Genomic DNA, 72,089 nt, shown 5'->3' with positions numbered 1-72,089 from the left:
GAAATCCTTCGACTTCGAATATCGAAGTCGAAGGATTTAGCGCAAATTCTGCGATCGCACGATCGAAGGATTATTCCTTCGATCGAACGATAAAATCCTTCGAATCGAACGATTCGAAGGATTTAAATCCACCGATCGAAGGAATATCCTTCGATCAAAAAAACTTCCCCATAGGCTAACATTGACTTCGGTAGCTTTTATCTGCCGAACTAGGGGGTCAAAGTTTTTTTTAAAGAGACAGTACTTCGACTATCGAATGGTCGAATAGTCGAACGATTTTTACTTCGAATCCTTCGATTCGAAGGTCGTAGTCGAAGTAGCCCATTCGATGGTCGAAGTAGCCAAAAAAACCTTCGAAATTCGAAGTTTTTTTACTTCGAATCCTTCACTCGAATTTAGTGAATCGGCCCCATAATCATAGGCTCATTCTGGGTAACAGGTCCCATACCTGTATGAGTTTTGAAAGGCTATTGTCTAATAAATGAGTATGATATAAAACTTCATGTCTAACAATACTTGCTATAGTTATCTATATAGTATTATTGTGCCTGCAATCTCCACTCCTCTAAATGACTCCTTACATATTTCAGCATCAAAAACCAATGTTTTGTGGTTGTACTTAGCCTTGGGCTGTATCCTTAGTTTCAAGCATTAACACTGATTCATTTATAGAACTATAAGGCTTTGTCTCACTGAACAGGGAGCCGGTTATATCCCCTTAAAAACTCGTGTTGACTAAATTGGGAGATTCCTGAGTATATTTGTGCTTGTGTTTTTTCACTGCGTAGTACAGATATGGGATCCCTTATAAGGAAACCCGTTATCCAGAAAGTTCCTGAATTAGCAAAAGGCTGTCTGCCATAGACTCCATTATAAGCAAATAATCCAAATCTTTAAAAATGATTCCCTTTTTCTCTGTAAAAATAAAACAGTAACTTGTACTTGATCCCAACTAAGATATAATTAATCCTTATTGGAAGCAAAACCAGCCTATTGGGTTTATTTAATGTTTACATGAATTTCTAGTAAACTTAAGGTATGAAGATCCAAATAACAGAAAGATCATTATCCGGAAAACCCCAGGTCCCGAGCATTCTGGATAACAGATCTCATACCTGTAGCAGTATTAGGGCAGAGTCACACGTGGAGATTCGTGGAGATTTAGTCGCCCGGTGACAAATCGCCTCTTCTTCTGGGCGACTAATCTCCCCGAACTGCCTTCCCGCCGGCGAGAATCTAAATCGCCAGCGGAAATTTGCCGTGAATTTGTGTCTGGCGAATTTATTCGCCCGTTACTATGTAGGAACTGTAGTGCTCTACATAATTGGGTGTCAGATGATCCTATATCTCTGGGTTAATATAGTTCTATACATGACAGTCTCCGCTCCGAATTCATAGGGCGGAGACACGCGCGCAGTTTCCGGGAGATTAGTCGCCCATCAACAAATCTCCTCTTCTTCTGGGCGACTAATCTCACCGAACTGCCTCCCGCCGGCTAGAATGTAAATCAGAGGTGGGATGGCAACTGGTGCATTTTGTTTTCCAAAATTGCCTGAAGTTGCCTCACGAGGAAACTTCGAGCAACTTCGGAAAACGAAGCTCGCCGAGTGCCATCCCGCCGGCGATTTACATTCTAGCCGACGGGAGGTAGTTTGGGGAGATATGTCGCCCTGAAGAAGAGGAGATTTATCGCCGGGCGACTAAATCTCCCAGTATCTTAGCGTGTCTCTGCCCTTATAGATCAGTGTGCTACATCACATAGTAAAGTGGAAGGAGCTGGTTCATTAGCCCCTATAGAGTGAAGGTAGGGTACAGTACAGAGTATTCTTTCTAGTTCATGACCTCTCTGTCACGGGACTATTTTCTCTAAAGAAAAGCCTTCTATTTTCTCTCGGAGGAGACATCAGGAAAACTACTGAGGACTAAACAAAAATGACACATTTACAGCTAGTATATAACATCGGGCTTAACGGAGGTATTGTGTGAAGGATTTACAGAGTACAAACACTGCACTGGTGCCTAATAATGATATATGTACCACTTCCTTTAGTTTTATACAAAATACTGGGCAAAAAGAAACTTGCTCTTTATTTAATGCACAAAGTTCTCCCTAAAGCCGGCCCCCTTCTTTACTCGGTCCTAGAGCTGCTCAAGCAGAAACTGGTGATGTTTTATAAATGATACAAACTATATTACTAGTCAGACAATCCATTAAAGTGGAAAAAAAGCATGAAAGTGAAATGTCTTAACTGGGTGCAATTGCACGGGGTGGGATTCTGGACAGCCCTAGTGTTTAATATCTGTGGAACACTTGGAGGCAGATTTACTAAGGGTCTGAGTGAATTCGAGGGAATTTTCGAAGTAAAAAAATTCTAAATAATTTTTTGGATACTTTGATCATCGAATAGGATACGTGGAGCACATTTACTATTGGTCGAATATTGAGGGTTATCGATCGATGGTTTATTAATTACTTCGACCCTCAAAGTAAAATCCTTTGACTTCGAATATTCGAATATCGAAGTCAAAGGATTTACTGCAAATGCTTCGATCGAAAAATCCTTCGATCGAACGCTTAAATCCTTCGAAACGAACAATTCGAAGGATTTTAATCCATCGATCGAAGGATTTTCCTTCGATCAAAAAAAGCTTAGAAAGCTTATGGGGAAGGTCCCCATAGGCTAACATTGGTGCTCGATAGGTTTTTGGTGGCGAAGTAGCTAGTCAAAGTTTTTTTAAAAGAGACAGTACTTCGACTATCGAATGGTCGAATAGTCGAATGATTTTTAGTTTTAATCGTTCGGTTCGAAGTCATAGTCGAAGGTCAAAGTAGCCAATTCAATGGTTGAAGTAGCCAAAAAGAAACTTCGAAATTCAAAGTATTTTTCATTCTAATCCTTCACTCAAGCTTATTAAAGGTGCCCCTACAACCTCGAAATTACTTAGACTTCGATTCGAAATAAAAATCGTTCGAATATTCGACCATTCGATAATCTAAGTACTGTCTCTTTAAAAAAACTTTGACTTCAATACTTCGCCTATGGGGACCTTCTACAACCATCTTCTAAGTCTTTACACATCGAATTAAAATCGCTTGATCGATCGCTGAAATCCTTCGAATCGTTCGATTTTCATTCGACTGCAGGATTGCCAAATTTGCTGAAAAAACTTCGAATTGCAATAAGAGTGAGTTCTATCAAATTGCTTGAATTGACAGAGATTTATCTTAACTTATTTCTTTAATTCTCCTGTCCTCTCCAATCTTATCTTCTCATACCGTCCAAACTGTCCCGTAATGTAATTGGCTTTTGGCAGAGAGCCCAAAATTTGTGGCAGGTGCACTTAGATACATTTGTCACAATTTAAGATAAGCAAAGAAACAATTGTAACACTTTAAGATAAGCAGGTCTCTTGGGGAAACCGTGACCGCGAATTTTGTAAAATGGACATGGTAATGTCCATGGTAATGTCTGCTGCGTGGGGCAAAACTTTTTGACCCGCTTTCTGTTTTCAAAATGTTGGGAGGTATTCCTTCTGCTTTCCTGGTCCTCACCTCATCATCTCCTCTCCAGTCCAATCACATGTTTTGTAAATATTTAATTTTTCACACAAATTCACAAGCCAAATATCAAAATTCATAGTGCCGCTTCTCTGGGATTCGGAGATATTTGCAGACCATCCTACTTATCACACTTCATAATTATTAAAAAATCTTTAGTACATTAAGCAGCTGGTTTCTGAAAATTCACATTAGATTTTTTTTGTTGTGATTTTCAAAAATGACTGAAAAAAAAATATAATTCAAAAAAAGCTGTGCTAAAAAAGTTCAACTGTGTAAAAAACTGGTAGTGGAAATCCTAAATGTTGAGATGCCAATGGAAAGTGCTTTTCCAACATTCAAGCAAGTTTGTTATTCTTCTGTTTAATTTTCCATCACGATTTTTGCCCCAGAAAAATTGCATTTACCGTCTTTTCCAAGACCACATTTCTTTACTGCAACAAAACGCATTCCAGATTTTGTCATGGAGAGTCACATTTTTTATTTAAAGTAACACATTTGCCTCCCAGGGCATATTTATCAACTATGGAAATATCAGCCATTTTTAACATATTCCAGTAGTTTAGTAGGAGCCAATTTCATTGGAAATGTTTTCGACATTAATTTTCAATATTTTTTATTGCTTTCACCTACAGGATATAAAATAAAGACAAATAATATTTGTAATGAGGAGGGAATCTGTCCCTTTTCACTTTAGTGATAAATTTACAAAATTATCAAAATGGTAAAATTTGTGAAATCAAGTCAAGTCAATGTGCTGTTTTTTCACACCGTTCTTTTTTTTCACACAATATGCATTGAAGTCAATCATGTTTTTGGCTGCTTTTTACACTGTGTTTATCTGGTGTATGCTTTTGCAGCAAAATATTTTATTCTTAAATTTTGCCACGGTTTTGCAGAAGAAATTCCCTGCTGGTGAAAACAACATTTTCCATTTTTGGCAAGAATTCAAATTATTCACATCATCAGAAATATGTTGTAGAGTTACTTAAATAGATTAAAAATATTGTAATTTCACTTATTGTGATTGGTGAATTTGTCCCACTTTGCCAAAACATTTACAAATTTCCAGCGAAGTTTGCGAAATGGGGAAAAATTAGTGAAACGCATAGAATTCAATGGGCATCAAAATTATTTTGACGCACATCAATTTTCTGTCTAAATGCATTAAAGTTAATAGGCATCCAAATAATTTTGACATGTGACAATTTTTATGTGCGCGACTATTTTGACAGGCGCCCAATTTTTTGGAACGCAGTTAATTTTTTTCAAATTTTTCGCCAGTGAATTTTCTCCACTGTTTTGTGAATTTATTCGCCGGCAGCTAAACGTGGAAATTCCTCACAAATTTGTGTCTGCCAAATTTATTCATCCAACACTATTCACTAATATTATGGTGTGTCAGTGTCATTTCTATTTTGATTAATTGATTTGCACACTTTACAATTTTTATTGTTTTGTTAGTTTTTACTAAAATGCTCCAAAATATAACTACATTATTTTCTGACCCTTCATAAACAGAGTCAAGATTCCCACCCTTTTATCCAAAATAAGGATATGAACTATGCATATCAGTGAATGCTGGTATCAATACGCTGCTGTAGTAAAGCATGACTGGAGTTCCAACAAAAAGTATCTACAAACCATCATGCTCTCCCTATGGGGCAAATTCACTAAGATGCGAAGTTGCGCCAGGCGCAACTTCGCCGCACTTCACCAGGCGTAGTTTCGCCAGCGCTTCGCAAATTCACTAAAATCTGAAGTTGCGCACAGGGGTAGCGTAAGGTTGCGGCGTTGCGCTAGCGTTGTTTCGCTATATAAAGCGAAGTTGCGCTAGCGAAGGCTAATTTGCATACAGCGCGAAATTACAATTTCAATGGAGGAACACGTATCTGCACTACAAATGGCTAGAAAACCTTCAAATCTGCAAATAAAAATTTTATTTTGCCCTACACATGTGCCCCCTGTCTAGGTAAGTTGCCATGAGTCAGGAAATGTAGGGGGGAGGAAGGGGAGCCCCAAAAAAATTTCTATCTTTTTCAGCCTATCAGCCATCATGTAGAAAACACGCCAGCGTTTTTTGGGACTTAGAAAAAATTGTGACTTTTTTTTAAACAATCCCTATCTACTCTATTGCGCTTCGCCAGGTCTGAGGTGGCGAAGGAAGTCTAGCGTAAAAGGTAGCGTTCACTACACTGCGCAAGTTAGTGAATTTGCGTAGTTTCGTCGCTAGTGAAGATTCGCCTGGCGTAAGGTTGCGAAGTAACACTAGCGAAACTACGCCAGCGTTCGTTAGTGAATTTGCGCAGTAGCGAAAATGCCAAACGCTAGCGAATTAACGCTAGCGTTTAGCGCTTCGCACCTTAGTGAATTTGCCCCATGATGGAGCTTAAAACCCTGATCAAACAGTTTTTGAACAGATAATGCTGCTACAACTTAGCTTAATGAATGTGTTCTTTATTTAATAAACCATGTTTTGGAAGGTTTGTCTGAAATTAATTTTTAACTGGCGTGTCCTCTACCAAACAACCTACTTTTATTTCGACTATAACTAAGCCCATATAAAGGCATGAGGCAACTCATGTGAAATATATTTATATTAGTTATATTGTCACTCTTTAGTGAACTAATGCTCAGATTTCAGACAGAAGACTTATGGAAAGCTTTATTGACTTTACTGAGGATGGTGGGAATTTTGGGGCACTTTTGCCAGGAGGATGACAGGGATGGAGACTTCTCAACTTTCTAAACATTTAAAAGTCAATGGGTGTTTTTTTTATCCAAAGTACTTTCTCACTCCAAATGCATTGAAGTGAATGGACAATTTTTCTCTGTGAATTTTTTTTGCCGCAAAATTTTTATTTTGCAGTTTCGGGAAAAAATTTGCAGATGCCGAAATGCAGAATTCTGCTGCGAATCCAGCCATGGTGAAAGAATTCACTCTTCACTAGTGAATCTGCTAGATATTGTTGGAACTATGAGTATTTTATTACCTCTGTAGTCTTTTCATGAAGACTGCCCAAATGTTGAATCTCAAAGTGGGATTTGACCAGTGTAGTAGTCACACGGTAAACATGGCATCTCTTAAAACACATTAAAAGGCTTCACTGTACTCCAGGCATCTTAACCATTCACAAAAAAATCAGTTTCTCTAAATGTTGAAAAGAATGTTGGTGGATAAATTACAAGATGGGTGAGAATACATCTAACGCCAAGATGGATATGACCTTTAAGAAATGGATTTTTATAATACTCTGTCTTTTTTTGTGCAGCAACAGAAGATTCTCCTTTCAATGACACATTGTCATGTTGGCTGGATTTCTCTACTGCGCTTGCCAAGTTTGCCTTTTATAGTCGGAGCATAGTAATTGATGTCCCCGCTCTCGGCAATGGAAACTCCCAGGCTGTCTGGCTTTCTGTAGTATTTAATCACATTCTGATATGAATGGAGTGGCCTAATATTAATCCCTCCGATTACATTTATACTACTGGAAGGAAGTGGAGGGCTGTGTGGGCAGAAATCTCATCATCAAATTAAAGGATAAGTAAAATTAGTGAATGTAAAATTGATGAGGGAGCTATACGAGGGGGCCCATTTACTTAGTTCGAGTGAAGGAATAGAGTAAAAAAACTTTCGAATTTCGATTTTTTTTTGGCTACTTCGACCATCGAAGGGGTTACTTCGACCTTCGACTACGACTTCGACTTCGAAACGAACGATTTGAACTAAAAATCGTCCGACTATTCGACCATTCGATAGTCGAAGTACTGTCTCCTTAAAAATAAACTTCGACCCCCTGGTTTGCCACCTAAAACCTACCGAAGTCAATGTTAGCCTATGGGGAAGGTCCCCATAGGCTTTCTAAGTATTTTTTGGTCAAAGTATAATCGTTTGATCAATGAATTAAAATTCTTTGAAGGATTTAATCGAACGATTTTTCCTTCGATCCTTCGATGGTAAATCCTTCAACTTCGATATTCAAAGTCGAATGATTTCCATTCGGCAGTCGAATATCGAGGGTTAATTAACCCTCGATATTCGACCATAAGTAAATTTGCCCCTAAGTACTTTTATAATTTACATTAATTATTTATTTTATTTTTATTCCAAGATATTAAAGGTTACATGTACTGTTAATGTCAATGAATTTTGTTACAACAGCGCCACCTGCTGGTCATTTTCTGACCAGTCTGACCACCAAGTAGTCAAGGAAGTTGTCAGGAGAAAGAAAGAGGCTGCTCTGGTTTTCTTCTGGTTAGGAAAAAAATTAGAAACCTTTCTCAAATCTTTCCTAACTAGAAAAACATCAGAGCAGCCTCTTTCTTTCTCCTTTCTACTTCCTTGACTACTTGGTGGTCAGACTGGTCAGAAAATGACCAGCAGTTGACACTATTGGTACAAAATTAATTCATATTAACAGCACACTTATCTTTTAATATCTTGGAATAAAAAGAAAATAAATAATGAATGTAAATTACAAAAGTCCCTAAAAAAGCACTCTCGTCAATTTTACATCATTTATTTTAAAAGGTTTACTTATCCTTTAAATGGTAGAAGCACAGGCCTTGAAAAAAATGGGACAAAAATGACTTTGACCACCTACTTTTTCCCACAGACCTATTTTATTATACACTTATTTATTTATTCTGTTTTAGATTAATATTCATGAAAGCCTTGTGTAACCCCAAGGATTTTGTGGGTTATGTCACGTTGGGTGTAAGGCCAAACCATACATTTTGAGACCCATTTATCAAAGGTCAAATTTCGAATTCATGTGAATTGTTTTTAATTTGAATATACTCACAATTCGACTGGGAGGTTAATTAAGAAAAAAAAATTAAATGTCTAATACGCAATCAAATTTGAAAATTCTTATCTTATCCTATTCATATTCGATTCGTACGAATCAAGTTTTTCTCAGAAAAAGAATATTCGAATGTCAGGAATTCTATTAATGGCTCAATGGACCTCTGCCATTAACATGAACTCAGTAGGTTTTAAGTGGTGAATATTCGAATAAGGACTGTTTCCACGGTCAAGGTGTGATAAATCTCACAATCAAATTTACATTCAAATAGGGGGATTAAAATTAGAATGTGTGAATTTTGACACTCGAAAATTTGAGTTCAAATTTAACACTGGGAAACTCATACATATGAGACCCACATTATGTTTTGTTATACCAAAAAATGAGGAGGTCAGATTTGTTCCCTAAAAGAGATACCAACCCTACAAATTATAGGTATAAGATAACAGGGTGTATGCATAAGGAATAAATATATGAAGCCTCATTTATGAAAGCAGATGCTAAAATGGATGCACATCAGTGACACCATTCCAGTGTCCAAACAGTATCAGTGCCTTGGTCCAATCCACAACGATGAGTCTCATTCTAGCTGCCTACTGCCACTGATGAACACTGGAGCTACAACCCTGAACATGGAGGTAAATCCAGGGTCCCCATGGTTGGGGGTGTCAGTACCCACACACAATTTTGACTTAAAGCTTTGGGCAACTCATTCTCACTGCCATTCTTCCAGTAATTTGCTCAATACATTCCAAGACAATGCAGATGTGATTATTCATTTATCTTGGTTAAAACCATTCTGCCAAATCTCCGCAAGCATACAGTATGTCATTATACTGAACTGGGGAATCGCTTGCCATTTACTTTTGGCTTGTGCATTAAATGGCCCTGGTCTTTAACAAACTCTAAGCAGAAAGGAGAAGTTTCAAGTGATTGCAGAATTTAAGGTGGTCCCTCACTCCATTATGTGTTAGGGTTCTCAACAGAGTAATGGCACTGTCACTAGCACCTGATGAAGGATATGTTTATCCGAAACATGTTGTGATGAAATAAACACACTGAATTCGCTGTGGTTCTCCAGAGTTAATTTTATGCTGATCTTGGAAGTTTCAAGTGAGTTTAGAAGCTAAGAGGGAAGTCTCTCCTGCAGTGCAAACCCTGAAATTGCTACCAGTTTAAAGGTGGAAACATCTTCAGGGTTCCACTGCTTAAATAGGCACAGTTAGCACTGATTCTGGGAGGATTCAGGAGGCGGGACAGGTATCTTTAAAGGGATCCTGTCATTGGAAAAAATATTTTTTTCAAATCGCATCAGTTAATAGTGCTACTCCAGCAGAATTCTGCACTGAAATCCATTTCTCAAAAGAGCAAACAGATTTTTTTATATTCAATTTTGAAATCTGACATGGGGCTAGACATTTTGTCAATTTCCCAGCTGCCCCTGGTCATGTGACTTGTGCCTGCACTTTAGGAGAGAAATGCTTTCTGGCAGGCTGCTGTTTTTCCTTCTTAATGTAACTGAATGTGTCTCAGTGGGACATGGGTTTTTACTATTGAGTGTTGTTCTTAGATCTACCAGGCAGCTGTTATCTTGTGTTAGGGAGCTGCTATCTGGTTACCTTCCCATTGTTCTTTTGTTTGGCTGCTGGGGGGAAAAGGGAGGGGTGATATCACTCCAACTTGCAGTACAGCAGTAAAGAGTGATTGAAGTTTATCAGAGCACAAGTCACATGACTTGGGGCAGCTGGGAAATTGACAAAATGTCTAGCCCCATGTCAGATTTCAAAATTGAATATAAAAAAATCTGTTTGCTCTTTTGAGAAATGGATTTCAGCTCAAAATTCTGCTGGAGCAGCACTATTAACTGATTCATTTTGAAAAAAATGTTTTTTCCCATGACAGTGTCCCTTTAACAAATTGCATTAATGCACTCAACAACATTTTTGCCCGATTGTCTGTCAGACACTAGGGGCAGATTTACATAGGGTCGAATATCGAGGGTTAATTAACCCTCGATATTGGACTGCCGAATGTAAATCCTTCGACTTCGAATGTCGAAGTCGAAGGATTTACCGCAAATAGTTTGATCGAACGAAAAATCGATTTTTCGAACAAACTATTAAATCCTTAAGACCTTCCCCATAGGCTAAAATGGCACTTCGATAGGTTTTAGGTGGCAAAGTAGGGGGTCGAAGTTTCTTTTAAAGAGACAGTGCTTTGACTATCGAATGGTCGAATAGTCGAACGATTTTTAGTTCGAAACGCTCGATTCAAAGTCAAAGTCGTAGTCGAAGGTCGAAGTAGCCAAAAAAATCATTCGAAATTCGAAGTATTTTTTATTCTAATCCTTCACTCGAGCTCAGTAAATGAGCCCCTAGGGGGGTTATTTATCAAAGTCCAAATATATCAAAAAAAATTCTGAAAAAAACTCCACCCAAATCCGCATGGGTTTTTTTTGCCTTATTTATTAATGCACTTTCCTGAAAATTTTGTTTGCAGGAAAAATCTGAAAAAAATAGAGAAATATATGGATTCTAGGAATTTTCAGAATTTTTTAAAATCAGAGATATTTATTAAAATACAACTAAACTTAGGTCAGTCATCTATACCAAGACCAACTGACTTGGCCAAGATGCCAACTGAGTTGTAAAGCCACCTACATGACCACCCACATTAGAACACTCTAATATATATGTTAATTATTTTCAACTGATGGCAAAAATTATTTTCTGATCTACAGGCCAAGGGGATTTTTTGGTTTCAGATAAAATCGATTTTTACAAACATGAAGTATAATTATTATAATTATATAAGTATATATGAAATAAGTATATTATCGACGAGTGACAAATAGTTTCCTAGAATATTAATTGGCGATCGTGAAGCAGAATATTTACGGCACATCTGCTCAGCGATAGAAAAAAATATATCACTTCCCCTCTGCACTTCTTGTTTCCTTAGACATTCAATACGTGGAATACGGTAGGATGTTATATCCATCACCGAGTGGATGTGATGCAAAGAAAATTAAAACCAATAACTCTCTTTTACAACTGGCGAACAAAAATATTAGTATTGAGTATTTGGATATTTTTCCCCCAAAAAAACCCACTGAACAGCAGGAATAGACTGCAGCTTACAGACTAGACTAAATATATCAATACATGACATATTCCTAGGTGCAGCTCTTGAACTTCTACGATGACTGAGGCTGAAGAGGAACAATTTATTAAAATTTATGTTTTTTCCCATGAACAGATCGCTTTCTGGGATTTCTTTCCTTTGTCATGGCATTTTCAGAATGATATGAATATTGTCAGACATTGAGAATGAATTATGCTTTTCATTGATTTATTTATTTGAAGCAATCCGTCTAACGAGGATATGACAATTGACCTACATTTTAGAGGAAAGGCAGAAGGAAATATTAGAAACATGATGAAATTAGGTGTTGAAAAGATCACATATTGTATATAATACTGTTTAACAGAGATGAATAGGTTCCCTTTGCATATCCGCCTAGAGTCATGTAGCCAGGAACACAGTTAATTAAAATGAATGTCGTTACATGTTTGCTTTTGATGAAAATGAGAGATGTATTTTTCTTTTAAAGTTCAACCAAAAACATTTATAACAGCTGTCGTCTACTATCATTTTAAAGGGAATGTAAAGTCTAAAATAGAATAAGGCTAAAAATGCTGTATTTTGTATATTAAATATAAACAAGAACTTAATGCACCACAAGCCTAATCAAACAAATGATTTATGCTTTCAAAGTTGGCCACAGGGGGTCACCATCTTGTAACTTTGTTATACATCTTTGCAAGACTAAGACTATGCACATGCTCAGTGTGGTCTGGGCTGCTTAGGGATCGTCATAAACAAAGCTGCTTGAGTTCTGCATGGCTGGTAAGTAAGGCGGGGGCTCCCCCTGCTGTTCATAAGTATGATTGTTTCCCTGCTCAGCAGTTAGGGACCGTCTGACAATTCCTATCCACAGCAGTAAACAAAGGGAAAATTTCACTGCATACAGTCAGGTTTCTTATAAAAACGGTACACATTTTTTAATTAAAGTATATTGGAGATAGGTTTCTTTTTCATTATAGAAAGTAAAAATGGGATTTTATTTTTTTGCCTTTACATGCCTTTCAAATGTACATGTTGTGCAAACTCTTTCTTAAACATATAAAAGAAATTTGAAGTTGGGGAAAGTGAACCAGATAAATATGTTTCACGGATAAGAATTTTTCTCCTGCTCTTTATGAATTAAATGTTTATTAGACCACATTCTCAACCTAAATTCATTTCTGCTTGTTCTCTTTGCAGCTGGACATCCACAATTGCATATTCCTGCTGGAATCAGTTTGTTAGGCCAGAGCATCTATGAACTGACACATTCTAACAAAAAGGTACTACTAAGCTGGGAAATGGCAATGGTGTTGGGATGGGGAACTCAATGGGCAGAACATTATAGAATCCATTGAAAATCCTTCTCCTGCTTTATAAGAATACAGGGGTTTTTAAATTGAATGCGGATCAAAATGTTGCTGGTTGAAAATACATGACACTTCAAAACCTACCCATGCATGCTCCTCCATATTTCAGTACCTTAAAATTGAAACAGTGCTCTTCTGAAGCTATTAAACCCCACTTCTAAGGGGCCGTGTTACTAAAATGCGGATTTCTATTTTTTTCACAAATCAGATTTCTCTAAAAATGTGTGTTTTTTATTATTTCTAAAAAACTAAAAATTTGAGATTTATTAATTTTTTTGAGATATTTGTAGTTTTTTCAGATCCTGCTACATTTTTTTCCCTTTCGTACTTTATATAATCGGATCTTTTAATAACTTTCATGGCAGTCGTGGTTTTAGAGAAATAAGATTTAATCGTGGTTTCAAAAAGCTCTAATACCACTAAAATGTAACCTTTGATAAATGGGCCACTACTTCTTTAAATGGGCTTTGCATCTTTGAGTTTACTTTTAGTATGATGTAGAGAGCGATATTCTGAGACTATTTGCAATTGATTTTCATGTTTTATTATTTGTTTTTGTTATTTAGCTTTTTATTCAGCAGCTCTCTAGTTTGCAATTTCAGCCATCTAGTTGCTAGGGTCCAAATTACTCTACATTGATTTAAATAAGAGATTGGAATATAAATAGGAGAGGCCTGAATAGAAAGATGAGTAATAAAAATGAGCAATACCAATCAATGTGTAGCCTTACAGAGCATTTGTTTTTTAGATGTGGTCATTGACTCTTATTTGAAAGCTGGAAAGAGTCAGAAGAAAAAGGCAAATAATTAAAAAAAAAAAAACCAATAAAAAATAAAACATTGAAGACCATTTGAAAAGTTGTTTAGAATTAGTCATTTTATAACATACTCAAAGTGAACTTAAAGGTGAACCGGCCCATTAATAAACATGTAAAATAAAATAAAACGTCCCTTTTTACTGTCAACTTATTCAGTATAAGTTGAGTTTACTCTGTATTTGAAATTCTACAACATTAGAGGAACTTTCATTTCTATAGATAATTATGTTTCAAATTACTTAATTTGGTTCCGAGGTCCTGCATACAATGAATCAACTTTTGGGAATATCATGTATAATATAAAGTCTGATGTTATCTATTAACTGCCCTCTGCTCTTCTCAAATTAAACCAGTTGCCTCTGTAATGAAAAGATATCTTTGTCCACATGGCTTAATGTACATAGCTGCTCTTTGAATGTTGTAATTTATTTCTCAGATTTGTTTCCAGATCCGTAACATGGAACATTTAAAAGAGGGCACCACTCACTGTCCCTGGCCGCTCCATGCTAATCATGGTCCTAAAGCTTGTGCTGTCATTTTCTGCAATTCAGAAATGGTGTAGGGTGATAGTCCACCAGGAAAAGATCACGTGTCCTTCCCAAGTGGTAAATTTGGATGAAAATCATCATCATTTTTACCTGCAATGAAGAGTATTGTGAGTGCCCACTAAATAGCGTCCATCCCAGCTTACACCCAGTGCTCCACTACTAATCCAAATTAGCATCAGTTTTTGTAAAATGTATGCACGTTACAACATATTTTTAGTATCCAATTCACTTGGTGCAAGTCAGTTGCAGCTATTTACAAATCTGGAATTAACACCAGGTCCAGGACAATATTAATTCCAGGTTTCCATTGTATCAATGTCTGCATTTTTATGTAATATATCAGAGGAGACTGAATGGGGTACATTGGCACTGGAGACAAAGGAGAATGTATGGCATTCCATGCTCAATGTTGTCTCCATAATAGACAAGGAGACAACAAATTCCTGATGGTGGATTGAGTATTTGCCAAATCTTAAAATTCTTGCTTAGTTGAATCCCTAATTTAACTTTGCATTTTTGCTTGTGCTCGCAGATGACTTGAACGATGAGTGAATTAGTCCCATTTCGCTGAATAAAACTGTGAAAAAATAGGCTTAACAGAGAAAAATTTACAAAGCACATTGAGGTCAACGGGCAGCAAAAAAAATTTTCCGTGCAACAATTTTTCTTGCAACAAATGTATTAGACAATGAGTGTTTTTTTCTTATGGCGACTTTTTTGTCCAAATGCATTAAAGTCAATGGGTATTTATTTCTCTCCGCCGAATTTTGCTGCAATTCCATGGGTGGTGAGAAAATTCACTTATCACTACAAACGAGTCCTCACTTGGGGTTACATCCAGACACACCCCTTATCCACATGAGACCGCAATGGTTTATCAACAAGCTTCACCCCATTGGGATCCATCCAACCAAGGTGTTTGAGGTTTGGGGCAGTCAATAAATGATTTGCTATAAATCAGTCTTGTGTTTCTGTTGTTAGGTGCAGTTCATTGGCATGTGAGGACCTTTTTAAATTGCTCTTTATTTTTTTCTCTGTGTTTAATCATGTCAAACTGACCTGCAATAGGAATAGTAGCAAATTTGTGTGACTTGTGCCTCGTTTTTGAGATAAAGTTCAAACTAATCAAATCAGCAAAAGCTGGAGCTAAACTAAAGAAAAAAAAAAAAAGAGTTAAAATCTGTATTTTTCATGCTTTATACCGTTCCCGTCTTCTAAAACAAGTTCTAGGTGTAAGTTATCATGTTGGACTAGTTCACAGTGAAAAAACACTTTCCTAATTTGGGAGTTCCTGTTAGCAACAAGGATTTCTTTGGTTTTTCTGATGTTTTGTTGCTCCTTAAGATCCCAGACAACAAAGAAACTTTTAAAATAAAACCTGGTAGAACGTGATCAAACAGACATCCATCTTCTACACGATGATGTGCTACATCCTCAGCAGATAAGTCAAATCCCCGTTGGATTAGTCAAGTGCTGAGCCGATGCTGAAGAACAGTCTACCTTTGTTTCGGGATTGATGGATGTCAAATCAAAACCAAACACTACTCTAAATCAAAGTGCCATGTCACATGTGGCCTGACAAGACCTCCAGAAAGCTGCCGGTGTATTGGGGCCTTGGAAACTGGGAAAGTATCTTGGAAATAGGACTTGAGCTTCTAACAAGTACATTGATGGACAGTGAAAACTGCTTAGAAGTGATGGGGGAATAAATTCACGAGACACAAATTTGCGGCGAATTACCGCGTTTTGTCGCAAGCAAATTACTTTGTGAAACTGCAGCGACAATTGGCAAAAAAAAATCTTTGCATAAAGATTGACGTGTGTCAAAATTATTCGGGCACCCATTGACTTTAATGCATTTGGACCAAATAGTCGCTCGTATAAAAATTGTCGCTCCCATCAAAATTATTTCGACGCCCATTGACTTTAATGCGTTTCGTTAATTTTTCACCATTTTGCGGTAAATGGCACAGAATCGCCCATCACTACTGCTTAGTTCTTATATATTACTAATGTATATAAAGAAAAGCACATCCGAAATGTAACATTACACAATGGATCATTAATCAGAATTCCTAATGAAACCTTCCACTAATGGATTTTCCCAATAATGAATAATTACTACAAAGTACAGGTATGGGATCCATTATCCAGAAACCCATTTGCCAGAAAGCTCCAAATTAGACAAAGACCATATGACAGGTTCCCACACAGTAAGGGGGTTATTTACTAAACCTTGAATTTATCTGTTATGGCTTTTTGGGTCAAAAATTCTAATTTTTTGTGGTGGAAAAAATTAAATTTTTCGAGATTTATTATTCCCCAATGCTGCAAAAGGCCAAATCCACCATCGCAGGCCTGTCAAGCTCCTGTATAAGTCAATGGGAGAGGCACCTATCTCAATTTGGGAAACTATCGCGAAAATTAAAAATTTTTAGGCTTCATCATATTGAAATAATACACCTTTTAAATACAATCAAATAAATATTCTGTATTGTTTCTGAAATAATCAATTTTATCTTCACTATTCCTCTCTCAGCATCTGTTTCTCTTCATTCTCTCTTCATACAGCAGTTGGGTGTCAGATATTCATTGACAGTTAGATCCAATATATCTTATAGTGGGGCTCCTTTTGCCTAGAAGATGTATTAGAGCTCACTCTATTAAAATCCCCAGAAATCCTGTCTCTCTACATGCAGGATTTGTGCAAAAGGCAGTTATTTTGTTAGATTTTGTTTGTATTGGAATCAGTTATATGAGTGAGCTCTAATACATCTGCTAGGAAAGGAGCCCCCCTATAAGATATATTGGATCTAACTGTCAATGAATATCTGACACTCAACTCCTGCATGAAGACAGAATGAAGGGGACTATCTAGGGTAGTAGTTTTCTTATAGCGGGGGTTTAGTTTTTGACTGAGAAGAGCCCTGATAAGAAGATTAACTTCTTAAATAATTTTATTCCAGACTACAACACAACGTATTTCAGGGCCCTTTTCAAGTGTAAAGTGAATGAAATGTGATGCACAATATAAACCCTAAGGTCTTTTAAGGTCTAATTTATAGCAAAACATAGGAAGTTCTTGGAACAGTTGTGTCTATCATTTTGTATCAATGTCCAGTATTTACAAATAATTCTTTTCACTTTGGTGATATGATTATTTAGGGGCTGATTTACTAAAACTCAAATTAATCTCTGTTTTTTTATTGAAACAAAGTCGACCAAACTCTCTTCCATGAATTAAACTCATTTATCAATGATTTTTCTGGGAGCAAAAAAAGTTTCGACAATTCGTATGGTAAGATTAATGCTCCGAAAACTTGATTTTATAGAATTTCCGCTGCAAAACCTTTTCAGATTATCAGACAAACCCAGAAATTATCCAGAACAGATCACAATGTCAAGAACAGTGCCGGGCCATGCTGGGCAGGCGCCCTAGGCAGGCCCGGCAGTCGCGGCGCCTGTTTAGTGTGCGCATGCGTGAATTTGCGCATGCGCAGAATCGCTCAAAGCGCGAAAAATACATCGGGTCGGCTGTCGGCAAGAGAAGGGAACCGGACTTGGGGTAGGCGACAGAGGAGGTACGTGCCTGGCGCCCTCCCAGCTTTGCGCCCTAGGCACGTGCCTACTCAGCCTACCCCTAGTTCCGGCCCTGGTCAAGAAACAACTTCAGGGACATCTGCCATTGACTTCTACATGTTTGAGATGGAGTTTTTCCCGATTATAATTTTTGCATCTTTGGGATTTAATAAATCTTTAAAAATGCAAGGTTTTCCTTTAAAAACTCTGGTTGTTACTTTCTTTCATCTTTTCATTTCTAGAAATAGGATCCACATCATTAATTGCAGATTGATTTATATTATACGTAGCTGTCGCCTCTTTCAGCAAATCATTTAGAAAGATTATCTTTTGCTTTCTCATATCAGTACAATGCTTTTTGCCTGCATTAATTGCCATTTTGCTATTACCCACATCACTGTAGGATTGTGGCAATTCTTTTGCATGTAGCAGATTGTTTCTAGATACCTCCTTTTTATATAAATCAGTATTTATTCTATTGATTCTTATGCTGATTTTGACCTCCAGGAAATTCAGTTTTGTAAGAGACCGTTCATATGTGAATTTAATCTATCACTTCAGTTTGCTTCATACAGCATTTTCTCTAGGGTCTCCACTGATCCTTTTCATAATAGAAGGATGTTGTCCACATATTTGTAGTAAGAGTATATTAAATGGCAAAGGGGTTCTTTTTCTAGAAAGAACATCTTTTCTAAAATATTAGCGAAATAAGGTGTGATCGTCACATCCATTGACATACCCTGGGTCTGCCACTGAAAAGCATCCTCAAAAACAAAGTAATTCATGGTCGGTACAACATTTAGGGGGTCATTTATTAAAGTCTGAATGCCAAAAACTGAAAAAATGCTTTTTTAGTATAAAATCCAAATTTTAGTGCAAAAAAACTAAAATCTTTTGAGATTTATTATACCCTGAGGATGTAAAAAGTCCAAATTCAAAAATACGGCATCTCAGACCTACCAAGGTTGTATATAAGTCAATGGGAGAGGTCCTATCCGATTTGGAAGTTTCTGTGGTCTGTGCTGGAATTAGCCTGAAAATGGACTATTTTGAACTTTTTGGGCAAAAATTCAGGCTTTCCGGAAAAAAAGCCCAGAAAAATCAAGCGATTTGGGGAAAAACTCGGAAAAATCGTACGGTTCAGATTTTTGCTTGATTTTTCCGTGACCCCCAATCCGATTAAATTGTGCTTTTTAATAATAAATAATCGTGGATTCTAGTTTGGTCAGACTTTTTTTTATTACAATAATCCAAAAAATATGGATTTTGATAAATAAGGCCTTTATACAGTCAAGTATGAAAACATTTTTTGGTTAGACAAATTAGTCCCTAATAATACCTCCTCCACATAGGTCATACTGTCTTCATGTGGAATTGAAGTAGACAGGCTTTGTATTACATCAATGCCATATAAAATTATGTCAGATGGTAACTCCCCAATTTACTGTAATTTAAACAAAAGGTCTGTTGTATCTTTAAAGGGGACCCGTCACCCAAAAAAATTATTCAAAATCCTATTTTATCACATTAGTCAAGCAAAATGAACTTTAATTACACAATATAAATTATTTGAATCTAGTTTCCTTCAGTCTGGAAATTCAAAATGATAGCAAGCAGGCAGCAGCCATTTTGCGGACACTGTTATTAAGACAAGCCTTTTATCATCTCAGAATCCTGTTTGTGCACCAGAATGGGGACCTGATGTCCATCCCCATGTCCTGGTTACACAATTAAATGGTGAAGAGAACGGGAGAATGTGGGGAGAGAAGTGACATGTAGGAAGTGCTGAATGGAAAGTGAAAGTAATTGTCTGCCCCGCCTCTATGCCACAGGCATAGAGGCGGGGCAGACAAAATTTGATTGACAGCTGAGATTTTTAAATGAGTTTACAACAGCTATGAATGCTTTAATAAAAAATAGAAATTGGATTTCATGTTTAATTTGAAAAGGACTTTTATTGTACCGATTTTTGTGTCTGAGTGACAGGTCCACTTTAAGACATGTCTTTATTTTCTGTACTCCTGGTTGTAGGTAAGTATCGACACATTTAAAGAAGGGGTTCAAGAACTGAACCTATTTCAGACACAATTGCTCTCGTAGGAGGGTGTAATGGTACCCGGTGATCTAGTTGGCAAACAGGAATCCCTGCCGCTCTCCTCGTGGGGATTCCCTAAGATTTGGCGCACGTGTCTTGCTGGTTATGGCTCACGTGTCATTACGCAAGTGTAATATTTTTTGGGTGTCCTGCTTTTAATAACAATACATATACAAGTAACTTAAAAAGCATAATAAGCACACAATGTGTAGTGAATATATATTGCAAAGTTGCTTAGAATTATGTTTTCTTTTATGAGGCAAAAAATAGTTTTTTGGGTTGACCAGCCCTTCTGCCCGTTACATATATAAAGTCAAAATATGGATTGCGTAGGATGATATCTAATGCCAGTAGTGATGGGTGGATTTGCACCTCTCCGATTCACTGGAAAATTCGCGAATTTCCCCTGAAATTCGCGAAACGGCGAAAAATTCGCGAAACAGCACCCGAATTTTTTCGGGCAAATTTTCGCGGGCGTTTTGTGGATTTATTCGCTGGCGGCGAATCGTGCAAATTCGCCGCGAATTTGTGCCTGGCGAATAAATTCGCCCATCACTAAATGCCAGTACTATAAAAAAGAACGAAATAAAATGACAGTTTAAAGAGCATAATTTCTACTTTTGGGTTAACAGCAAAACTTCTAGTCCTCCATCTAAGGGTTTGATTGTCTTTGGGGCAATTGCAGATAAAGTTTGTATTTTTCTTCATTTACTTTGCAATTTAAGAAACAGCAGCGAAGTTAAAATAGGGATTAATGATGTCATCAGCTGAAGACATCTGATGTGTTATGGGACCATGCAGATCCCTGGGAGAGACACCTCCACCCAAAAACCTCCGGATGACTTCCCCGGCCTATTTCATTGTTTCAAAGCAGCAATTGTATCTGCGCTTCCCTGATTCCATTACGGTCACCACTGTACAGTACAGCAATGATACAAGCATCCAGCCATTCATACATTATCCCTGTGATAATCCTTAAATCCCACTTTAGAATGGGACCAGATCCCCAGACACAGTTTCCCAAGCTTAATTATCTGATTGGTCATGATTAAGCCTTCCTGGCACATGATCAAGGGTCATACGCTGTGCAAATGAATCATTGCTGAAATATTTAATTGTGCATGAAAACCATCTGAAGGTTTGTTATCCCAGAATTTGAATCTTATAATCTATCCCCATTACGGCTTTTGGCAGATAATTGCTGCAGATTGTCTCTAACAAGGCAGTAGGCAGCGATTCATCTTGGGTGATGATGTTTTCAGACAATATTGTCAATTCCTTAATCCAGATTATATCGCAATTATCCTTTAATATCCATTATAGAATTGTTTATATAGATTGCTGAACATCTGTTACTTCAGAGCATGTCAACTGTATGGCTTGTGCAGCACCACGCCTTGGAACTGACGGAAACCCCAGAGCATTTGATATTGTGCATTTCACAAGGGAGATCAAAAAGTTACAGGGTTACGTCTGTTGACTGTCATTGAAATGTCACCGGCTTTTGATTCAATAAACTTTCCATCAAATATCCTATTCTAGATAAGAGATAATACTGGGGTGTGCCTGTTCTACTAAACACTAAGGCGCTCCTTTAAAGGGATCCTGTCATCAGAAAACGCATCAGTTAATAGTGCTACTCCAGCAGAATTCTGCACTGAAATCCATTTCTCAAAAGAACAAACAGATTTTTTTATATTCAATTTTGAAATCTGACATGGGGCTAGACATATTGTCAATTTCCCAGCTGCCCCTGGTCATGTGACTTGTGCCTGCACTTTAGGAGAGAAATGCTTTCTGGCAGGCTGCTATTTTTCCTTCTCAATGTAACTGAATGTGTCTCAGTGGGACATGGGTTTTTACTATTGAGTGTTGCTCTTAGACAGTGATCCCCAACCAGTGGCTCGTGAGCAACCTGTTGCTCTCCAACCCCTTGGATGTTGCTCTCAGTGTCCTCAAAGCAGGTGCTTATTTTTGAATTTCTGGCTTGGAAGCAAGTTTTAATTGCATAAAAACTAAGTATAGAGCCAAGTAGAGCCTCCTGTAGGCTGCCAGTTCCCATAGGGGCTACCATATAGCCAATGACAGCCCTTTTTTGGCACCCGAGGGACTTTTTTATGCTTGTGTTGCTCCCCAACTATTTTTACATTTGAATGTGGCTCACGGGTAAAAAAGGTTGGGGACCCCTGCTCTTAGATCTACAAGACAGCTGTTATCTTGTGTTAGGGAGCTGCTATCTGGTTACCTTCCCATTGTTCTTTTGTTTGGCTGCTGGGGGGAAAAGGGAGGAGTGATATCACTCCAACTTGCAGTACAGCAGTAAAGAATGACTGAATTTTATCAGAGCACAAGTCACATGACTTGAGGCAGCTGGGAAATTGATAATATGTCTAGCCCCATGTCAGATTTCAAAATTGAATATAAAAAAATCTGTTTGCTCTTTTGAGAAATGGATTTCAGTGCAGAATTCTGCTGGAGCAGCACTATTAACTGATTCAAATTTTTTTCCCCATGACAGTATCCCTTTAAGTAAGGGGTGAACAAGTTAAACTCTGCATAGCAACGCACTCCTTAATTATGAGAATTTATTAGCAAAAGCTACGGCTGCTCCTCCAGAATATGGTAAAAAGCTGCTATAGAAACATAGAGAGGAGAATTTGGCTTAAAGGGGTGGTTCGCCGTTTTAGTATGTTATAGAATGGCTAATTCTAAGCAACTTTTTTATTGGTCTTTATTATAATTTTTTTTTATAGTTTTTGAATTATCTGCCTTCTTCTTCTGACTCCAGCTTTCCAGTTTTCAAATAGGGGTCACTGACCCCATCTAAAAAAACAAATGCTCTGTAAGGCTACATATGTATTGTTATTGCTACTTTTTATTACTTATCTTTCTATTCAGTCCTCTCCTATTCACATCAGTCTTTTATTCAAATCACTGCATAGTTGCTGGGGTAATAAGGACCCTAGCAACCAGATTGCTGCAATTGCAAACTGGAGAGTTGCTGAATGAAAAGCTAAATAACAAAAAATTATAACCAATTGCAAAATGTCTCTGAATGTCACTCTCCAAATCATACTAAAAGGTATGATTAAGTTAGTTATCCTCAACCACTAGCTCGTTAGCAACATGTTGCTCACTAACCCCTTAGATGTTGCTTCCAGTGGCCTCAAAGCAGGTGATTATTTTTGAATTGCAGGCTTGGAGGCAAATTTTGGTTGTTTAAAAACCAATCACTGCTTCACCTGCTGCCCTCTGCTATGGAGGCCTCTCACTTAGTCACACCCCTAGACCAGACGGCCGTCATGGCAGTGGGATAGGATTTCTTCCCCCAAATGTAGGTTTTAAAATCTAACCGCGCCAACTTCTCTCTCCTTCACTTCTTTTGAAGTCCACAGCATACGTTTGTTTTCTCCAATCTCTCTACATGTTGCTGTCACATATAACCCCCTGGTCCCTACTCTACTTTCTTGGATCACTTTGCTGCTTGGCTTCCATACTTTCTCTCCAGCGAGACACCTGCTCTCATTTTAGGTGACTTCAACATTCCCATTGAAAACTCTGCTTCTCCTGCCACCTCCTGCTTCTCCTACTCCCCTCTCTAACAACTTCATTTGATCTCTCTCAGTGGATCGACTCACCTACCCTCATCGAGGGTCATGCTCTTGATCTTATATTCTGCCACCTCATACCCTCTCACCCCCTCTATCCAATCTCTGATACACTCTCTCCTGCACTTACCCACCTATTTAACTTTTCACTCTCTACTGGTACTTGTCCATCCTTATACAAACAAGCACTAATCACTCCTATCCTCAAAAAACCTTCCCTTGATCCCAGCTCTCCTGCTAACTATCGCCTGGTCTCCCTTCTTCCATTCGCATCCAAATTACTAGAAAGGCTTGTTTACAAACACCCACCACACAGGCACACGCTGCCTAGGAGTTATCCTTGACTCACATCTGTCTTTTTCACCACACATTCAAACACTTGCAAAATCTTGTCGTATTCAACTGCGCAACATTGCTCGAATATGACCCTATCTCAGTTCAAAATCAACTAAAACACCTATCCAGTCTCTCATCATCTCCCACCTTGATTACTGCAACTTACTCCTCACAGGTATTCCAACAAGTCACCTTTCACAACTCCAGTCTGTTCTAAAAGCAGCCGCTAGACTCATTCATCTATCTCGCCGCTCAACATCAGCTGCTCCCATATGTATGTCCCATTACTGGCTCCCAATTTCCTCTAGAATCAAATTCAAATTACTAACACTCATTTTCAAGGCCCTTAATAATGAAGCCCCTCCCTATATTTCATCTCTGATCTCCAAATACTCTCCTTCACGAAACCTACGCTCTGCTTCTGATCTTCGCCTCACTTCTCCTCTCATCACTTCTGCCCATTCTCGTCTACAAGACTTCTCTCGGGCTTCTGTTTTTCTCTGGAATTCTCTGCCTTGAGCTGTCAGACTTTCTCCTTCTTTCCAAACCTTCAAACGCTCCTTAAAGACCCACTTGTTTAAAGAAGCGTATTAGTTAATCAATCATTGCTGTATCAAAATCACAAAATTGTTTCTAAAATCTTAATGTCTCAATTGTACCCTAACCTTTACTTTGTAAACTCGAAATTGTAGGACCTTCTACTCCTATTGTACTCTGTAACCCTTGTTTGTTATCCTCCATTTATTCCCTGTTTGTTATAACTAAGGTAAAGCACTGCGTATCTTGTCGGCACTATATATAAATAAATGATGATGGCCAATCACAGACCTTTTTTGACACCCCAGGAACATTTTTTCATGCTAGTGTTGCTCCCTAACTCCTATTACTTCTGAATGTTGCTCACAAGTTTAAAAGGTTGGGGATCCCTGGATTAAGAGGTTAAGTGTCTTTAGTTTTATCACCTTTTATCATGGACATTTTTGTATGTAAATTGTTTAATGGACAATTTGTCTTCGCAAATTGTGATTGGTTGAGGTGCACATGTGACTGGTTACATCCCCTATATAGGATGTGTACATGGGGGTGTCCAGTAGCCTAGTAAGTGCCCCAATAGGCACAAAACGCATTAGGCCATCGCTTGTATTGTCCTAATAAATGGATTTGAACTTTTGGTTTATTGTTTTGAAAAAATCTCATATTTTTTGGTTTATGTATACATGCTCCCATAGACCTTTTACTACACTTATTAATTATTTTTTCATTTGGTAGTGCCAACATTTGGCTTTTTGCACCCTTTTTTCATTTGATTAAGTGATCATCGTCTGCTGTGGGATCCCATGCTAGAGGCCCTGGTTCGATTCCTTGTGACCCCAAAAAAAAGTCTGAGAACTATTTTGTCTAAGTTGAGATGGAGTATACCTGCAGGACGCAGGTATAATTTATAAGTCACCTGTTCTAATGGCAACATCAGATTGGTAGTTATGGATTTCTAGACATGTGGTAAACTTTCATCCTTTACTTACATTACCCCGAGGTATTTTGCACTTTGTAAACCTTCATAGAACTGGGTCCTCCTCCGGTAGAAACCTTGGAATCCTTGCCTGGTGAGTGACTCCTTAATTGATTGGCTATTCTTATTAGGGATGCACCGAATCCAGGATTCGGTTCGGGATTCGGCCAGGATTCGCCCTTTTTCATCAGGATTCGGATTTGGCCGAATCCTTCTGCCAGGCCGAACCAAATCCGAACCCTAATTTGCATATGCAAATTAGCGGCGGGGAGGGAAATCACGTGACTTTTTATTAGAAAACAAGGAAGTAAAACATTTTTCCCCTTCCCACCCTCTTCCTCTTTCAAGAAGGATTCGGGGGTTCGTCCGAATCTTTCAAGAAGGATTTGGGGTTCGGCCGAATCCAAAATAGTGGATTTGGTGCATCCCTAATTCTTATACACTGTATTTCTCAGCCTTTCCTATCTTAGAATCCCTCTGAAATTTCTTCTCCTTCTAGCTATCTCAGCTAAAGAAGATTTGATTCTATCCTAAGCTCGAAAACCTCAGTCTCATCAGGCATCATGCCAAGGAACTGCAAGAATAAAGAAACAATAACATTTATTATCATCAATATTATGAAACTGAGCTCAGTCCCTTCCTGGCCGACATATCGCAGTAAGTTAGACTTCAATGAGAAACTGACTTGAAGGATTTCATTTTGGACAACATTCTAATTAGTGGGAGAGGTTTTTTACTGGAAATGCTGCATGCCAGATGAATTTACTTGATATTTTCCAAAAGGAGTAACTACCTTTAAAAAAAAAAATGGTTTGTCTGAAATATTCTTCACTTAGAAAATGACTTGAAAAATAATGTGTCAATTTACTATAAAATGGTCCAATTTGTATACAAAATATGTAAAGAATTGCTAGCCAGGGATTATGGTAAACTGTTACAAATATATCCATCAAGAGGATTGGATAGCCTTTTCCCCAAGCATATATATATATTTTAGGAGAATTTGGGGATTTGTTTTGATAACCTATTTCATTTTTTAGCAGTAAATGAAGCCTGGAAAAGAGAATCCCAAATTTCATAACCCTGTGCAGCTCCTATTAGGTGATAAGCGTGGTGTTATTCTTATATGTTCATGGTTTCCACCATCTCAGGAGAAAACACAATATTATTCTCGCTCATGTTTTCCACCGTCTCATGGGAAGCTCAATGATAATTCTGCTCAGGTTTTCCAGAGGCTGTTCCACAATACCTTAAGGGCCGTACGTGTTTTACAACACATATCAACACATATGTCAGGCCACATTTCTCCATAATGAAGTTCCCTTTCCAACACCTGCTTCGTATTCAGTTGGGTTTGAAGCCCTCAATCCATCATTAAGATGTTAAAGGAGGAATGTATATAAATATAAATATATATCATAAAATGTGTAATATTAAAATATACCTGAACAAAGTAGTAAAGGGGGTTATTTATCAAAATTCAATTTTTTTGTATTTTTTTTTTTAAAATGTTCAAACTAGATTCCACGATGTGACCTTATTTATTAATAAAAACAAAATTTAATCGCATCAGGAACAAACTCGATATAATAGAGCGAAAATCCAAATTGTATGATTTTTTCAGAGTTTTTTACCGAATCATACATTTTTTCATATTTTTGCCAGAAAAGTCACAGTCAGATTTTTGGGCTAATTCCAGCACAGATCATAGAAACTCCCAAATAGGATAGGGACCTCTCCCGTTGACTTATACACAACATCGGCAGGTCTGAGATGCTGGATTTTCAGATTCTGACTTTTTACATCCTCTGGGTATAATAAATCTCAAAAAAATTTAGGGTTTTTTTCCACAAAAAAATTGGATTTTACAGTAAATAAAACCTTGAATTATGCACGTTTTTTGCATTCGTACTTTAATAAATAGCCCCCTAAGTGTTTGGTGTTACCAAAGGAGTTTAAAGGGAGGATAAAGATACCTGAGAATGGTAGAGGTGGTGGTATAATCCCTGTATTGATGATGGAGATGCCCCATGGGACTGATACAATCAAGGAGTATATAAAGCAGGGGAGAAGGAGGGCCGGATTCCGCGGTGTGGCGCCCCGAGGCCGCATGGTCCCAGCGACAGCCACATCTCGTGCTCACGCACTGCATGGTCCTAGCACCAACTCCATAGTGTAGGCACCTTCCCCGTGTGCGTGAACACAGGAGCACTGGGGAGCTTTGAGTCCCTAAGTGCTGAACTGCTAGTTGATCCAGAGGAAGGCAAAAAGCTCCATTTGAAACCTCTCCAATTTGCCTCAGAGAGGGAAAAATCCCTTCCTGCCTGCAAAATGGCAATGGGACCAGTCCCTGGATCAACTTGTACTATGAGCTATCTCCCATAACCCTGTATTCCCTCACTTGCTAAACACCATCCAACCCCTTCTTATACCTATCTAATGTATCAGACTGTACCACTGATTCAGGGAGACAATTCCACATCTTCACAGCTCTCACTGTAACAAACCCCTTCCCAATATTTAGGCGGAACCTCTTTTCTTCTAATGGGAATGGGTGACCTCGTGTCAGCTGGAAAGACCTACTGGTAAATAAAGCATTAGAGAGATTATTATACGATCCCCTTATATATTTATACATAGTTATCATATCACCCCTTAAGCGCCTCTTCTCCATCATGAAAATCCCCAATTTGGCCAGTCTTTCCTCATAGCTTTTCCCTTTACCAGCTTAGTTGCCCTTCTCTGTACCCTCTCTAATACAATAATGTCCTGTTTAAATGATGGAGACCAAAACTGTACGGCATATTCTAGATGGGGCCTCAGTGTCACAACAGTTTAAATAGCAGGAGTCCATTATTAAGGGAGATTATCTGTGCACTTGAATCATCTACAGTACAAGCCCTATTTATTTATAACTCATGTTGAACTAGCTGTATACTGTCCCTTTAAGTATGCTTTAAAAAATGAATTCAAAAGTTGAAGACAATGTTTCCTGGGCACTGAGTGATATTAAAAGCTATTAAAGCCAGTTATGTGGCCAGTTAAACAAAGGGTCAGAGTTAACGGGATACAGTCTCAGTACCAAGGGAATGCCATACAATATAACACAAAGTTAACCCATAACTTAAAAACATCTTTCATAAAAAATGAACATTTTATTTAACATTGAGACTCCCATGGTCTTCTTGACGTCATGGAGCTACAACTGCTATGATTAAGTACTGTAGGGTATGAAACGCGTAAGGTAGAATACCATGGGGGTCTGTACATATATTCATTAAATATGGAATTATGAATAACATTTGTATTTTTTATGAATGTTTTTTTTTCAAGTTATGGGTTACCTTTGTGTTATGTTGTACTAAGAGATTTTACCCATGCTACATACTTCTATTAGTAGGCAGGGAGGGCTTTAGACATTGGTACAATGAGGAGGACTTGGTTTTTTTTACAGAATGTGGCAGTTTTTGGGAGCACAGGCCCTTTTGCAGGAAGGGGCACCGCTTCAGATTTTTTTCCCATATTAGTTTTGGAGAAGAGAACAGATAGAAGTTTGCAGAATAATTTAATGTAGACATGGGAGGGGTGAGTGAAACAAGAAATAATGGTTATATAGGGACCTGAGAGCAACAGGGAAACATGGGGTGGAGATTTGGATGATGTTAGCTCAGAAATCATAGCCTGAGGCTGCAGAATTATACAAAACATACAGGCTGATAGTATGTCGTATGAAATGGAACGTCAATGACGCAAGAAGCTTGATTGTTCAAATGTGTGAGATTGAATAGGATATTACTGAAACATGACTGAATAACTGGGCTATAACTATTGAAGGGTATACTGTACAGTACAAAGGGACAGGATGAATAGGAAAGACCACTCAGTGTAAATGAAGGCTGTGGCGCCCATAGACTTCAATGGGAGAATAAAATGTGGCACATCAAAAAAAAATTGTCGCCCATAGACTTTAATGCATTTCGCAGAATTTTCGCCCGAAAAATGTCGAACCAAAATGGGTTAAATTCGCACATCCCTAATGTGTAGCCTTACAAAGCATTTGTTTTTAGATGGGGTCAGTGACCCCCCATTTGAAAGCTGGAAAGAGTCAGAAGAAGAAGGAAAATAATTAAAAATAATGAAATAATTCACGAAGGCCAATTGAAAAGTTGCTTAGAATTATCCATTCTATAATATACTAAAAGTTAACATAAAGGTGATTCACCCCTTTAAGGTGATGTTCATTAGGTGAATGTATGTTCTTGAGCACCTCCAGATAAGAGGATATTCTAGGGCTGCCCATGTGCCCAGTACTTTCCACCTTGCACCTTATTTAGAAAAGCGCAAGCACCAAAACCAGTATTTTGGCAGTGAGTTTTTGTCCCAAGCAACTCTGAATAGCATTTGAGTCAACATATTTTTTTTATGCATTTTGCTCTATCTGAGTCTATAGTAAAGTGTTGATCCAGGAACAGGCATAAAAAGGGAAAGGGAACAACAAACAAGGGAAAGTTGTGCTCACCACTAATTCCTAAAACCATTAGTGCAACGAGGCTGTGACCACAAAATACATACAGTATAGACAAATATAAGAGTCCTCTGCACTCAACCCATTATCAATATATTTAAGACATTGAGACATTTTGTGCATACTGCTACTGAAAAATGCCTTACCCTTTAAGCACCCTTGTTTGTCCATATATTGCAATATATTTAAGCTGGCCAACTACGTCAAAGTCATCCCATATCTGGCCAGTCCTAAGCTCAATTTTATCTGATTCATTAAGAATTCTATTGCTTCATTATACATTTTACAAAGGGACCAAGTTTTACCTGCAACTTACTTGCTGCTTTCAAAGCAAAACTCCCAAACTTGGCTGCCCTTTTATTAGACACCAGTGGGATCACCTGACTATAGCTGGGAAGGGTGGGAGCTACAATATGGAGCTGGTCACTGCTCCTGTATAACTATAACAAACAAGGGAAAGTTGTGCTCACCACTAATTCCTAAAATCATTAGGCGTTGGTGCAATGAGGCTGTGACCACCCTTCCCAGCTATAGTCAGGTCAGGGCCTTGAGAAAGGTGTATGTATGCTACCTACATGATTTTGCCATGCACCTGGGTACTCAACAGTTGAAGCGGTGTGCCACCCTACGCACACACACACACACATATATATATATATACACACAAGCCCTCTCCCAGCCAATTGGTTAAATGTTATGACAATTTCTATATACTTGGATTTCTATATACCAATATAAGGCAACCATTTGTGCTCAAATAATATTGGCCCTGCCATGCCATTTGACTTTTGATCTAACCCCCTTCCAATTCCCATTAGCTTGTGAGTCACACATAAAACTTTCCTATTACCCCATCCTTTTATTCTCTCCTTGTATTTATTTGGAATCACCTACTACAGTCTGTTATGGAGACCACCCTCGTCATTATGTAATCTTTGTCTATTTCACAACAGATTTTGCTCAACCTCCCCCTTTTAAAGAAAACCTCCTTTGCGAATGGTCCCATTATCAGCACGTTGTATACGCACAACACGATTCCTGTATCCTATGTCATGTAGTCAGAGCAGCTGCAATTAGTTTATCATTGAATGCTTCCACTCTGAGCTGTTAGTAAGCAAAAAGTCAAAGGATATGGGAAAAAAGTGAAATCAAGAAGCCTTGCACACATTTCAGACTGAAATCCCTGTGAATCATTGCTTTGGCACTTATCTTGTCTAGTAGACGCTCCAATGTTTAGAAAACAGATGAGCTTCCATGGGGTTTCTATACAGAGCTGAAGGCCTGCTAACAATTTTCTGGCACTGGAATCTCATTCTAGGGAAGTTTTGCTTAACAAACATTAGAGCACATATACACATGGGCACTTGAAATTTTTGATATGTGTCACGTATTCCAGTACATATAACATACAGAAAGGGAAGGTTTTAAATATGTCAGGGTCTCAAACATGATATGATCCCTCAACACACATCTTGCATGACTTCTCTCCTATGTCAGGTGCCTAGTTCTTCCCAGTGCCAGCAGATCCCTCTTCATGTACAGATGGAGCAAATCCTATCTAAATGATTAATCGTGTCCCACCTTGCCATTCCATAATAGCAGATGGAGAAGAATACATCGTGCATGACTTCTCTCCTACTTCAGGGGCCTTGTTCTTCCTGGTGTCACTTCAGGTACAAATGGAGCCAATCCTATATAAATGGTTTAGCTTGTCCCATCTTGTCATTTTATAATAGCAGATGAAGAAGGATACATCATGTATGACTTCTCTCCTACTTTAGATGCCTAGTTCTTCCCGGTGCCACTTCATATACAGATGAATCCAGACCTATCTAAATGGTTCATCTTGTCCCATTTTGTCATTCCATAATAACATACAGAGAAGGATACATCCTGCATGACTTCTCTCATACTTTAGGTGCCTAATTATTCAAAGTGCCACTTCATGTACAACTGGAACCAGACCTATCGAAATGGTTCATCTTGTGCCATCTTGCTATTCCATAATGGCAGATGGAGAAGGATACATCTTGCATGACTTCTCCCTTACTGCAGGTGCCTAGTTTTTCCCATTTTTCCATTGGAATGTATTATGTGACATTACGCTGTTGCCATTGCAGTATTTAATACCCACTGCAGTGACTGTACTACTTGACCAATTAATTTTATAGGCCTTTGGTGCACTGTAAAAAAATCCTGGCTCGGACTCCATTTGAGAAGCACAAGTGCAGTTGAGCCGTTTGCACTGGAATTGTGGGAAAATAAACACTGCAATGTGCTCCTTAGATATAAGAAATGGGTCAAGCAGTTTGCATCATCTTAACTTACTAGAACACAAGTGCATTTGTGAAAGCGTCAATGTATTACAACAGAGGTCCAGAAGGTCTTGGCCTTTTTTTTCTTGAAGACACCTCAAGAATTTTTCTCGTCATAGAGAAGTCATTCCTTGGAAACATTACATTTTGGAAGGTTCAAGTGTCTGCAAACAATGCTGCTGAAAGTGTCTCGATATAAACCTCAAACCTAGGCAATTTATTTGCAGAAAATGTAGAGACTCTGACCATAGAATTATATACAGCTATGTAGGAGGTGAGGGAAGTCCATCTGAGCTTCACCAGATATTCAAGAGTGTCTCACACGGAAGGGATTGGGATAACTTATCATACTGTATACCACTGTTTTGTACAAATTCTTGCAGATAGATACAGTTACTCTAATCATTAGTGATGGGCGAATTTATTCGCCAGACGCGAATTTGCGGTGAATTTGTGCAATTCGCCGCCAGTGAATAAATTTGCGAAACGCCTGCGAAAATTCGCGGCAAAAAGTCTCGGGCGTCAAAAAAAATTTTCTGAAAAAACGCCGTTTCGCGAATTTTTCGCCGCAAATTCGCCCATCACTACTAATCATGAACAGTATGTTTACAAGAGCCTAATGCTTGTTGTATGTGCTATATTCCAGTAAAAATTCGCGGGCGTCAAAAAAAATTTTTTCTAAAAAACGGGCACCGGCGTCAAAAAACGGGCGCCAGCATCAAAAAACGGGTGCCGGCGTCAAAAATGCTTGTTGTATGTGCTATATTCCAGTATAAAAATATGTATAGCATTAGTTCTGTTGGCTCTATAGAGTATGTCCACACAGCCTGAGAGCCAACTAATGAATATTGCATGTGTTCCCTTAACCTATACCCCTTGTAAAGGGGTTAAGCCCTAGTCGATGCTTTGGCAAGTCCCCTGGCATGGATTACCTCACTAGGGTCATAGGGCAACTTTAGAGGTGATAAGTGTTTTTAGAACCCATTGCTACCCAATGACACATTCCCTTTGGAAAAATATATTTCTGCATGGTATAATATTTAATTATGGAGACTTTAAAGGCTTACACACATCAATTCTTTTTTCCTATTTTTGTTAGAGACCTTTTATGTTTCCCGGGTTTTGTTTCCGCTCTACGAGGAGCAAGGAGAGATGTCACTAGAAGCTCAATATGAAAACATTACTGCCGGGTGTTTTTCAATGTGAAGAATAGACTTTCAAAAACTCTTCCTGGTTGTGAAAAATGATCTGGAATAGCTGCGAAACCTCGCCAAAGTCACATATAAATAATAATACTGATTAATGTAAGGAACCATATGCATGTGAAAAGGCGACTCGGTTAAAGGAAAACTATACCCCCCAAACAATGAAGGTCTCTATTAAAAGATATTGCATAAAACAGCTCATATGTAAAACCCTGCTTCATGTAAATAAACCATTTTCATAATAATATACTTTTCTAGTAGTATGTGCCATTGGGTAATCATAAATAGAAAATTGCCATTTTAAAAAATAAGGGATTGTACGATTCACTGTGCACACAAACAAACCAAGCAAACTATACTTCTTAGGTCACATGAGCCAATTAACAGAGTTCTGTATTTTGCTTCCACACTTCTTCCTGTTACAGTTAGAGCTGCAGTATTTCTGGTCAGGTGATCTCTGAGGCAGCACACAGACCATCACGAAATGGTGGTTCAAGGCAAGAGATGTAAAAGGGCAATATTTACTTTAATATATATTCCAGTTTGGTAAGATTCTTTAATTTGTTGCTTAAGTATTGATTGTGGGGGTATAGTTTTCCTTTAACACATTTTATCAATGAAACATGATTAATGCTCTAAAGCAGGGGTCCCCAACCTTTTTAACTCGTGAGCCAGCATGGAAAAGTCCATGGGATTCTGAAAAAGGGCTGTTATTGGTAGTGATTGGCGAATTTATTCGGCAGGCGCAAATTTGCAGCGAATTTGAGCAATTCGCCGCCAGCGAATAAATTTGCGAAACGCCCGCGAAAATTCGGCCGAAAAAATTTGCCGGCGTCAAAAAAATTTTTGCCAAAACGGACGCGGGCGTCAAAAACGTGCGCCGGTGTCGAAACCGCCGCCAGCATCACAAACGAGACGCCGGCGCCGTTTCGAGAATTTTTCGTCGTTTCGCGAATTTCGCAGGAAATTTGTGAATTTTTCGGCGAACCGAAACGGCTTAAATTCGCCCATCACTAGTTATTGGCTATTTCGTAGCCCCTATGTGGACTGGCAGCCTACAAGAGGCTCTGTCTGGCAGTACACCTGGTTTTTATGTAACCAAAACTTGCCTCCAAGCCTGGAATTCAAAAATAAGCTCCTACTTTGGTGCCACTGGGAGCAACATCCAAGGGGTTGGTGAGTAATATGTTGCTACTGGTTGGGGATCACTGCTCTAAAGGCTGGAGGGGAAATTTCACACAAGGATGCAAAATAATGCCAGAAAGGACAATAACAACTGAGAATAATTTATATATATATATATATATATATATATATATATATATATATATATATATATATATATATATATATATATATATATATATATATACACATATATATATTAATATTCTGGGGTATATTCTAAAAGCCAGATAGTTCCATGAGTTTGAGGGACACCATTGATCACATATCTTATCTTAACTGGGCTTTAGGTTAAGCTTGCTTTGCTTGTATAAAGGTTAAACTGTATCTCAGTGGTGTAACTATAGAGAAAGCAGACACAGTGGCTGGGAGAGGGGGAGTCTGCTTCCTCTGTATATTGCGTCTGATGAGGGGGCGGGTGGAATCTGCAGCACACAAAAAATTGTGGATGACCTGCAACTTTTTGGGGATCATATCTGACCAGCAATTTCAGGTCACCAGCTGGGTCCACATTTATGGGGGCCCACAAAGTTACGCAACTGCTGTGTATAGTGAATAAAGTACCCCCTATTGTAAAATATAAGGATATTATAAGTCACAGAGGAGTTCCATGACCATTATACAGGTCATGGAACTCCAAGGTTACTTCTAATATCCTCATATTTTCCAACAAGGGCAGTGTCGGAGTGGCCCACCAGGCTACCAGGAAAACTCCCGGTGGGTCCAGGTGTCAGTGGGAATCTTTTACACTCACGCTAGAGATGATCAGAAGTGATACAATGGATCAGGGAACTATGGTCCCATTCTTCCTCAGCTGGGAACAAAAATGGATAAGAGTAACACCTGGTAATAATCCTTATTCACATTACGCAGCCACTTCCTAATATCAGATATAAGCAGATGGGGACCATTACTCCGAGGGTGCATTTTATTTGAGCTCTTGAATGGAGGTTATCACCATGATCTGAACCCACTTTTATTATGCTCTGGTTTCAATCAGAGAGGGAGGAACTTGTTACAAAGTAAAACACGGCTTAGGGAAAACGAGCCATTGCACAAATGAAACGGAAGTTTCGAATATGCTCATTGTATGATTAGAATCTCCGTTATTGCGGTTTCTTTCAGACCCTTGAGTTTTGGAAGGGCGTTTTGTGCCGTGTAATTGAAAGTGTTACGAAGTTCTGATACAACCTGTTCATAATGTCCAATATTGAATGTTCTTTACAAGAAGCAAAGAACTTTTATAAAACTGACAGTAAAATAGTTTAGTTCAATTAAAGAGCAGTTACATGGCAAACTTGCTTAATTTATTAACTTAGCTTCAGAGGAGGGATTCGCCTTTAAGTTAACTTATATTGTGTTACAGAACGGCTAATTCTAAGCAACTTTTCCATTGCTCTTCATTATTCATTTTTATAATTTTTTTTTATTATTTCCCTATTTCTTGTGGCTCTTTCCAGCTTTCAAGCAGCGATCACTGACTGTCTAAAATAATACTCTGTAAGGCTACACATTTATTGTTATTGCTACTTTTTATTCCTCATCTTTCTATTCAGGCCTCTCCTATTCATATTCCAGTCTCTTATTCAAATTGATGCATGGTTGCTAGGGTAACATGAACCCTAGCAACCAAATTGCTGAAATTGCAAACTGGAGAGCCGAGTAAGAACCTAAATAACTCAATTAATAAAAAATACATCACTCTCTATATCATATGAAAAATGTTAAAGCAAAGGTGAACAATCCCTTAAATATCAGCTTTGTCAGTTGGGGGTGGTGTAAATATTTTCGGTCTGATGGTCGGACAGTTGGTCTGGTTGTCTATTTGCCACTACAGGTATAGGATCCCTTATCTGGAAACCCAATAACCAGAAAGCTCCAAATTACGTCTCCCATAGACTCCATTTTATCCAAATAATCCAAATTTTTAAAAATGATTTCCTTTTTCTCTGTAATAATAAAACAGTAGCTTATACTTGATCCCAACTAAGATAAAATTAATCCTTATTGGAAGCAAAACCAGCCTATTGGCTTTATTTAATGTTTAAATGATTTTCTAGTAGACTTAAGGTATGAAGACCCAAATGGCAGAAAGATCTGTTATCCGGAAAACCTCAGGTCCTGAGCATTCTGGATAACAGGTCCCATACCTGTACTAGTGATGGGCGAATAAATTAGCCTGGCGCAAATTTGCGGCAAATTTCCACGTTTCACCACTGGTGAATAAATTTGCAAAGTCAAAAAATTTTGGACACGCGCCCGAAAAGTCGCTTGCATCAAAATCGCCGTGTCGACACTATTCCGACACACATTGACTTTAACTCTGTCATCAAAATTGGCGCAAGTGACTTTTCGGACGCACGTCCAAAATTGACACGGGCGTAAATTTCTTTTCGGGAAATTCGCCAATTTTTCAGTGAATCATAACGGGAGAAATTCGCTCATCACTGGCCACTACTCATAAAACTCCAATATCCAAGAAGTGAACTAAATGACATTAAATGAATTCACAAAACTGGAGTGAAGGTGGCCATGTCCATAACACAGGGCTGCCTCTGTTTGGCTGTATTCATGGGGGGCAGGAACATAACTTTACTCCCTCCTACCCCAAACTCATTCCACTGACAGCAACCTCTATACACAGCAATGCAATAGTGATGGCTGAATTTGGGGCGTTTCGCTTAGACGAGAAATTTGCAAAATTCGCGAAACGGTGAACAATTTGCGAAACTGCGCCGGCGTCTCATTTATGATGCCAGCGTCCTTTTTTTTTACGCAAATTTTCGCTGGCGAATTTTCACGGCGGTTTCGCAAATTTATTGATATTGATATACAGAATCTGCTGCGTGTGTTAATATATATATATGTGTGTGCTAAGATTAGGACAAAGGCTCACTGCATAGTTACATGTTGCTATTTGTATCTGACTAGAAATAGCTTTTATTATTTTGTAGGGAAACAATGAATCATACAGTACATATATATATATATCCACCTACAAGAACCTGCTTCTTATGTCAATGGTTAGGAATGGATTAGTCTCAATCTGATAAAATATTTATACAAGACTCATTCATGGTAGCGCTGCAAATTCTCCTGGTAAAATCCAGGCATCACACCGTTTCCTCACTTCCTTGTGTTTTTTGTCATGCGGTTTTATATTGAGAAATCCCTGTTCCCCAGATTTGATTAAGTTCGGACTCAATAAAGCAGATCTCCAGATATTGGAAAATACTGGGTACTTTGTATTGGGCCTCACAGCAGCTCTCAGCTGAGCTTGTGATTGAGAAAAGGAAAAGCTGCTCTTCTTGCAGAAATCAAATTGTTGGCTAATAATTCCCCTTCCAGCGCACCGCAAAGAGAATTCACATCAGTGAAAATGGATTAAGGAAACTGGACTAAAAGTTGCTGTAAAAAAAGATTCAGTTACTAATGCTCCAGTTCTACGAGTAGGGATTTTTTTTTGTATGTTTTTGAGTTGAATTGTCCGTTCGTATGTCACTAGTACGAATTTGGTAACAATTGTCCCCTTATTGTAAAACATAAACATATGAGAGTAAATTGCAATTCATTGAACTCCAGGGTTTCTAATATCGAGGGAATAGCACGTGACAATCACAGCTGGTGATGTGGTGGGAAGTTTGAGGAAGGTAAAAAAGAAAGTAACGAAACTTTTGGAGGAGAAATTGGGCGATGAGCAAAGCAGGGTGCAAAGCGAAAACAAAGGGCTCAATACACTAAGGGTAGGGACACACTGGGCGATTTGGGGAGATTTAGTCGCCTGGCGACTAATCGCAGCGACTTTTCTCCCCGAATGCCTCCCCTCACTCTGCGCCTGGATAAAATGAAAAGTCGCCGGCGCTAATCACACACGGCGATTCGTTTTCCGAAATCGCCCGAAGTTGCCTCACGAGGAAACTTCGGGCAACTTCGGAAAACGAATCGCCGCGTGTGATTAGCGCAGGCGATTTTTCATTTTAGCCAGGCGCAGAGCGAGGGGAGGCATTCGGGGAAGATTGGTTGTGGAAAGTCGCGGCGATTAGTCGCCGGGCGACTAAATCTCCCCAAATCGCCCAGTGTGTCCCTACCCTAAGGGTCCTATTTATCAAGGGTCGAATTTTGAAGTAGAAAAAAACTTCGAAATTCGACCATCAAATAGAATCCTCCGACATTCGAAGTCAGAGGATTTTATACATTGTACGATCGTACTCCGATCGTACTTTGAATCGAACGATTTGAACGATTTTATCGTACAATTTTCCCAAAAAAAAACTTCCCATAGGCTAAACAGCAATTCGCCAGGTTTAAGTTGGCGAAGTATTGAAGTCAAAGTTTTTTTAAAGAGACAGTACTTTGATTATCGAATGGTCGAATATTCAAATGATTTTTACTTCGAGACAAAGTAAATTCGAAGTCGTAGTATCCTATTCGATGGTCGAATTTTTTTGGTCGAATAGGTCAGTTTTCCGATCGAATAGGTCCGTATTCGGCCGAATTCGAATTGAAGGAATAGCGCAATCGATCTAATTCGATTCACAGTTTTTTCCAAAAAAAACATAGATTTTTCCACCAAGTCCGCCAATTAACACCAAATAGGTTCTTAGAGGTCCCCCATAGGCGATAACAGTAATTCGGCAGGCTTTAGATGGCGAATGGTCAAAGTTGAACTTTTAAAGAGACAATACATGATAAATTTCGATTCGAATTTTTTTATTTTTTTCAACATCAAATCGAATTTGGATTATTCCCTAGTCGGAGTACACAAAAAAATAGCTTGCAATTCTAATTTTTTTCATTCAAAAATTCACCTCAGAAACCCCATGAATACAGTAAGTCTCCGATCAGAAGCGCTGTCATCAAGAATGGTGATGGGCGAATTTGTCCCGTTTCGCTTTGCCGAAAAATTTGTGAATTTCGCGGGAAATTCGTGAAACAGCAAAAAAATTTGCGAAACTCGCTGGCGTTGATGCTTGGCGGTTTTGACACAAGCGACTTTTCCGATGCGCATCCAAAAATTTTTGACGCCGGCGAATTTTCCCGGCAGTTTCACGAATTTATTCGCCAACGAATTCACAGCAAATTCGTGCCTGGCGAATTTATTCGCCCATCACTAATCAATAACACAAACAGAGAATGTTTGGAAATTAAATGCTACCAGGAGAAATACATATACTTAACGGGGTTGTTCACCTTTGAGTTAAGTTTTAGTATGAAGCTGAGAGTGATATTCTGAGACAATTTGCAATTTATCTTAATTTTTTTATTTTCTATGTTTTTTTTAAATTATTTAGCTTCTAGTTTTCAGCAGCTATCTGGTTGCTAGGAATCAATTTAAAGGTAGTGATGGGCGAATTTATTCGGCAGGTGCTAATTTGCGATTAATTCCCGCAATTCGCTGCCGGAGAATAAAAAAAACGGACGCCGGCGGCAAAAACTAGACGCCGGCGTGAATTTTTCGTCGTTTCACAAATTTCGCACATTTTTTAGCTAATCGAAACGCCCCAAATTCACCCATCACTATTTAAAGGGACAGTTCAAATTTGAGTTAACTTTTAGAATGATGTAGGGATAATTTGCTATTGGTCTTCATGGTCTTCATGTTTTTCAAATGATTTCACTTTTTAAACATTTGGATTAATTGGATAAAATGGAGTCTATGGGAAATTATTATTATTATTATACTTATTATTATTATAAGTATTTATAGAGCGCCAACATATTTTGCAGCGCTGGATAATGGGTTTCCGGATAAGAGATCCCATGCCTATATATATATCAATAGTAGAGGACCTGAATAGAAAGAAAATGTATCAAAAGTAACAACCAAAGAGCCAAAAAAAAGCAAAAGTAATTATTGTTGATTTCCCATAATAACAGGTTTCGTGAAGTATAATCATTATGGGAAGAGAGACCACAAAATTGTGAAATGGGAATAGAGATTCAGTCTAAACAACGTGCTTGAGGCGACATATAGGATATTTGCAGGGACACACGGACAGAGAGGAAAGTTCTCAGACACATTGAGCAAGATGATAACAGATAAATATAATATTGTACTAAGAGCAAGAAATGCTGTGAACTCGACTGAGAGGAATAACCTACACAAGGATTCAGGAAACAGCTGGGAAATACTTTATTATTATTTTATTATTTTTTGGTGGACAGTTATCCATAGATAGACACTATTTCTTCCTACATTATACTTGTGCCCTTGTTAAAAACCTGGTTAAAGGGTAACTAAACTTTTTTTGTCACAGGGGAATATTTCACTGTAAAGGCTATCGGTAAAATTAAGGAGTCGTTACAGTTGAATTGTGCTTAGTACAGGGGAATACCTATGCTGCCATAGTTTTATGGAATCTCTCTGTACAGACTATGAACAAACTTAGGGGCTGTTCCTGCTGAATTGTGCTTAGTACAGGGAATACCTATGAGGCCATAGTTTTATGGGATCTCTCTGTACAGACTATGAGCAAACTTAGGGACTGTTCCTGCTGAATTGTGCTTAGTACAGGGGAATACCTATGCTGTCATAGTTTTATGGGATCTCTCTGTACAGACTATGAGCAAATTTAGGGGCTGTTCCTGCTGAATTGTGCTTAGTACAAGGGAATACCTCCCACTGTCCAGTTTTTAGAGGGACAGTCCCTCTTTTGACAGCTCAACCCACAGTCTCTCGTTTGTACTGGAAAGTCCTGTTTTTCTCTGCACTAAATAGCCAGAAAAAGAAACAATGTTTCTAACTTAATTGGCTTTTGGCAGAGAGCCCAGAACAGCCACCTCTTCAGATAAAAAAACATTTGTAACAATTTCGAGATAAGCAAATAAGTAATTGTAACAATATAAGATAACAGGTCTCTTGGGAGAAGTTAGACTCACAGTTTAATTGTAAGGGCACACGGGGAGATACGGGTAGATTTGGGCGACAATCTCCCCGATCTGCCTTCCCCTACCTTCCCGCCGGCTATAATGAGAAATCGCCAGCGAGATGGCACTCGCGTCGCTTCGTTTTTCGAAGACGCCCGAAATTTCCTGAGGCAACTTTTTTTTTCTTTAAAATCCTAATATAGTTCATGCAGCTTATTTTAAATATTCCACAATTGATAAAGAAGGGGTGTCTTTTTTTCCTAATCTACTTTCAGATCCCATACCTGTAAGTAAATGACCCCCAGTAAATCATGATCCAAACACAACATAAAGGTTTAGGATGAACTTTCTTCACAACTGTCTTTATTGGACTGGAAACACTGGATTGTAAAGATTCCTAATTCTTAGGAGTGAATGTGTGTTTAATGCTTCCAAGTTATGTGTCAGCCTTGGCAAGGGAATATCAACAGAAACTGCCGGTATAATATCAAAAATGTATTTCTCTTTGTGTAGCTTGTGTCTAATTCTTCTAGCAACTGTCAGCTGAGACGAGTTCTACCAAGATATTTTTTTTTTCAGAAAATAAAAGTTACTTCTTCTGTTATTGTCTTCCTCTGGCCGTCGCTGTTTGGCTTGGATTGCTGGAAAAATGAATTCACCGTGGCTGTAAGTGCCAAATCTCAGCGATGCACTTATGTGTCATTATTATTAAAATGGTTTTAGCAGCGAGTCTTTAGAGAAAAGTTGGACATGACAACTGGGGCGGATTATGTGTTGACGAAAGGTGTCGTAAAATCAGATGCCAGTGCTGTTCCCACTGTATTTTCCATAACAATGTGGCATCTTTACTCATGTTTAGTGATGGGTGATTTTATCGCCAAAAAAATCTCGAATTTACTGCGAAATTCATGAAACGGCAAGAAATTTGCGAAACGGCGTTGGCATCCATTTTTGGTGAAATTGTGCTGGCGTCCAAAAAAAATGGACACCTGCGTCCATTTTTTTTTGACGCCGGCAAATTTTCGCGAATTTGTTCACCAGTGGCGAATCGCGTGAATTTGCCGCGAATTCGCGCCTAGCGAATACATTTGCCCACCACTACTCATGTTCAGTCTCCAATGATAATGACTTGTGTGTGTGTGTGTGTATATATATATATATATATATATATATATATATATATATATATATATATATATATATATATATATATATATATATATATATATATAATACACAAAAGCCATGAATATCTTGTAAATTATATCCTTATAAACGGTGAGTAGTGATGTCATCAGTTATAAACGGTGAGTTCTGATGTCATTTCTGTCACATGACTCACTGAAACGTGTGTATTATAATAAATAAAGTACCCCCAGTTGTAAAATATGAGGATATTAGAAGTTACCTCGGAGTTCCATGACATGTATAAAAACACTCGGCCTTCGGCCTCGTACTTTTATATGGTCATGAAACTCCTCGGTAACTTATAATATCCTTATATTTTACAAAAGGGGGTACTTTATTCACTATATATTTATACCTTTTGTGTTTACCAGAATTGATCCTGCAAATCAGATGATGGATGTGAATGAGAAAGTATAAGCCAAATGTGTATCTCATAGCAAGATGCAAAATAGAGTCATTGAAACCATTACAAGCAAAGTCAGGGTCTTCAACAAAGAGAAACTTTGGCCGAGGTACGAGGAGTATGTCTGTCTTTTTATAACTTTTATTGCATTGCTTTTTTAGATTTAAGGGGTTGTTCACCTTTAAAATACCTTTTAGTATAACGTAGAGAGTGATCTTCTGAGACAATTTGCAATTGGTTTTCATTTTTTATTTGTGGTTTCTGAGTTCTTTAGATTTTTATTCAGCAGCTCTCCAGTTTTCAGCAATCTAGTTGCTAGGGCCCTAATTCTCCTAGCAACCATGCATTGATTTGAATAAGAGACGGGAATTTGAATAGGAGAGGCCTGAATAGAAAGATGAGTAATAAAAAGTAGCAATAACAATACATTTGTAGCCTTACAGAGCATTTGTTTTTAGATGGGACCAGTGTCCCCCATTTGAAAGCTGGAAAGAGTCAGAAGAAGAAGGCAAATTATTCAAAAAATATAAAAAAATAAATAATGAAGACTAATTAAAAAGTTCCTTAGAATTAGCTATTCTACAACATACTAATAGTTAACATGAAGGTGAACCCCAGGAGATACCATTGTTATTTTAAATAATACATTTTTAAAATAATAATAATAATAATTTTTAAAAGTATGGGATCCATTATCCAGAATTTGGATCATCATACCTTAAGTTTAAGTCTACCAGAAAATCATTCTATCTTAGTTGGGATCAAGTACAAGCTACTGTTTTATTATTACAGAGAAAAAGGAAATCCTTTTTATAAATGTGAATTATTTGGACAAAATGGAGTCTATGGGAGATGGCCATGCTGTAATTCAGGGCTTTCTGGTTAACGGGTTAGTGGATCTCATACCTGTATTTAATGTTAATTTACATTAATAACCCCATAATGCTTTATTTCATTTAATCAAAAGTACTTTATAGTCTTGTCTTTGCCATATCTATGCTGTAAAGGAGAACTAAACCCTTAATTATAAAAACTCCTACCCCCCTACCCTACATAGACCCCCCTACCTGCTCCCCCCAACCTAGGTGCTACCCCTGGTAAATGCCCCTACCTCTTTACTTAACCCTCGTGCAGATTCTGTGGAGTTCACAGACGCCACCTTCTTCTCTTCGGTAATCTTCGGGAAGAGAGCGGCGTATCGGTGCATTCGCAGTTGGAGCAGTCTTCCGGTTCGCGCCAATTGCGAATGCGCCGAAAGTGACGGAAATTGCCAAAGTGCCGGAAGAAGATCCGAAGATTACCGAAGAGAAGAAGATGGCGCCCGTGAACTGCACATAATCTGCACCGAGGGGTAAGTAAAAAGTTTGGGGCATTTACCGAGGGTAACAGCTAGGCTGGGGGGGAGCAGAGAAGGGCTTCTATGTAGGGTAGGGGGGTAGGAGTTTTTATAATCAATGGTTTGGTTCTCCTTTAAAGTCTAACAAGCTTCCTATTCTATTCTCAGTTATGTTAGATCTAATATCACCGGGACAGGTAAGTGTTGGGTCAACTTCTATTGGCACCTATGGCCCGGCATTTAGTCCAACCCTCCCCCCTGCTGAACCCCTCAGCTACCAAATATTCAACCCCTACTCCCCTTGCTCACCAGCCATTGCTTGCCAGATCACTTATGGACCCTCACCGGTTCTTTGCTCAATGCCCCCCTACAGGTTGCACCCAGGGGCGATCCTGGCCCCTCCACCACCTGAGGCAGCAGCACTTGCTGCTGCCCCCCCTCCCCTGGAAATTCGCTCCTAAAGTACCAGGAGCAGAATTTTTGCTGCCCCTGGTACCTAGTGGGGCGTTGCTGCCTGAGGCGACAGCCTCAACTCGCCTCATTGGTGAAGCACCCCTGGTTGCACCCCCACCCAGTTGCACCCTAGTAATGCACTTTGGCTGCCTACCACTAGTTATTTCTCTGGAATGGATATGGGGGCTCATTTATAAACAGTGGCAAATTTGTACCTGGGCAGTAACCTATAGCAACCAATCAGGGATTATCATTTTTAAATCAGTTGCAAGGAGAACAATGAAGGCAAACATCTTCTGTGGGTAACTGTCCTGGCACGTCCGTCTTCAGGTCCCATGGCGCATGCGCATTCGGCGTTTGGTCCTGGTCGTTACAGGCGTCTGACGTTCGCGCATGTCATGACACTCGCGTTTTGCCGCGGAGCGTCATGATGTCATCAGGCGCAGCAAGATTCGAAAAGTGCCACCAAATCTCCTTTTTAAACCCTGCTCTTCCTGGTAACAGTGCCCAAGCTAACTGTAACGTACTCATCAGAACTCTTAGGGGCACATTTACTAAGCTCGAGTGAAGGATTCGAATGAAAAAAACTTTGAATTTCAAAGTATTTTTTTTCGGTACTTCGACCATCGAATAGGCTACTACGACCTTCAACTTCCATTTGAACAATTCGAAGTAAAAATCGTTAGACTATTCGACCATTCGATAGTCGAAGTACTGTCTCTTTAAAAAATGCTTCCACTACATACTTCGGCAATTTAAATCTACTGAGGTACAATGTTAACCTTCCCCAGCACTTTCCTAACCTTTTTTTGAAGCAAAAATCCTTAAATCGATCACTTAAAATCATTCAAATCGTTCGATTCGAAGGATTTTATCGTTCGATCGAACGATTTTTACTTTGATCGATCGAATGAAGGATTTGCGCTAAATCCTTCGAATTCGATATTCGAATTCCAAGGATTAAAATTCGAGGGTCGAATTTGAGGGTTAATTAACCCTCGATATTCGACCCTTGATAAATGTGCCCCTTAATATGATGTAGAGAGTGATATTCTGAGTCAATTTGCTATTAGTTTTAATTTTTTTTATTATTTGTAGTTTTTTTGGGGTTATTTAGCCTTTTATTCAGCAGCTCTCCAGTTTGTAATTTCAGCAGTCTGGTTGCTAGGGTCCAAATTACCCTAGCAACCATGCATTGATTTGAATAGGAGACTGGAATGTGAATAGGAGAGGCCTGAATAGAAAGAAAGTAATTAAAACAGCAATAACAATACATTTGTAGACAATGACATACAAAGTATTTGTTTTTAGATGGGGTCAGTGACCCCACCATTTGAAAGCAGGAAAGAGTCAGAAGAAGGCAAAACAATTCAAAAACTATAAAAAAAATAAATCATGAAGACCAATTGAAAAGTTTCTTAGAATTAGCCATTTTATAACATACTACAAGTTAACTTAAAGGTGAACCACCCCTTTAAAATGGATAATTATATGTTTAACCCATTTCCTGCTGGATGCTTTATAGCTATCCATGCATCATGGCAACATTTGAGTCCTTATAGACCAATCGCAGGGCAGGGTGGGCGAGTTGTTATTGGCCGATGTGAGCTCAGCACAACATTGCCAATATATCTGATGACTGGTCAGTATTATTTACTGTGTGGCCTAAAATAATATTTTTAAATCATAATATTCACACAATGTGCCCTAGTGTCCATTTTATCATTAACCCACCTGCATGCATTAGGAGTGTGGGTGGAAAAACCCACATAGCCAAGAAATAGAGTATACAAACTCCATGCAGATATTACTCTGGTTGGAAAAAATCAGAACCCATTACAGGAAAACCATTATCCAGAAAACTCAGAATTATGGGAAGGTTGTCTCCCATAGACTCCATTTTATCCAAATAATCCATATTTTTAAAAATGATTTCCCTTTTCTTTGTAATAATAAAACAGTAGCTTGTACTTGATCCCAACTAAGATATAATTAATCCTTATTGGGAGCAAAACCAGCCTATTGGGTTTATTTAATGTTTACATGATTTTCTAGTAAGCATTCCAATAGAGGCAAGTACCTTAAAGGCTCAGGGAAGACAGTATGCATAAACGCCAAAATAATATGAAAAATATGCTTTCTGATAAGCTATTTTTTCTCCTACTCAATGTAATTGCAGGAATCGTAGTGGGACTTGGATTTTTACTATTGAGTGCAATTCTTCTATCTACCACTGGGGGGCATAGGAGCATTTTTAGCAGTTTCTTATCTTCCCATTGTTCTGCTGAAGCAAAAGGGAGGGGGTGAAATCACTCCAACTTGCAGTACAGCAGTAAAGAGTGACTGAAGTTTATCAGAGCACAAGTCACATGGCTCAGGGCAGCTGGGAAACTACCACCATATGTAGCCCCATGTTAGATTTCAAAATTAAATCTAAAAAATCAGTTTACTCATTGGACAAACAGATTTCAATGCAGAATTAGGTGGGAGGGGTGCTATTAACTGATGCATTTTGTAAAAAGAATCCCTTAAAATCAAGAAAAAACAATGTATTCAATGTTTCTAATGACAGTGTCACCAGTGTGCCTGAGCTTTATTTTCACATTTTTATTTCTCAATTTTTAAATGTCACCAGCTTGCCCGAGCTTTATTTTATAATGGTTTTGTGTTCTTCTCTACTTCCAGACACTAGTGATGGGTGAATAAATTCACCAGGTGTGAATTCTCTGTAAATCTCAGAATTTCAAAAATTTTTGGACGTGCGTCGGAAAAGTCGCTTACATCAACATTATTCAGATGCTCATTGACTTTAATGCTGCCATCAGAATTGAAGCGACCGTCAGAATTGACATGGGCATCAAAATTTTGAATTGCGCAAATTTTTTGCCGTTTTGCGAATTTTTTGGAAATTAGCAATTTTTTGGGCGAATCGAAAGGGGACAAATTTGCCCATCAGTACCAGACACAGAAGCATCTCTGCCAAGCTATAGCAGGGGTGGGGGGGGTTAAAACGTAATTTAAAAGCAGAGCAAAAGGATTTAGGATGTGCAGTACATGAACGTTTTTCCATTGCTTGCATTTACAGGAATACTGTCATCACACAGAAATATATGTTTATTCAAGCCGAAAACAGTGCGTAGTAGTGTGTAAAGCAGAGCTTCATTACTTAAAGAGTCTCCATTTCCTTTCTGGATTCTAGATAAACATTCCGGATCAGAAGAAACAACTGCTGGGGTAGGTCTGTCAGTGATTTCGCTAGGAGAGTGTCAGCGATAAGAACGCTTAGCTGGGGTAAAACAAACCAAGTAGTCTAACTTTTACGACTAATCAATATACAGAATCTGAAGTTTTTATCTGAGACAAAGCACAACGCTCTAAACACAAGTACAAAAAATATGAAATCGGATTTTGAAATAGAGAAGCAATTATGTCATGAAATTATCCATCTGTACCGGTCATTCCCTTGGGAGACCCTCCGTTTATGTAATTGTCGGTGCCAAATGTTATTTTCTAGGTTAAAACACTCCTTTCTAATTGGTCAAGGTGTTCATCATTCCATGGAGGTATAGTGATGGGCGAATTTATTCGGCATCCACGAATTCCCGCGATTCGCCACTGGCAAATAAATTTGCGAAACCGACATGAAAATTTGCCGGCGTCCAAAAAAACAGATGCTGGCGTCGAAAACGAGATGCTGGCGCCGTTTCACAAATTTTTCACTGTTTCGCGAATTTTAGGGGAATTTGAAAAATTTTCGGCGAAGTGAAACGCCCCAAATTTGCCCATCACTGTTTATATAATTGTAATATTTCCAGTAGTGATACTTCAAATAGGTGAACCTTGGAGGTTGACTATGATTAGTATTTATGGCCAGATAAAAAAAAAAGAAGCGCTACGTTAAATAAACCTGAAAAAAGTAGTTCATCTTTTAGTATCGGCGATTCTTAGCAACTTTTCGATCAGCCTTCATTTTTTATAGTTTTGGAATTATTGCTTTCCTCTTCTGATATTTTCAGCTTTCAAATGGGGGTCGCTGACCCCAGCAGTCATATAACCATTGATCTGTGAGGTTACAACTTCATGGTTACTGTGACTTTTTATCTTATCTTAGTTTCTAGGCCCTTTCCTATTCATATTCCAATCTCTCATTCATACCACTGATTGGTTGCTAGAATAATTAGGACCCTAGTCACCAGATAGCTGCTGAATTCCAAACCTGAGTGCTGCTGAACAAAAAGCTAGTTAATTCAAAAACATTAAAAAAATAAAATGATGTCTCAGAATATCGCTCTCTACATTAGGCTAACGGTTAATTTGAAGGTGAACTTCCCCTTTAATAGAATTCAGTAGAAATAGTAAAATAGTCGTAAGGGGGGGAAAAAAGCAAATACTGGCCCTTTTCAAATACAGGTATGGGATCCGTTATTCAGAAACCCAATATCCAGAAAGTTCCAAATTACGGAAAGGCTGTCTCCCATAGACTCCATTATAAACAAATAATCCAAATTTTTTAAATAATTCCCTTTTCCTCTGGGATAATAAAACAGTAGCTTGTACTTGATCCCAACTAAGATATAATTAATCCTTATTGGAAGTAAAACCAGCCTATTGTTTTTTTTATACAATGTATGTATATATATATATATATATATATATATATATATATATATATATATATATATATATAGACAAATACAAGATTCCTCTGCACTCAACCCATTATCAATATATTTAAGACAGAGACATTTTGTGCATACTGCTACTGAAAAATGCCTTACCCTTTAAACAAAACAGGGATTGTTTGTCCATATATTGCAATATATTTAAGCTGGCCAACTACGTCAAAGTCATCCCATATCTGGCCAGTCCTACGCTTAATTTTATCTGATTCATTAAGAATTCTATGGTTTAATTATACATTTTATAAAAGGGACGAATACGTTTTACCTGCAACTTACTAGCTGCTTTCAAAGTAAAACTCCCAAACTTGGCTGCCCTTTTATTAGACACCAGTGGGATCACCTGACTATAGTTGGAGGGGGTGGGAGCTACAACATGGAGCTGGTCACTGCTCTTGTAGAACTATAACAAACAAGGGAAAGTTGTGCTCACCACTAGTTTTTAAAAACATTAGGCGGGGGTGCAATGAGGGTGTGACCACAAAATACATATAGACAAATACAAGATTCCTCTGCACTCAACCCATTATCAATATATTTAAGACAGAGACATTTTGTGCATACTGCTACTGAAAAATGCCTTACCCTTTAAACAAAACAGGGATTGTTTGTCCATATATTGCAATATATTTAAGCTGGCCAACTACGTCAAAGTCATCCCATATCTGGCCAGTCCTACGCTTAATTTTCATCTGATTCATTAAGAATTCTATGGTTTAATTATACATTTTATAAAAGGGACGAATACGTTTTACCTGCAACTTACTAGCTGCTTTCAAAGTAAAACTCCCAAACTTGGCTGCCCTTTATGGACAAACAATCCCTGTTTTGTTTAAAGGGTAAGGCATTTTTCAGTAGCAGTATGCACAAAATGTCTCTGTCTTAAATATATTGATAATGGGTTGAGTGCAGAGGAATCTTGTATTTGTCTATATGTATTTTGTGGTCACACCCTCATTGCACCCCCGCCTAATGTTTTTAAAAACTAGTGGTGAGCACAACTTTCCCTTGTTTGTTATAGTTCTACAAGAGCAGTGACCAGCTCTATGTTGTAGCTCCCACCCCCTCCAACTATAGTCAGGTGATCCCACTGGTGTCTAATAAAAGGGCAGCCAAGTTTGGGAGTTTTACTTTGAAAGCAGCTAGTAAGTTGCAGGTAAAACGTATTCGTCCCTTTTATAAAATGTATAATGAAGCAATAGAATTCTTAATGAATCAGATGAAAATTAAGCATAGGACTGGCCAGATATGGGATGACTTTGACGTAGTTGGCCAGCTTAAATATATTGCAATATATGGACAAACAATCCCTGTTTTGTTTAAAGGGTAAGGCATTTTTCAGTAGCAGTATGCACAAAATGTCTCTGTCTTAAATATATTGATAATGGGTTGAGTGCAGAGGAATCTTGTATTTGTCTATATGTATTTTGTGGTCACACCCTCATTGCACCCCCGCCTAATGGTTTTAAAAACTAGTGGTGAGCACAACTTTCCCTTGTTTGTTATATATATATATATATATATATATATATATATATACAGGTATGGGACCTGTTATCCAGAATGCTCGGGACCTGGGTTTTCCAGATAACAGATCTTTCCGTAATTTGGGTCTTCATGCCTTAAGTCTACTAGAAATTAATTTAAACATTAAATAAACCCAATAGGCTGATTTTGCTTCCAATAAGGATTAATTATATCTTAGTTGGGATCAAATGCAAGTTACTGTTTTATTATTACACAGAAAAAGGAAATCATTTTTAAAAATTTGGATTATTTGATTATAATGGAGTCTATGGGAGACGGCCTTTCCATAATTTGGAGCTTTCTGGATAATATGTTTCCGGATAACAGCTCCCATACCTGTAAATGTAAAGGTATGTGATCCATTATCCGAAAACCTTTTACCCATAAAGCTTTGACTTACAGACTCCCATAGACTGCATTTTATCCAAATAATCCAAATACAGGTATAAGATTCATAAACTGGAAACCCATTATCCAGAGAGCTCCAAATTACGGAAAGACCATCTCCCATAGACTCAATTTTATCCAAATAATCCAAATTTTTAAAAATAATTTCCTTTTTCTCTGTAATAATAAAACAGTAGCTTGTACTTGATCCCAACTAAGATATAATTAATCCTTATTGGAGGCAAAACCAGCCTATTGGGTTTATTTAATGTTTATATGATTTTCTAGTAGACTTAAGGAATGAAGATCCAAATTACAGAAATATCTGTTATTCAGAAAACCCCAGGTCCCAAGAATTCTGGATAGTCCTATACCTGTATTCATACAAAAAGATATATGTAGATCTACTTGACTGTATCTTTACATTTTACATACAGAACTGTACTTTTATGAATATGCAATCGCAAGGTAAGGCAGAAACGCTGAACTTTTCTTTCTGTAATTTCCCAATTTATGTACAAGTCATATGTGACTAGACTAGGAAAAAAACCTTTCTGTTTAAAACCATTTTCATAAATGCCTGTTTAACCTTACAGAATAGCCCTTGTGAGCTAAATAGACTTCATTTCCTCCATACTTTGGAGTCATTAAGTTGATGTTGGTAGAAGTCAAACATAATCACCCGTAAAAATGAAGTGGAAGCTTATCCAAATTTCTTTTTTTTTCAGTTTCAATAAATAAAAAGTTAAATTCTGGAAAAAAAAATAAACATTTATTAACTTACCAGTTTATCCAAAAGTCAGTATTCCCGGGGTTTTTTTTTTTGCCTTTTATTGTAGTGCTGTTTTTCTGGCATGTTTACCAAAGGGGGAAGGCACAGTTCAGCACTGTTTCACCCTTAGGGGCCCATTTATTAAATCTCAATTTTTTCTGGTTGAGGTTTTAAGGGGGAAAAACACCACAAATTTTTAGCTGCTAAAAATCAGAATTTGAAATTACTCCATTTCAAACTAGTCAAGGTCATGTAGAAGTAAGTGGCAGATGTCCCTGAAGTTGTTTCTTGACATCATGATCGTGGATAATCCCAAATTCTTTGGGGTTTCATCCGATAATCCAACAAAGTCGAGTTTGAGTAGCAAAAACTAGATAAAATCGAGTTTTGGGTGTGAATACAAATTGACGCTCGATTTTGTTGGGACGTTTTCTCCGTCCAATTATTTTGGGAAAAATGATTGATAAATCAGTTAAAATTGTGAAAGGGAGTAAGTTTGACTTTGTTTTCAGAAAAAAATGAGATAAATTTGAGTTTTAGTAAATCAGCCATTTAATGTGTCCTTATTTATCAAGCTATGTAAAATAATTTACTCCAGAAAAAACTGTCTCAAAAGGGGCAAGAGAATAATGGTATAATTACGGTATAAGAAACACAATGTTTTTCAACAACTGCTGCTTTCTACAATAGAATTAAACTCTCTTTATATCATACCAAAAGTTAATTTAAAGTTGAATAACTTCCCATCTGAAAAAGGAGAAAAATGCACAGGATTAATGATCAACTCTGTAGTATACAATGGCATTCTTCAGAACCCCCTATGGCTACAAAGCAGCTTGTTTATATAAACTATAGTAGTACTTACCTGTTATCTACTGTGTATCCTGTGCTTGAATGGCTGCCCCTATGGCTACACAGCAGCTTGTTTATATAAACTATAGTAGTACTTATCTGTTATCTACTGTGTATCCTGTGCTTGAATGGCTGCCCCCATGGCTACACAGAAGCTGTTTATACGTGTTACTGTTCCTTTAAGAATACAACTCTGTTGTTGTAGGACTAGAGCCCCTAGCAAGGTTTTATCTATTAAAGGATAAGTAAATCTTAAATATAAGTGAATGTAAAATTGATGAGGGGGCTATTCTAAACACTTTTGCAATGTACATTCATTATTTTTTAATTTTTCATTCCAAGATATTAAAGGATACATGTACTGTTAACATCAATGAATTTTGTTACAGCATCGCCACCTGCTGGTCATTTTCTGACCAGTCTGACCACCAAGTAGTCAAGGCAGTTGTCAGGAGGTTTTTTTCCCTAACCATAACATCAGAGCAGCCTCTTTCTTTCTCCTGACAACTTCCTTGACTACTTGGTGGTCAGACTGGTCAGAAAATGACCAGCAAGTTCCACATTTATATCCTATGGCTCACATGAACTGATATTCTTGATGTCTTAACCCATATATACACTAGGGGGCAGATGTATGAAGGGTCGAATATCGAGGGTTAATTAACCCTCGATATTCGACTAGGAACTAAAATCGTTCGACTTCGAATATCGAAGTCGAACGATTTAGCGCAAATCCTGCGATCGAACGATCGAAGGATTATTCCTTCGATCGAACGATTAAATCCTTCGAATCGAACGATTCGAAGGATTTTAATCCAACGACCGAAGGAATATCCTTCGATCAAAAAATCTCAGGCAAGCCTATGGGGACCTTCCCCATAGGCTAACATTGACTTTGGTAGCTTTTAGCTGCCGAAGTAGGGGGTCGAAGTTTTTCTTAAAGAGATAGTAATTCGACTATCGAATGGTCGAATAGTCGAACGATTTTTACTTCGAATCGTTCGATTCGAAGTCGAAGTAGTAGTCGAAGGTCGAAGTAGCCCATTCTATGGTCGAAGTAGCCTAAAAAACACTTCGAAATTCGACGTTTTTTTAATTCGAATCCTTCAATCGAGCTTCATGAATCGGCCCCAATATATATATATATATATATATATATATATATATATATATATATATATATATATATATATATATATATATATATATATATATATATATATACATATATATATGTGTATATATATATATATATATATATATATATATATATACGGTTCCATCATATATGGGGAATGAACGGTCATGAATATTGTATATGAGTGTAGGGTTTCACTGTTGAATCCTCTGCTGCATCAGATGAGGTCTGTGGGAGTTCTTATCTTCATCTGTGATTTAAGAAAATATTCAGGAAAATGATTTTCTGGCTTCATATTATATGGATTTGCGTGTGGCTTGGACAGAAGGGATTGTGTTTGAGGTAGGTAGTGAGATCTGATAGCTTGTGGCAAAGGGATATCTTTATGGCTTTGCTTTTATTCCCAAATAACTTGTATGTGGTTTTTATGAAATAGGAACCAGTATAACATTGTAGCACCATACTGGGAATACTGCTAAAGTAAATGCTAATGAATTATCTGTCTGTTATACTCTGTTTTTGATCCCTGTCTGTCTGACTTTGCTGAATTCTGCTTATACCCACCTCTGCCTGCTAGTAATGGGCGATCTTCTCCCGTTTCATGAATTTCCTGTGAAATTCGCGCAACAGGCCAAAAATTTGCAAAACACGAATTTTGACACTGGTGACAATTAAAATCAATGGGCATGCTATACAAATATAATATTTAATATTTCATGGAAAACAGTTATATCAAAGAATAAGGCTATTTCCAGATGGTGTTATTATTGTCACAAACAGCTCCCTAAGTTCCGAGTTAGTGCTGGGCTCCCGGTCACGGCTCAATTTTTTGTCTTTACAGGCCCAGATTTGTGGAAAGGCCATCTAGGCCCGTACCTAGGATGGCAGGATTTTAGGGGGGAGCATGCTGCCCCACCACACCTGAGACAAATTTCCCATGCTCCAATCCCCATTGCTCCAGTCCAGATGATGAAAATTTGCACGAATAAAGGGGAGGGAACAGGGCGACGACATCAGAACCGGCACCGGCGCCAACGTTTTTTTCGATGCCGGCGAATAAATTTGCCCATCGCTACTGCCTGCCTGACTATTCTTGAACTCTGCTTGTACCGACCCCGGCCTGTCTGACCATGCTATATAGTCTACTCCTTGTGAAGTTGCTGTTGCCTTCCATCCTAAACTTAGTAACGAATGTTCCCCTTTGCTTGTCCAGAACTCTTTGCTTTGCTCCTCTCAAATTAAGACCTGTCGGCATCTCAGTAGCTGAGGGCTCCTCCCAAAGCCAAAGGAGGTTGTTAAAGGCACAGGGCCGGATTTACATAGTGGTTGCCCCTAGGCCCACTGCCATTCGTCGGCCCTGTTCCCTCCCCTTTATTCATGCAAATTTTCATCATCTGGACTGGAGCAATGGGGATTGGCGCATGACGGGAGCCCAGCTGTGAATTTAGGGAGCTGTTTGTGACAATAATAACACCATCTGGAAATAGGCTTATTCTTTGATATAACTGTTTTCCATAAATGGGAAATCTATGACATTACATGATGGGTATTGTTATATTAGATCAGTGATCCCCAACCAACATGTTGCTCCCAGTGGCCTCAAAGCCAGTGGTTATTTTTGAATTCTAGTTTTGGAGGCAAGTTTGTTTTTTTCAACAATACAATAATTATATTGGTATATAATGGTCTAGATTATTGCAGGTATACACATTGAGTTAACCAAAATAATATACACACAATTAAACCAAAAAAAAAGGTAGTAAGCTGTATTACATCTGTATGTCTCTCAAGGGTACTAACAATTCATACAATACATATAAACTGTATATAAACTAGATTTTGACCTTAGACTCCAAAGTTTGTGAGCTTCCAAAAAAGTTTTTCCCCCTAAACTCCTTGGCACTGCTTTTTCATATTCTTAATTGTTGGCCACCTCTCATTGTACTTGGGTAATACTAGGGACATCTTGTTTTTTTTCCAGTTTATAGCAATCAAAAGTCTGCAAGCTTTGGAGGCAAGTTTTGATTGCATAAAAACCAGAAAGTTCCACCATCCCAGTGCCCTCCTGCTCACCCTTGGACTACTCCAATCATACTTTTAGCCCAATTATAATTTCAGCCATGGTAACCCCATACCTTCAGGGATGGTTAAGCAGACGTCACTGCCATGGGCATCACTGGCTGCCCCCATTTCTTACCAATCAGCACATGCTCAGAGTTCCCTCTCAGCTCCACCATTGGATTTAGAGACAAGGGGACATGTTTTTTAACTTTTTTTTCCTTATAGGGACCAGAGGTCCACCCCTTTTAAAGCTGCCTCTGTAGGCATAGGCCTCTGTGTGCCTATATGGTCAATTCAGCACTGCCACCCTTAGTAGAACCTTAAAGGAGAACTAAACCTGCTTGCTATTAAAAATCGCTACCCCCTACCCTACATAGCCCCCCTCTCTGCCACCCCCCCCATGCCTAGGTGTTACCTGCTGTTATTGCCCCTAATTCTTTACTTAACTCTCCTTACAGAGTCAGCGCAACGGAGCTCACAGGCACCATATTCTGTCTCTTCTTTCTTTTTCGGGTCCTCTTCCCTTCAGCAATTTCCATCACTTATGGCACATGCGCAGTTGTCACAAACTGGAAAATTGCTCCAACTGCGCATGCGCCAATACGACGCTCAGTTCCCAAAGAAGACTGAAGAGGTGAAGATGGCGCCCGTGAGCTTCGCTGACTCTGCAAGGAGAGTTAATTAAAGAATTAGGGGCAATTACAGCAGGTAACACCTAGGCTGGGGGGAGCAGAGAGGTGGCTATGTAGGGTAGGGGGTAGCGATTTTTAATAGCAAGGGGTTTAGTTCTCCTTTAAGTACCTAGCTACTCACTAACCTCTATTTTTGACCCTGGCATGCACTGTCATATGCTAATGAAGATAAAAATGAAAGACTGCATTAAGATTGCTGCAATACTTTCTACCAGTCACGTACTGAGAAAAGTAATTTGCACTGACCCCATTACCCACATTTTCAGTAGCTGACTGGTTTGCCAAATTAATACTACTGTCCGACCTTGAACACTGTAACAAATAATGTTGTGTGTCTATTATAAAAATATATAATATATAAAATAAATGAAGTTAATTAATATCTCCCTGCAATGTGTATAAACCAGTGGATGTACAGGTATGGGAATGGGACCTGGTATCCAGAAAGCTCAGGATCTAGGGTTTTCTGTATAAGAGATATTTCTATAATTTGGATCTTCATGCCTTAAGTCTATAATTAATATTAATTAATTAAACCCAATAGGATAGGTTTTGCCTTCAACAAGGATTAATTATATCTTAGTTGGGAAATACAATACTGTTTTTTTTTATTACCAAGAAAAAGGAAATCTGAAAATATATTTATCTGTAATATATTTATGTGACCTCTCTTCTCTCTTCTTGCAACTCTCTACTTGTCGTATATCTCCAAGGTTGAAAAAAATATTATAATTCCACAAAGAATTCAAACTAAAACGCTAGGATGCCAGTTATGAACTTGATATGAAACAAAATTTACTTTTTTTGCCTCGTTGGTTTTTGGTTAATTAGCAATGGACGGCAATATATTTCTAAATACATGTTTTTTTTTAGAACAGGAATGTTAAACTTGTGGACCTGCAGATGTTGTAGAATATAAATCAACAGCGATCTGGGAAATATTGAGTCCTGAAGCTTGTGTAAATCATATATAACCATAGTACTACTTTTGGTCTATTGCATGCTGGAAAAATGATCTAAGATAAGAGTTGCAATGAGCAACTTTAAAATGCCTGGATCATTACTTTTATAGGGCTGCTGAACTTCCCTTGCTGGTACTGGTTTGGGAACCAAGCTCAGAATTACAGAAAGGCCGTCTCCCAAAGACTCCATATATAATTAATCCTTATTGGAAGCAAAACCAGCCTATTGGATTTATTTAATATTTACATGATTTTCTAGTAGACTTAAGGTATGAAGATCCAAATTCCGGAAAGATCTGTTATCCGGAAAACCCCAGGTCCTGAGCATTCTGGATAACATATCCCATAGCTGTATAGTACATTTAGGGGCAGACAAAGGTCGAATTTCGAAGTTAAAAATACTTTGAAATTCGACCATCAAATTGAAATACTTCGAATTCGAATATCGAAGTCTAACTTTTTTCATCTAATTTGGGTATCCTGCGGTCCAAGTAAACTCGTTCGATCAAACAATTAAATCCTTCAAATCGAACGTTTTGAAGGATTTCAGCGATCAATTGAACGATTTAACTTCGACTTCCAAAAACGTAAAAACGTAGAAAAATGCTCTAGAAGGTCCCCATAGGCTAACATAGCACTTTGGCAGGTTTAATTTGGCGAAGTATTGAAATCAAAGAGACAGTACTTCGATTATCGAATGGTCGAATATTCGAATGATTTTACTTCAAATCGAATTCGAAGTCGTAGTATCCTATTCGATGGTCGAAGTATCCAAAGAATTACTTTGAATTTCATCGAAAATTCCCTCTAATTCACTTCGACCCTTGATAAATCTTCCCCTTAGTATATAAAATACACACATTTGGGCATAAACTTTTTTTAGGCTTAAGTTATCCTTCATCGAATTCAATCTGCCACTCTTTGAGCTTCAGATCCCAGATGCTTCTTGGTAGATCCGCTCTGAATTTTTTTTCTACAGCAGTTGCGAGACCTCAAAGCCGATGCCTCTGATCTAGATCAATGACTCTGGCAGGATTAGCGGAAGCATGTACTTCACTATAAATCTACACTTATATACATTTTTGAACAAGGCTGTTGCATATTTCCGTAAATACAAGCTGATTATTTGAGAGCTTGGAATCCAGCTGGGATATTTTTTTTTATAACAGATGTAGAGTGATGTGGTCTTCTGTGCAAACTATGAATGACGGTTACATTAGTAATCACGGTGATGCTGAGAATCATCTAAACAGAAAAGGCTCAGCCAATTAAAACCATTTGAAGAATGCGTCACATATGTACAATACGGCTACTGGAAGTGATGGACTTCTAGCATTTTTGCAGTTTTGGGCAATTAGTCAGGACTAGTGATGGGTGAAATTATTCGCTGTGAATTTCCACGTTTCGCCTCTGGCGAATAATTTTGTGAAATTGCCGCCAAAATACGCCCGATCGTTTCGACGCCTGTTACAATTCTAGGCGCCCATTGACTTGAATGGGCATCGGAAATTGTCGCCGGCGTCAAAATTTGCGTTTTGCAAATTTTTCCCAGGAAATTTGTGAATTTTTCAACGAAGCCAAACGGGAGAAATTCGCCCATCACTAGCCTGAGAGCCCACTATGAACACCTAACCTTGCTAATGGGAATTTCCATGTACTAAGTACATTGCAACAGGTGTATAGTTGATCCTGGAAGTAACTGGAAGCACTCTTTGGCTTATTTTGTCATAAGACTGTGCTACAGGGTGTAGATACATTTGTTATTTCTCTGCTACTAGAGGTAATGGGGGTAAATACACCAAAAGATTACAAGTATTCGGTTTCTTGAGGATAAAGTTGGAGATGCAGAGCGATTATGACAGGTGAGATAATGGGCATTTGGTTTTAATTGTATCTCAGATTCTATGGGGCAATTTTACTAAAGGGCGAAGTGACTAACGCAGGCGAAAACTCGCCAGCGTGATGTCATTTAGGTACTTCACTGATTTACAGTCGCTGGTGTAACTTCCCTAGCAAAGGAGATAGATTCTAGCGGTACTTCGCCTGGCGACTTTGCACTCTTACGCCTGGTGACTTTGCGCTCTTGGATGTAACTACGCAGACTTGTCTTCGCCACCTCAGACCAGGCGAAGTGCAATAGAGTAGATAGGATTTCCTAAAAAAATAGTTGAAAATTTTTCTAAGTTCCAAAAAACGCTGGCGTCTTTTCCTTTTTCAGGGTGGTAGGCTGCAAAAAGCGAAAACAAATTTGGGGGTACCCGGCTTCCCCCCTACATTTCCTAACATATGGCACATAAACTATATACTGGGCTCATGTGTAGGGCAATATAACAACTTTATTTTATTAAGGTTTCCCAGGCTTATTTAGTGTGATGTATTTGCTGTAACATATACGTCCATTCAACTTTAACTTCCCGCCATATGCAAATTAGGCAACGCTAGCGCAACTTCCCTCGGTGCAGTAACGCTAGCGCAACTTCACTTCCCTTGGTGCAGTAACGCTAGCGCAACTTCGCCACAGTTCGGTAGAGACCTGTATGGATGATGTTCCTGACCTACAGACCCACCAGGGCTGGAACTAGAGGTAGGCAGAGTAGGCACGTGTCTAGGGCGCAAAAGTTGGGGGCAGGAACTTGCAACGCACATGCGCACAAGAGCGGCACTTCGCACATGCGCATGCCCAGCTGGCGCCGTAAACGGCCAGGTTGCCTAGAGCGTCTGGCCGGCCTGGCCCGGCTCTGAAACCCACAAAGGCATTTTACCTTTTACAAAGTGTTTAATCCAACATCCTTAACCCAACTGGCTACCTGCTGGCCATCATAGTGATATCACATGGACAACAATGACATTGTTATACACTGGAATACAAAGGCTGAAGAATTATCCTACCTGCTGCAGATGTCCAGATTATATGAGTTTTGGTGGTGGTAATGGTTGAGCAAAGGGTGGTGCTTATGGTGGTGGCATATTTAGGGGCCTTCTTTGTACAGGTTATGGTTTGTGATGGGCGAATTTATTCGCAAGTCACTTATTTGCGATGTATTTCTGAGTTTCCCCACCATCTTATAAATTCACGAAATTGCAGCGAAAATTCACCGGTGTCAAAGTTTTTTGACGCCGGCAACAATTCCGATGCCGGCGACAATTGAAGCATGCCCATTGACTTTAATGTGCAACAAATTTTGCGTTTCGCTAATTATTCGCCCATCAAAGATCAAACAAGTGGCCGTACCTGCAGAATAGTGCATTGTACAGTGGAATGGTATCTCCCTGCCACTTAATATTGTTAATCTACATGTTTTCCCTACAGTATTTGTATATATGTATAGTATATGGCGTCCCACAACTAAGCCTTTTAGCTTTTCCTTGCTTAATACAAATGTTGCATCTTGCAAAGCACAGATTGTCAAGAAGTCATATGTCCTCCTATGCTATTGAATACGACTTTCAGTCCTTTATGGGTGCTATTAATATTATTAGTAGCAGCCTTATTACAGTTCTCTTTCCCTGGAGGAGCAGCAGCCTAAATTCCATCATTTACGGAGCAGGCAGCTGCAGACATGGAGCAAGGCTAATAGACTATTCCTAGAAATCTGATTTTGATGGGTGAGCCAGTTTTTTACACCATTACAGCTGTTCCCCTCCAGAGCTCGTATTTTTCTTTACTCTTACAGGCATTGCTCTCATTAAGATTAAAGATTTTCTTTAGACCATAAGTGCTTCTAGCTGAATATTCTCCTGGGCTTGTTTCCAACTCTCCTACAGAGCATGTATATGTCCTGTTATATGTGAGGAGCCAAAGGACTATGCTAAGAAGCAATTTCTCTTTTTCAGGAAATGATTATGATCATTGTCTTAACATACAAAAATTCAGATTACTAAATATTTAACACCTTGAAGTGATGCCTAGCTGAACATACATATTGTGCTGGGATTTAAAGGGGTGGTTCAGCTTTAAGTTAACTTTCACCATGTTTTTACTTTGCAATTGGTAACTTATCATTATTTATAATTTTTTTTAATTATTTGCCTTTTTTTCTGCCTCTTTCGATCTTTCAAAGGGGGGTTATTAACTCCAGCAGCCAGAAATGATTGCCCTGTGAGGCTTCAATGTTATTGTTACATTATATAACTCATTTTTCTATGTAGTCTTTTTCGTGTACAATCTTTGTTTAAACTGCAGCCGGGTTGCTAGGGTAAATAACACCATAGCAACCAAATAGCTTCTGAAATACTATAATAATAACTGGAGAGCTTCTGAGCAAAAAGCTAAATAACAGGAAAACCATAAAAAAGAAGACCAATTGCAAATTGCCTTTGAATAGTGATGTGCGGGTCGGGATTTCACAGCAAATAATATGGAGGATCAGGAGAGTGTGTTAAACCTGACACCATGTGATATTCCAGGCATTCTGATTTTGGGGTGTTCCTCGAAATGTTTCTGCTAGAATTACAGCATGTTGTGGCTGCATAATTGCCAGGTGTTTCTCTAATAACAAACACTCAATTCCAAGAATTTGCAAACTTGCTGTGTCACATCACTCATCTCGATGTAAACGCTTATATTTTCTGGAAAGTAGTAGATACATGGATGCCTTAATTGCAAATGCATTTTTGTCTGTTACCCTGCACAAGGGGCCGCTGTAATGCCAGGGGCCTGGGACAGATACTTTCTTAAAGCATGACCTGTTGCCTTGAGATATTGGGATAATAGCAGGTTAGTAGGATTCATTTGATATCCCATTCCGCTACACATGGAAGGAATCAGACGGTGTATCCAATCATGACTTTACTGCACTCTGACACCCACAGTTCAACTTGGAATCAATAGTTTGTAATTCCAAAGCTCCGGAGAATCCCGTGATCCAGATGCTTTTGATAGGATTGTTACATTCTGCGGTGCTTGCGTGTTTATAAAGGCAGCGCTTCCTTTCCTTAATTCCGAAGAGAAGTAATTACAATTTGTTTAATGTATTCCCACTGCAAGTCATTACAAGTTTGCGATGTTTTCATTGTGGTCACGTTTATATGCTCGGATGTCACACTCGATATAAAACCTACTATGGTATTGTCATTAGTGCCATATCACTTGCCAAAAATATTACCCCCACAAAGTCATCATTCCACAACCGACCACTGGATCCAACTCCTGTTAAGGGGACTGATACAGTTCTCTCATATCCATATCAAGCCACCTGTATCTCCATGTTGATAACTGCTATGGAATGAGTGTTTCAGAAGGGAAGCAAAAAGTCATTTGCACAAGGATCTACATGAGATTCTCTGACTTATGGACACATAAGTTTGTGTGCTGATGCCAACCATTGAAAAATAAAGATGTACAAAATGTCCCGTGTCCTTCTGTCCAAAAGACCCTTGTCCTTCTTGTAACATATGGTATCTCAAAACCCAGAACAAACCCCAAGGTCCTGGTCTTGGCTTTGCCTCTAACAATCACCTTTCACTTCGGGAGGATCAGATGCCGCCAGGTCTTAACATGAGAGGACCAAGGGGAGAGTTCTGGGCAGGCAAGGGAACCGTAACATATACAGGAAGGACTGGGAACAAGGAACAGGCTGGGTCAATACCAAACAGACAATACAGTACCAAATTAGGAAGGACACAGGCCAGGGTCAAACACATCAGTAGCGCAGTACAGAATCATGATCCAAGGGCATGGTCAGAAACAGGTAAGGGTCAGGAATAGGCAAAGTCAGGAACTGATTAAACAAACTTGAATCACACCCAAATATTGACCTATGATGGGCAGTGCAGAGTAGGGGGTTGTTTAGTTAGACTAATGGCTTACACAGATCACCTGTGGCCAGATTAGTAACAGGTGAAACAAGCCATGTCTACATGCCATTAGAAGGATAGCAATAGGTGTGAACCAGGGCCTTAGCTGTCAGCTCACTTAGGACCACAAAAATGCAAACACTAGGTCCCTGGTTCAACTCCAAGAGGGATGTTACACTTCTGTCCAAAAAACCTTTCTCCAAAAAAAAACCCTGCCCCTCCGTCAGTGTCTTTGGCCACAGGTCTTTGAGCTCCAGAGTAAATATAAAGACCTGCGCTTTTATCCATTTACATCACTACTAGATTTTGAACCTTTAACAGGACTAACTAGCACAGTGCTTAAGACTGCAAAATTTAGTAAACCAAACAATCCAAGGGTTTTTTTTTTTCTGTGAGAGCTGTGAAGTTGTGGTTCTTTCCCTGAATACGTTGTACTGGCAGATACATTCGATAACTTCAAGAAGAGGATAGATGGCTTTTTAGCAAGTGAGGAAATACAGGATTATTGAAAATAGCAAGTAGATCCAAGACTGCTCTAATTGCCTTCTAGGAATCAGGAAATACATTTTCCCCCTCTGAGGCAAATTGGAGAGGCTTCATAAGGGTTTTTTTTTGTCTTCCTCTGGATCAACTGACAGACAGGTTTTATAAAGACCTAAACTGTTTAACTTGGATGGATGTGTGTCTTTTTCAACCTATAACTATGTAACGATGTTGCTTCCATGACCATTTTTAAATATGTAATTGTATGTTGATTGGATATCTACTTAAAGGAACAGACACTTTTCTTTAGAAGCACAATGGTGGATGAATTCATGTTTCTCCAGATAATTTCGCACATTGCATACCGTAACTAGAGAGAATGAAATGAAATAACCTTTGTCACATTGGTAATTTTCCCCCATCCTCTTAGGATATCCTTCTACAATAAAAAATAATTGAACCAATGTGTCTTTTCACATTCGCAGGATGGAAATGCGTTGAGAGCGGATGCAATAATATTATTTGTGAACCTAAGAAATGATTCTCTACTTCATACCGAAGCCTTTCTTTTCTTGCCAACGTAGCCCTTTCTCATAGCTCCAATGATGGGCGGACATGGAACCCCAATGCTTGACCATCATGAAGCAGAATTCCCACTGTGATCTTTCCAAAATTCTTACAATGCTCTACCCATCAATATCATCAAAATGTAGCCTTTCCATAATAGTTATTCTTAAATGGTCATATTTTCTAAATCAATAGTTCCCAATCAGGCCATGAAGGGAGGCCTTGACCAAAGGTTGGTCCTACAAGGAGGACCCTTGCCAAATTTAGACTACCAAGGGGAGCTTAAACTGAAAAAGAATGACAAACAATGGTCAAGAATAATTACCCCATTACTTCTAAATTCCAGATGTCCACTCTTCATGATTTTGTAGCTACTGTGGACACTTATTGCCCCCTATTGGGCTCCTCTAATAAAGAGTATTCATGTGACAATGCTATGGAATTGCGTACCAAGCTCCTGATGTATTTACTTTATAGAGCAGATTCCCAGCTTGTCTCCCCACCCTTGTTTTTATGATAACTAAGGAGTTGGCTTTGCTCATTGTTTACGTTTTGTCTCCAAGTTATATCAGAACGGAAGTCACGTATAATAGAGTGATGGAACCATCTGGAAAGAGACTGCAATCCATTCATTTTATTGTAAGTGTTCAGCCTGGAGATAGCCCTAACAACCATTCATTGAACCAGACAGCAATGTATTGTGCGGACTTGGCCTGAACAAGACTTCACTATGTGTTTCTATTTTCCAGTCTACTCCAAACAGAGACTATTTAAACATCTCTTATTGAGGGACTATATGAACAACTCCCTCCTTTTCAATTGAATTTGAATGTAGCCTTAAAGGGCAAGTTCACCCAAACAATTGTAAAATTATATTGTCATTTTATTATCATTTTTATTTTCTTCATACATTACATCTTTTCAATTATTTAAAAAGTGATTTGTAAGTGTAATCACGAATGAAACAGCATCAAGCAGCTAATCAATTCTGGCCACATGTAACATTAAAACAATATTGCAGGAGTCAGGACTAAGTAAGACTAGCATGCCAGTGTAATTGTATTTATTTAAAGGTCTGTTAGTTGCAAAACATGTTAGGCATTGTAGGTATTTGGGTCTTGGCTGGGGGGGAGCTCGCTACTGATTCTGAAAATTTTGGAAAGCTGCTTACAATTACTTTCACTGTATAAAACTTTTTTTTATGCATACAGTACATGTATAGGATCCGTTATCTGGAAACCCATTATCCAGAAAGCTCCGAATTACAGAAAGGTCGCCTCCCATAGACTCCAATTAGGGTTCACACACTGTTGGCCAATGCAGGTTGAGCTCTGTAACTTACACTGTACCAGCATCCAATAGGCTGGTTTTGCTTCCAATAAGGATTAATTATATCTTAGTTGGGATCAAGTACAAGCTACTGTTTTATTATCACAGAGAAAAAGGAAATCGTTTTTTGGATACAATGGAGTTTATGGGAATCCGGCTTTCCATAATTCTGAGCTTTCTAGATTACAGGTTTTCAGATAACGGATGCCATGCCTGCATTTAAAAGGTCTTTTAAATTTCCATAAAATGACTCTTGTATTAAATGTTTATGTCCATTTTCATGATAGTTCTTCTTTAATTCCTTCACTAGACCTAAATAGTAACATAGTAAGTAAGGTTGAAAAAAGACACACGTCCATCAAGTTCAACCTGTGAAGCTCTTCTTGTGCCTCGAATTAGGAAGCAGCTTGTCACATGACTACAAATATTGTGAAAGAATGTAGCCCTGTGATGTTACAAAATGAAGCAATCTGATCTGCAAAGTGGTATCCGTGAAGACACAGGCTCTTTGTGAAGGAGAACTTGCCCCTGAACCAAGAAACCACAACACAAGCGTCAGCTCCATCAAGACCACACAAATGCCACACAAGATTTAATGGACAATACTGGTATTAGTCTTCCAAGAACTTCATTTAACTACACAATAACAGTACAGAGAGTTTGCAAGTAATTACATTCCCAAGACTTCCTCGTCTGATATACATCTCCAAAACAAACATCTGAAATCGAACACCGTAAATTATCATTGTATGTCTCATTTCCAACTGTAGACTGTCCTCCGCCATCTGAGCTGCAAAAAGCCAACTCGCTAAGCAACTCTTTTGCTCTATACTGGAACTGTATTATTATTCTCTTTCTCTCTTTTATTAATTCACTAACCTGGGTGGTTTCAAAATAGGTCCAAAAACCATAAGAGATGTGGTGCTGCACTAGAGGAATATTCTGATGAGGTTACTAATTTAGGTAAAAAAAATTTTAGGATATTTTGCACAATTTTCTAGTTTTTCAAAATCTACCATAACCATGGAGACTGATTAAAGTAAAGATGAGCAAAACTTTACCCTTCGGTAAAGTTAGGCCCATAAATCTTTGGACAGAGATAACTTTTTTATAATTTTGGTTCTGTACATGACCACAATGCATTTTAAATGAAACAACTCAGATGCAGTTGAACTGCAGACTTTCAGCTTTAATTTAGTGGGTTGAACAAAATGATTGCATAAAAGTGTGAGGAACTAAAACCTTTTTTTAACACAATCACTTCATTTCAGGGGCTCAAAAGTAATTGGACAAATTAAAAAACTGAAAATAAAATGTTGATTTCTAATACTTGGTTGAACCCCCTTTGCTGGGAATGACAGGCTGAAGTCTTGAACTCATGGACATCACCAGATTCTGGGTTTCCTCCTTTTTAATGCTCTGCCTTTACTGCAGTGGCTTTCAGTTGATGTTTGTTTGTGGCCTTTCTGTCCCAAGTTTAGTCTTCAACAAGTGAAATGCAGCTCAATTGGATTCAGATCAGGTGACTGACTTGGCCATTCAAGAATATTCCACTTCTTTGCTTTAATAAACTCCTGGGTTGCTTTGGCTGTATGTTTTGGGTCATTATGAAACGCCTCCCAATCAATGTGACTGCATTTAGCTGGATTTGAGCAGACAGTGTCTCTGAACAGCTCAGAATTCATTCTTGTGCTTCTGTCCTGTATCACATGATGGATAAACACTAGTGTCCCAGTGCCACTGGCAGCCATGCACACCCAAGCCATCACACTGCCTCCCAAATGTTTTATACAGAACTGTGCTATGCTTTGGATCATGTTCCCTACCTTCTTCATACTTTTTTCTTGCCATCATTCTGGTAGAGGTTGATCTTGGTTTCTTCTGTCCAAAGAATGTTTTTCCAGAACTGTGCTGGCTTTTTTAGATGTTTTTTTTTTTTTTAGCAAAGTCCAATCTAGCCTTTCTATTCTTGATGCTTATGAGTGGCTTGTACCTTGCAGTGCACCCTCTGTATTTACTTTCATGCAGTCTTCTCTTTATGGTAGACTTGGATATGGATACTCTACCTCCTGGAGAGTCTTGTTCACTTGTTTGGCTGTTGAAGCGGTTTCTCTTCACCATGGAAATGATTCTGTGATCATCCACCACTGTTCACCAGTGCTTTCTTTCTTTCTCAGGATGTACCAAAATGTAGATTTTGCCACATTACTAATATTGTAGTAATTTCTTAGATGATTTTTTTCTGTTTTTGCATCTTAAGGTTGGCTTGTTTCACCTGCATGGAGAGCTCCTTTGACCACATGTTGTCTGTTCACAGCAAAATCTTCCACATACAAGCACCCCCCCCCCCTCAAATCAACTCCAGGGCTTTTATGTGCTTCATTGATAATGACATAACGAAGGAATTGCCCACACCTGCCCATGGAATAGCCTTTGAGTTAATGGTCCAATTGCTTTGGAGCCCCTGAAATGAAGTGATTGTGTTAAAAAAAAGGCTTTAGTTTCTCACATTTTTATGCAATCTTTTTGTTCAACCCACTGGATTAAAGCTGAAAGTCTGCAGTTCAACTGCATCTGAGTTGTTTCATTTAAAATTCATTGTGGTCATGTACAGAACCAAAATTAGAAAAAATTTGTCTCTGTCCAAAGAGTTATGGGCCTAACAGTAGTTTTGCATTACAGAATATACCCAGAACCAATGTTATTTTGACATTGATTTAAATCCAACATAATTTCCTGTATTTATTACTAGATTGTGAAGAGTGGGCAGTATTTTTGTAGCTCCTACACAATCCTCTGACAGCCGCTAAGACCTTTGTGCTGCTCTGTGCTTATGAGCGAATACAACTGGGCAAAAACCACAAGCCACACAATTTTCTTGGAATTTGTTTTCACCCACACACTATTTTGTATGAACTCCCCAATGTGTGCCAACTGAGATCTGTTGACCAAGTGGGATTTTCAATACGTTATTATTGCGAGACACTTATTTGAATACCATTACTCCTCTATAGACCGGAAAAACAGTTGGTAAAATCAACAGATACATTTGAAACACTTGTTTTGCCATTATTTTTCCGTTGGACTCATGGAAGAGCTGTAAAGAATTTACAAAATTCCAAGACCTGCCAAATCATTTTGTAAATTTCTATATATACAGGTATGGGACCTGTTATCCAGAATGCTCAGGACCGGGAGTTTTACGGATAATGGCTCTTTATTTAATTTGGGAAAACCAGAAAAAAACATTTAAACATTAAATAAATTGCCTCCAATAATGAATAGTGATGGGCGAATCTGTGGCGCTTGGCCGAAAAATTCACAAATTTACCACGAAATTTGCGAAACATCGAAAAATTTGCGACTTGCATTGAAGTCAATGGGCGTCAAAATCATTTTTATACGCGTGACAATTTAGTCCAAATGCTTTAAAGACAATGTGTGACAATTGTTATGCGCTCGGGAAATTCTTTTTGACGCAGTAGATTTTTCACCAGCGAATTGTCGCCGCAGTTTCACCTAATTAATTTGCTTGGGGGAAACGAAGAAATTTGGAGCGAATTCGTGTCTGGCAAATTTATTCGCCCGTCACTAATAATGATTACTAATATTTTAGTTTGGATCAAGTACAAGGGACTGTTACAGAGAAAAAAAAAATTTTATTTGTCTGATTAAAGTTGTCTGATTTGACTTGTTTTGTAAATATGCAGTAAAAAAAAACCTCAGTTGCATTTAATCAGATTTAGAAAAAAATTTATAAATCAGCCTCTCCATGTGTCCTGAAAATAAGGCAGGTTGATAAAGAATGTAGGTTTATATAGTTCATGGCAAGAGCTGAAGAACCAAAGCTTTGGAGATGAGCAGCCTTGGTCTTCTTCAGGTATGAAAAACAAAAAACACAAAACAACGATGCTACGAATGAAAAAAGCTGTTTGGACTATAACACATCATCACATCTTTACTTGCGCCCACAGACCTCTGCTGTTTTTCATTAGAAAACCACATTGAGATTTTCACATCTGAAGCGGCACGGCCACAGAGTAGGCTTGGAGACAAAGTCTGACCGTCCAACAGCACAAAAGTAACCTTCTAGGAATGATCGAGTTCTGAAACAAGATCCTTAAAAATGACAAAACTTTCACAAATGTTTTCTTAATACAGAGTCAGACTTGTACTTTTCAAGACTATAATTATTCCAACCAGCATTTATCTGAACTAATGCTGTTGAGGACAGGAGTAATTAGAGGAGCAGGAGTTGGCTACATCCCAAGAGGAGGCTCCTTGTAGCTAGTTACTAACAATATGCTTGAGACTTTGCGGCTCATTTATTAAAGGGATACTCTTCTGGGAAATAGTAATGGGCGAATTTGTCCCTTTTCGATTCACCGAAAATCTTTCGAATTTACAGTGCAATTCGTGAAACGGCAAAAAATCTGCGAAACTCAATGGGCATCAAAATTATTTTGACGCATGTCAATTTTAACGCCCGCGACAATTTTTACACGAGCGCCTATTTTGTTTAAATTCATTAAAGTAAATGGGCGGCCGAATAATTTTGATGCGGGACAATTTTTATGCACACAACCATTCTGATGCGCGCCCAAATTTTTTTGACGCTACAGATTTTTGCTGCAGTTCCGCCAATTTATTAGTTGGCGGCAAAACACAGAAATACTTCGCGAATTTGCGGCTGCCGAATTTATTCTGCCGTCACTAATGGGAAAGCATGTTGTTTTTTAAAAACACATCAGATAATAGTTCTGCTCCAGCAGCTGAAATCTGTTTGGGTGATATTACTCCCTCCCCCCACCCCAGCAGCACTTCAGTAGAACAATAGGAATGCAACAAGATAAGAGCTCCCTCACACAAGATAACAGCTCCCTGGAAGATGTGAGAATAGCACTCATTTCTAAAAATCCAAGTCCCATTGCGACACCTTCAGTTACAATGAGTAAGATAAGCAATAGCTTATCTAAAAGCAGTTCCATTGTGAACAGGGCCGCCATCAGGGGGGGACAGGGGGGACAAGCGTACCGGGCCCGGGCATGAAGGGGGGCCCGGCAGCGCTGCATTTTTTTGAAGATCCGGGCCCCCCTTACGAGCGCCCGAGCCGTACGTCATTCCTCTTCAGTGCCGAATGCGGAAGTGCCGAAAAGCCGAAGCCGATGTGCCGAAAAGACCCGAAGTCACGGAAAAAGCCGAAGTCCCGAAGTCACGAAGCGCCGAAAAGACCCGAAGTCACGAAAACAGCCGAAGCCGAAGTCCTGAAGCAGCGCAAAGACCCGAAGTCACGAAAACAGCCGAAATTGAAGTCCTGAAGCGGTGAAAAGACCCGAAGTCACGAAAGGAGGCGAAGTTGAAGTACTGAAGCCATGAGTTCAATTCTACTGAACACCAGTTTGTGTTTTTTTTTTTTTAATCCCCTGGCCACCAATGTATTATTTTAATATTCTATAGGCCCCTGCCACCAAACTTTTGTTTTTGGGGCCCCAATTTTTTTTTAACTCGTAAGGGGCCCCTTGCCACCATTGGTTTTTTTTGTTTTTTTTTTTTAAAAAAAAATTAATTTTCTTTTTGGTGGCCCCAAATTTTTTTAACTTGTAAGGGGGCCCCTGCCACCAGTTTTTTTTTCAAAAAAAAATTATTTTTTTTTAAATTTTTTTTGGGGCCCCAATTTGTTTTTAACTTGTAAGGGGGCCCCTGCCACCATTTTTTTTTTCAAAAAAATTTTTTTTTTCCAAATTTTTTTTTTGGGGCCCCAATTTGTTTTTAACTTATAAGGGGGCCCCTGCCGCCAATGTTTGTTTATTTTTTAGTTTTTTTTAAAAATTTTTTTTTGTTGGGGCCCCAAGTTTTTTTTAACTTATAAGGGGGCCCCTGCCACCAATGTTTGTTTATTTTTTAGTTTTTTTACATTTTTTTTTGTTGGGGCCCCAAGTTTTTTTTAACTCATAAGGGGGCCCCTGCCACCAATGTTTTTTAAAAAAAAAAAAAAAAATTTAATTTTTTTT

Source organism: Xenopus laevis, chromosome 6L (genome assembly GCF_017654675.1).
Source record: "Xenopus laevis strain J_2021 chromosome 6L, Xenopus_laevis_v10.1, whole genome shotgun sequence".
Taxonomy (NCBI): domain Eukaryota; kingdom Metazoa; phylum Chordata; class Amphibia; order Anura; family Pipidae; genus Xenopus; species Xenopus laevis.
Note: the sequence above shows the minus strand (reverse complement) of the source record.